Source organism: Rhodamnia argentea, chromosome 6 (genome assembly GCF_020921035.1).
Source record: "Rhodamnia argentea isolate NSW1041297 chromosome 6, ASM2092103v1, whole genome shotgun sequence".
Taxonomy (NCBI): domain Eukaryota; kingdom Viridiplantae; phylum Streptophyta; class Magnoliopsida; order Myrtales; family Myrtaceae; genus Rhodamnia; species Rhodamnia argentea.
In genome coordinates this window covers 20,861,949-20,931,555 of record NC_063155.1, presented here as the reverse complement: position 1 = coordinate 20,931,555, position 69,607 = coordinate 20,861,949, and the positions used below count along the sequence as shown (strand labels likewise).

At 39.1% G+C, this 69,607-nt stretch overlaps 7 protein-coding genes across 17 annotated transcripts; 2 read left to right on the top strand and 5 right to left on the bottom strand.

Moving 5' to 3' along the window:
* Positions 1-2,907: 2,907 nt before the first annotated feature.
* Positions 2,908-8,616, top strand: LOC115734201 (pentatricopeptide repeat-containing protein At3g48810). 6 transcript variants are annotated; one of them, XM_048281084.1, is made up of 4 exons: positions 2,908-5,152; positions 7,604-7,794; positions 8,039-8,166; positions 8,407-8,616. In XM_048281084.1, the coding sequence occupies exons 1-2, from the start codon at positions 3,160-3,162 to the stop codon at positions 7,675-7,677; spliced, it is 2,067 nt and encodes a 688-aa protein (XP_048137041.1). In that variant the 5' UTR covers positions 2,908-3,159; the 3' UTR covers positions 7,678-7,794; positions 8,039-8,166; positions 8,407-8,616. The 6 variants fall into 6 exon arrangements, with proteins under 6 accessions (XP_048137041.1, XP_048137039.1, XP_048137044.1 ...); XM_048281082.1 differs by having other exon boundaries at positions 7,604-8,166; XM_048281087.1 differs by having other exon boundaries at positions 2,908-5,401; positions 7,604-8,166.
* Positions 8,617-9,473: 857 nt separating this feature from the next.
* Positions 9,474-12,663, bottom strand: LOC115734202 (glutamic acid-rich protein). The gene is made up of 5 exons (XM_030664829.2): positions 12,297-12,663; positions 11,568-11,622; positions 11,420-11,476; positions 10,779-10,856; positions 9,474-10,231 (listed from the first exon to the last, which is right to left on the bottom strand). The coding sequence occupies exons 1-5, from the start codon at positions 12,603-12,605 to the stop codon at positions 9,744-9,746; spliced, it is 987 nt and encodes a 328-aa protein (XP_030520689.1). The 5' UTR covers positions 12,606-12,663; the 3' UTR covers positions 9,474-9,743.
* Positions 12,664-13,841: 1,178 nt separating this feature from the next.
* LOC115734200 lies at positions 13,842-21,999 on the bottom strand. 5 transcript variants are annotated; one of them, XM_048280521.1, is made up of 11 exons: positions 21,718-21,998; positions 21,424-21,551; positions 19,799-20,667; positions 19,228-19,357; positions 18,680-19,122; positions 16,969-17,049; positions 16,760-16,858; positions 16,070-16,228; positions 15,801-15,887; positions 15,525-15,596; positions 13,842-14,517 (listed from the first exon to the last, which is right to left on the bottom strand). In XM_048280521.1, the coding sequence occupies exons 3-11, from the start codon at positions 20,570-20,572 to the stop codon at positions 14,200-14,202; spliced, it is 2,163 nt and encodes a 720-aa protein (XP_048136478.1). In that variant the 5' UTR covers positions 20,573-20,667; positions 21,424-21,551; positions 21,718-21,998; the 3' UTR covers positions 13,842-14,199. The 5 variants fall into 5 exon arrangements, with proteins under 5 accessions (XP_048136478.1, XP_048136479.1, XP_030520686.1 ...); XM_048280522.1 differs by having other exon boundaries at positions 21,428-21,551; XM_030664826.2 differs by lacking the exon at positions 21,424-21,551 and having other exon boundaries at positions 19,799-20,672.
* A 4,703-nt stretch (positions 22,000-26,702) lies between these two features.
* LOC115734253 (F-box protein At5g49610) lies at positions 26,703-28,416 on the bottom strand. Its single transcript, XM_048281189.1, has 2 exons — positions 26,901-28,416; positions 26,703-26,846 (listed from the first exon to the last, which is right to left on the bottom strand). Exon 1 carries the CDS (start codon positions 28,077-28,079, stop codon positions 27,000-27,002), a length of 1,080 nt encoding a protein of 359 aa, XP_048137146.1. The 5' UTR covers positions 28,080-28,416; the 3' UTR covers positions 26,703-26,846; positions 26,901-26,999.
* A 7,588-nt stretch (positions 28,417-36,004) lies between these two features.
* On the top strand, positions 36,005-42,003 carry LOC115734254 (gibberellin 2-beta-dioxygenase 2-like). Its single transcript, XM_030664928.2, has 3 exons — positions 36,005-36,414; positions 38,764-39,124; positions 41,422-42,003. The coding sequence occupies exons 1-3, from the start codon at positions 36,032-36,034 to the stop codon at positions 41,680-41,682; spliced, it is 1,005 nt and encodes a 334-aa protein (XP_030520788.1). The 5' UTR covers positions 36,005-36,031; the 3' UTR covers positions 41,683-42,003.
* Positions 42,004-42,224: 221 nt separating this feature from the next.
* Positions 42,225-46,088, bottom strand: LOC115734252 (alkaline/neutral invertase C, mitochondrial). Of its 2 annotated transcripts, XR_007198700.1 has the most exons (7): positions 45,007-46,088; positions 44,356-44,521; positions 43,960-44,171; positions 43,159-43,652; positions 42,983-43,031; positions 42,460-42,854; positions 42,225-42,397 (listed from the first exon to the last, which is right to left on the bottom strand). XR_007198700.1 is itself a non-coding variant. In XM_048280411.1 (6 exons), the coding sequence occupies exons 1-6, from the start codon at positions 45,772-45,774 to the stop codon at positions 42,528-42,530; spliced, it is 2,016 nt and encodes a 671-aa protein (XP_048136368.1). In that variant the 5' UTR covers positions 45,775-46,088; the 3' UTR covers positions 42,225-42,527. The 2 variants fall into 2 exon arrangements, 1 of the variants encoding a protein (XP_048136368.1); XM_048280411.1 differs by having other exon boundaries at positions 42,225-42,854.
* An 11,716-nt stretch (positions 46,089-57,804) lies between these two features.
* LOC115734427 (transcription factor MYB108-like) lies at positions 57,805-60,311 on the bottom strand. Its single transcript, XM_030665206.2, has 3 exons — positions 60,010-60,311; positions 59,191-59,320; positions 57,805-58,788 (listed from the first exon to the last, which is right to left on the bottom strand). Exons 1-3 carry the CDS (start codon positions 60,170-60,172, stop codon positions 58,029-58,031), a joined length of 1,053 nt encoding a protein of 350 aa, XP_030521066.1. The 5' UTR covers positions 60,173-60,311; the 3' UTR covers positions 57,805-58,028.
* Positions 60,312-69,607: the final 9,296 nt, after the last annotated feature.

Here is a 69,607-nt window from a genome sequence, read left to right as displayed (position 1 = left end):
CCCGCCACTCGCCCACTGCGAAATTCCTAAAACATCTCTCCTACCTGTTCATTGACAGCTCCGAGGAAAATCTCACTCTTGAGAGGCATCATGTGGTAGCTCGCGAAGCAACAATCTTAGAGATGGTGCCACAGGACACAGGACAGAAATTGGCGAGCTTTATTTGATTCTTCTAGCTCCGGAATAAGAGAGATGATGATATTGTCGACCTCCTGAAGAAGTTTCCCTTGGGAGAAAAAAATCCGTAGCCTCCTCCGTAACCCGTCAGCCAGTCTGTCAACACATTTTGAAGAACTCCGCATTATCGCCATCGAGTCCCAGGAGCCTTATGTCGACCCACATCAAACACCGCCGACATCACCTCATCTGTATCCACCGAAGCGGAAAGAAAGTCGATCTGCTCCATAGACAGGGTACTATCGATGGAGTCCCCGATCGTCTACACATAAATCATTGAAGTATGTGGAATGGTGGAATACTGATCAGGATCAGTGATCGCTGTGCCATCCTCGCATGTTGGAGATCATTGATCCGCATGCTATCTATGCTTAACCATGTTGAAGCAAATAGCCGTGGTGCTCAAACTCCAGCTATTTAACCCTGAGCTTTCTGTCGTAATAGACTCTCCCTCCATCCCAGCAAGCATATGAAACTTCGAACGGGGCGGCCACTTCCTCCGAAGATATCATATCACCGCCACCTGTGGAGCTATCTCCTCCACCTTTGCCGGGGCCATACCCTACTAGACAAGTGACACTGGCCGAGGTTTTCGTGCCCCAACCAGTCGTGCAGATGGCCAAAAGATGCCTCAACACTTGCTCTGTCTTGGTCCCTTAGGTTTGTCTAGATTTTCTATCTTATTCTACTATTTTCTAGAATGTTACCAAGGGCAGGCGAGTCGGTAATTTGCCATAGGTTATGGAATATTTCTACTTAATATCGGTAGTTAGGAAAATAGGAGGTGAGATATAGGCCGTTAGATGAGAGTTAGATTTATGGTTATAATTCGAGACCCCATCCTATATAAAGGGGAGTCTTCATTTTCATTTGATCATCCACAAGAATATAAACACAGAGCTTTCTCCCAGTGCCTCTCCTCTCTCAACACTTATTGTGTCTTGATCCTAGGGTTTGAGAAAATGGGAGGTGAGATCTAGGTTGTTGGATGAGAATTAGATCTATGGTTGTAAGCCCCTTTACTGTGTCTTGATCCCTAGGGTTTGTCGCTAATTTGCATTGAGAAAATGGGAGGTGAGATCTAGGCTATTAGATGAGAATTAGATCTATGGTTGTAAGCTCCTTCCTATATAAAGGGGAGTCCTCTTTCTTATTTGATTATGCATAAGAATATAAACACAAAACTTCAGAGCCTCTCCCTCTCTATCACTAGTCAAGTCACTCAACTCCTCACGATTTAAGCTGCCTAAGTCGCTTCTTGAGGGTCTTGGGTTTTTTATGCATGCATCCAGAGTAGGGATGAGAGATGGACCGTTAATCTCGAGAATCAAAGTGAACCAACTTTACTCGAACGGGTATAAGCCGGCTCACACCTGGACCAGATAGGTTCCCGAATCGGCTTTGACCAGTTTCGATTTTTAACCTTTTTTCTATTATTTTGTATGACAAAAAAATAAATTTGTTGGAAATGAGTTTAAAACCTTGTAGGTTGTAAGCTTGGAAAATTCAAGGTTTTTTTCCAAATTAATTTTTTTAAAAAAATATTTACAAAAATATTTTAAAATATATATTTACAAATTTGGGCCTTGCTCGGCAGTTGGGCTACCAAGCAAGGCCACACCAACTCGGCAGCTAAGCCGCCGAGCGAGCCGGCTTTATATATATATTTTTTAAATTTCGTATTTTTTTAATTATTGATATTTATAATATTTAATGAGTTTGGCATGGAAAGATTGAAAGAGGAAAGAGGGAAATGAGGGTTCATTTGATATCGAGAAGTGGCATTGGAGGGAGAAAATGCAAAATTGACAAGGAAAACGGCGTTTTTGGGGAAAAAGCCGAGGCCAAACCGCCTATGGCTATTTGCCAATGGATTCGTCTCGAAAAATTACGTGAAATAAAAAAAAAATTTGTCCCAAACAGACGCCCGAGCGATGAGATATGCTCTTCCAAAGTTTTTCCTTTTCTTTACTCATTTCCATTCTTTTACTGCAGTTTTTAATTTTTTCATGAGGTTTTTAACTCTTTTGTTGCGCTTTCTCATCTATCTATTATCGTGATTTCCAACATATTCCTGCGGCTATATTACGTTATAGCATCACCCTTTGTTCCGTGATGTGATGGATGGGATGGACAGGAATGCTGACACGTGAAAACCATTTCTGCGGGTTCACCAAAATTCATTTCTTCTCATAGGGGAGAGAGTACGTACGTCCAAAAATGTTTGACTAAACCCGTACCTAGCGTGAATGATCTTAACAGTGCTCTTCAATCTAACGTTTCACTCTCTATTGCATTTCGATTGAGCAATGAAGGGTAAGACGATGTTCATTACGAAGTACATTGAATATTGGACGAATTAATCTGGATGTTGTCCAGTATTTTAGAAATGCCTATAGAACTTTTCCTTAATAAATTAAGTAAATATCTCAATAAATTTTTACATTAATTATTGCTAATTATGCTTCACAAGAAAAAAAATTATAAATAAATTAAATATTATAAGTATCAATAATTTAAAAAAAATACGAAATTATAAATAAATAACGGGCCTAGTCGGGCCTTGCTCGGCAGCTAGGTTGTAGAGCGAGGGGCAGGGCCCACCCCAGCTCCTCGCTCGGCACTTCCACCACCAAGCAAGGTCCAAATTTGTAAATATTTTAAATATATATATATTTTGTAAATATTAAAAAAATTATTTTGGAAAAAAAACCCGAAAATCCATCTCTTCCTCTCTCACTTCCGCTAAAGATTGCATTTTTGACATGGAAACTTTGTATGTTCGCCCGTCTCCTCTACCTTCTGGCTTCTGCTCTTGATGCAGACTCGTTTGAACTTCGAAGTAATGCGTCTACATTTCTAGCTTCCGATTCTCGCGATCCCTACGACGGGCTCGCACATCCCTACGAAGGGCTCGCGCAGTGATGCGCTTCCCGATTCCCAGCGGGTCGTCGACAGTACCATCTCTTTGGGACGACGATAATGTATCTGAAAGGAGGGCGTTCTTTACTCCTGCAAGCGCAGAAGAAACCCCGCATTCCGGTTTTCCTCAGCGACGACGCGAATTCGGTCCTGGGTCACTCGGGCAAACCCCGGGCCGACGAGACCCAGGTCATTCTCCACGAGTCCGACGTCGCGAGGAGGCTGAGCCGCGACCCCGACGTCTCGTCGGCCTTCCGGTTCTTCGAGTCAGTCGCGAATGGGGGTCTCTTCCGGCACACCCGCTTCACGTACGAGGTCATGGTGAAGAAGCTGGGCCGCGAAGGCGAGATCGACGCCGTGCAGTACCTGCTGCAGCAGATGAAGTTGGAAGGGATAGGCTGCGGGGAGGAGTTGTTCGTGGAAGTGATCGACTCGTATCGGCGAGTTGGGTTGGTGGAGCAGGCGCTCAAGATGTTTTATAGGATTAGAGAGTTCGGCTGCCAGCCGACGGTGAAGATATATAATCACCTGTTAGATGCTTTGCTTAGTGATGGTAGGTTTTCGATGATAAGTCCGGTGTATAGTAACATGAAGAAGGATGGCATGGAGCCAAATGTGTTTACTTATAATATCCTAATTAAGGCACTGTGCAAGAATGGTAGAGTGGATGGTGCGCTGAAGTTGCTCGAGGAAATGTCGAACAGGGAGTGTTTGCCGAATTCTGTAAGTTACACGACTATAGTTTCATCCTTGTGTAAAGTCGGTAAGGTAGAGAAAGGGAGAGAACTTGCTAGGAAGTTTGGACCGTATCTCTCCGTTTATAATGCTATGATTGACGGGTTTTGTAGGGAACACAGATTCGAGGAAGCTTTTCGGTTGTTTGCCGAGATGGTGGATGAGAACATTGACCCTAATGTCATCACTTATACATCAATAATCAGTTCTCTTTCGGACGCAGGGCATGTTGAGCTGGCTATGGCAATTTTTTCTCAGATGTCTGTAAGAGGATGTCACCCGAATATTTACAGCTTTACCTCGTTAATGAAGGGTCTTCTGTTGAGAAGGAAGATTCATGAAGCTCTTGATTGGTGGGACAAGATGATCAGGGAAGGGTTTCTGCCCAATATTGTTTCCTATAATACGTTGTTGCATGGTCTATCGTCTAACGGGAGTATGAAGGAGGCTGTACTTGTTGCTGATCAGATGGAGAAAAATGGGGTTCCTCCAAACAGTACTACTTATAGCATTCTTATTGATGGTTTTGCAAAATCTGGGAGTCTGGTAGGTGCATCAGAGATATGGAATAAGATGATGTTCAGTGGTTGCTGTCCCAATGTTGTCGTTTATACTTGTATGGTTGATGTCCTCTGCAAAAACAAATTGTTTGACCAAGCATATTCCTTGATATTGAAGATGGTTGAGGATAATTGCCCTCCAAACTTAGTAACATTCAATGTCTTCATCGGAGGTTTATGTGATGGTGGAAGAATTGATTGGGCCATAAAAGTGCTAGATTTAATGAGGAAATATGGGTTTTCCCCTGACATAATTACATATAATCAGTTGATAAATGGTTTTCTCAAAGTAGGGAGGCTCACGGCAGCATTTGAGATTGCCAAAGAGATGAAAGAAAGGGGTATTCGGATGACTATTATGACTTACAATATGCTTTTCTCTGGTTTCTGTCGCCAGGGTATGCTTCAGAGTGCTTTGCAGTTTCTCGGGGAAATGGTGGTCAGAGGGACAAACCCTGATGCTTATACATATAACATGTTGACTCATGCCTATTGTAAGCAGGGCAAGTTTAAGGAGGCCATTCGATTATGGGAAGCTAGCACCGAAGCTGGAGAGTGGCAACCTGACGTAACAGCATACACGCATCATATTTGGGGGATTTGCAATTGTTTTGGCATGGAAGATGCTGTCATTTGTCTCCACAATATGATAAACAAAGGGATATCTCCCAATATTGTCATGTGGAATCTCTTAGTTCGGAATTTTTTTAATGGCATGGGTAGTTTGGGGCCCATTCACATTCTAGATGATCTCATAGGTAATGGATGAGACATGACGATGACGAATGCTTTGAATTTCTCACAGAAGATGAGCAGCCAAATGAATTTCAGGTTCACTGGAGATGGAATTTGCATAGTGTGTCAAATGCAGATGTTAAGTGAGAACGTTCTGCTGCACTGAGTTGCAGATTCTTGCATGGCTATCTTATGTAACAATGATGTGCTGGGAGCATTTTCTCTTTGACATGTACAACGGCATTATAAATCCTCTGAGTCACAGATAGAAGGTAAAGGTCCTGTATCCCAACAATCAGTAACTGTCAGTATTAAGTTGCTTTCTTTTTACCTTTTGTTGAATAAATGATGAAGGATTAAAATAAGAATTCCAGTACATCAGAAATGTACTAGAGCAAAGAGTGGGGTAAGGAGAAATAAACAAAAGTGAAGCCCCAATGCTAATATGGAATACTGCTTGTTTAATATCACTCTTCAAGATTGATTAGTGTGTGTGCACCAGCTATACCTTCTCCTGCTTGAATATCTGCTTGGCCTTTATATTCTCTTGCATGGCCTTTTTTTACTAAGTTTCCTCCTCCCCTTTTAATTTATTTTATTATATGGGAGATTCTAGTTGTAGTTTTAATTTGTTGAAAGATGCTGAATGTAGTTATTAGCTTTTTTATCATTAGGAAGCCATCTCTGCCACAATGGGAGATTCTTGTTTGCAAACTGATTGTCATGATTAAAATGGGCTCCAATGATGAATTATGCTCCTCTTCTCATTTCTTTCTCAACAATTCTTTGTTTCTTGCATTAAGACGGACCTTGTACATGCTATCTATAATTTGCTTACCCTTAATATCTCTTGTATGTTTTTCTAAAATAGAAGGAGAACAAAATGGAGTTGGACCATAAGTGACTCTTATCTTGATGCATCAGTCTCAATGTCCTTCTCGTTGATCAGGGATTTTATCTTTTTTTTGTATCTGTGTTCATGCATGATTCTTTATTAGTTCTCTAAACGGAATTTGTGCATGCGCCATGTACTTGTTACATGTCTCTGGTTAAGCATTTTGGTTTTCTAGTCAACATTGAAAGCAACAAGGATATTGTTGTTATGAGCACAATGTGGTAGTTTGTTTCCTGCAACTACTGCTAACCCAGGGTGATTTTTGCCCCCTTAAGTGCCACCTGCCTGTGACAGAAGTATGCTTGTACCTAGTATGCCTGTACCTAGGCATACCAACTATGAAGCTTTAGATTTTAAATAAAGCTCTGTAGCAAAGAAAAACCCATTTAACATCTAATGAAGATAAAATATGTCATATAAATGCCTGGAAACGAACTCTAGCACCTATTTGGTCCCTTAATTACTCTGAGTAAATAATTTAGGGTTCTGACAGTCCTTGATTCGAAAGGTTTCTCATGTGATCAACTTATCAAGGGTGATGACTAGCATCTGCCCAGAGCTGGAAGTAATGCTGTGTTAGATATTCAGAGTCCCATAGTTGTGGCAATCCATTTGAATAACTTAGTTGCAGATCAGGTGATTTTTCTTGGGGCTTCTAACGGGTCTTTCCTGGTTAATAATGCATACTACCTGTCTATAGACAGTGCCATGGCACTAGCTTGTCTTATTTTGTTTTCAATATCCCCAATCATTCTTCCATATCATCGTCAGCTAGATTGGCTTGGCTTCGTAGATTGTCTTTCCATCGGCCAGAACGATTCCTACTTGTTAGTGGCTTCAGTGCTCATGAGACTAGATTGCATCTATCTTCTCATGTACCATATCATGGGTAACTTGGTGGAGGATCCTTGGTATACTATTTCCAGACAATTGTCAGTTGGGATTTCAAATATGATTGGAATGTATCCAGTTTCAAGGGGACATCTCTGCAGTGCCCTCTTAAGCTTTGAGTCCCGCAGTGCCCTCTTAAGCTTTGTTGGAATAACTTATTATATCATCTAATGTGTACTACGAAGCTAAACTACGTGATACTTTTGTTGTAGATGTAAATGGCGTAGTTCAAAGTATTAAAGCTGGTCTAAAATTTCGGATTAATGGTTAGGATGATCTTTCCTTATAGAAACTCTTGCCACTCTATCATATATATAGAAATTGGGGGGTTGATATATAATGTGAATTCCTCGGGCTTGAGCAGGATTAGTCCACCATTTTTTGTTGATAGAGCAGGATTAATCCATCTGCTTATTGTCTGAAATGTACTAGAAAATGAACGAATTGCTATGCTGATCAAGTAAATGTGCTGTAATCTAGTAGCTTCAGATGTAATTTCTCAAATGTTGTGTATATCTTGTCTCGTTGCTGCGGTGTCTTAGTCCTCTTTTCTATTTTGTTTTTGGTCTCTCATGTTTTGCTGTCTGAATACAATTTTACCTTCATTTCTGCTTAGTTTAGTATTCTGTGAGAGTATATGTTTAGGCAGACCAGGTGCCTGCTTAATCGTGCTATGGTCTTATTTCAGGGGTCTTCCATCAAGCTCAAGGAATAACGAAATCTGTGTTTTCTGGCAGCAGGCTTTCTCACCTGATGGTGTAGCAAAATTCCTCCTTCGTTCGGCAATATTGCCTCAGGCGTCTGATATTTCTATGCACGTATGCAAAGTCTGAAGTTTTTACATCTAATTGTTCAGAGATCTCTTTCTTATGTATCAATGTAACTGTAGATCTTGATAGGAATTTACATGAACAGTGATGATTCCTTTGCATGTTGTGCCGGTTTATGATTGACTGCATTTGAAGCAGCTGATGATGACGATAGTAGCTTGATAAAAAAGATATGATGGTTGTTTCCAGATAATGAAAGTTTTCTTGTCCTCGTTTGCATGTGCCTTGTCCTCTTTTCCATCCAATACTTTTGTCTTACATTTGTATACTTTACTGTCTTTGATGTGTTCTAGGTGATAATGTAGCTTGGGAATGAAACATTGGTTTTCCGTCCAATGTGCTCTTTTACGGTGTTCTAATGCCGAATGCTTCTATGCCTGATGGAATTGCCAGGTCTTCATCATCAGATGGAAATTTCTCTGTAGGATGAGCATGAAATGCATTTGGCGGAGATCACAGATGTTAAACCGCGTTCCAACAACATTTTTTTAATTATTTCTTAGTATTTTTTTTTTTTTTATAGATTAGCTACCACGGACTGATTTCTTTTAAAACGAAAAAGTGGAACTCTTGTATTCAAAGTCTGTATTCTTTGTGATTGCCACTGGAAGAAGGCCCGGTTTATCTTTCTGAATGTCCTGTTTCTTCCTGTGTGGGGCAGGAGACCGAGTAAGAAGATTGCGTAGTTCTTGAGATAGGGAATGTCCTCAGGCCACTGCAAATAATCAGGGGGAAATTTTTTCATCAGTTGTTGGAGCATTCTCGGACAGTCTGCATGTGATATTTGCAGACTGTTATATTGGAGACTTCATATACCTGGTTCTATTGTTGCTCGTGGTATCATTTTAATGCAAATTAGTAATAATCTTTCGATGTAGGCTTGTTTCTTTTAAAGAGACGAGAAAGGAAGTGATTACTGCTGCTCTTAGGTCTCTTCTAGAAATTGGGCGTTGGTTGAGGACAGAGTCGCATGTATTTTGAGCAATCCCAAGTTGTATTGTGCAAGAACTACGTCCGAGTTTGGTGGTCTTTGGAGGCCCCAACAATCTGGTGGGATTTCAGAGGCCCTTTCTATCGAAGGGGCATGGTGAGTAGTCAGCGTCCTCCCCTGTTGGATGGTTCTCCACTGAAAGATTTTTTTTTTTTTTCTCTTTTTGGGGGGTGGAAAGTTGTCCATTGAATGATACATGACAAAAAAGAAGCATCAAAGTGGTGCCGATGTTTTCATGCACTGAAAGCACATGTTGCAATAAAACGGCCACTGATTCCTAGTGAGATAACCAATCACGTAGTTCCCCAGACATGCCAAATGCTGTAGAAGACATAAAGTGTATCGTTTCGGGGGAGAAAGATACATATCTGGAACAGTTTTTGTGGCAAATCTCAGGATAAGAACGAGATATTGAAGGATAAATCCAAGGATCTGAGAGCAATTGTGCAGAGCAAGCTAAGATCATCTACAAGGCATATAAATAGCTATATTTCGGACAATCTCTTTCTTCTTCTTTTATGTTGCTGTTGATCTTCGTGTGCGTTAAATGATGAAACTATGAAGAAAGACGCAACGAATGTTCACATCCGGCATCATGGTCTGGTGATGCCATGTAAAAAGGCCTCAGTTGCCTTAAGATATTGCTGTCAATTCTCAGTGCCCAATTACAGGGATCCATCAAACTTACAAAACCAAGCACCCTTTACTGCTTCTACTCCCAGGACAGAGAGATCCCATTTTTGCCCGTACAAATAGAAGGATTGAAGCATATGCATATATCCCAAATTTCACCTCAGAATCTGTAACGTTGGACAACAAAAAGATATAAAAAGAAGCTGTGACAAGAACAGACCTACCATTTCTGTAAGGGTTGCATGGTTTTTTGCAGTCCAAATATTGTGCCTTGGTATATGATGGACCTCTGGGTTATGTATCCAGGAAACGGGAAAAAGAAGACCTAATTTTCTCCTTCAAGTCCAAAATGAGGCTGTAATGAGAACTTGAGACTACCTAAGAACTTTCTCTGCTCTTGATCTACTTTTTCCTTTTTTAACTGCAGAAGGTAATGTGCTGGTCTTAGTTTCTCCTTCATCTTCTTCACTCTTGACCATAATAATGCCGTCTTCTTCCTCATCTCCATTGTCATCCATCTCATCCTCTACATCCCAGCTCTCCTCCTCCTCATCATCTTCTTCATATTCAAAATCATCCATGTCATCTTCACCATCGTCATCAATGCCACCACGGAGTTTGTGGAATTCAGGTGGAGGAGGGAGAACTTCTGTAACAGCCTTGTCTCTCTTCATCACAAGATGTCGGATGACTCTCTCGTCCTTATCCAACATGGTCTTAAAATCATTGATCCATTTCCCTTCCAATTCGAAGTTCATCAGAATGTAGTGGGCATGTCTGGCTTTTTTAATCTTGTATGCAAGTCTACGAAGGCCCCAGTCCTCAAATCTCCATACTTTGCCCTTCTTCTCCTGTAGGAAATCTGCAACAAAGGTCTCACAGGTTCACAAACTTTTCGTGAGGCACTCATACAACTTTACATAGATCAGCATGCATCATGGCACTCAATTCTACACTATGTCCAGCACAAAGAAGGGCTAAGTTTCATTTCAGATTTAGTGATAAAGCAATTGCTGTTCTAGTACCAGAAGTAATAGCGCTGGAAATTTTCAAGATACCCTCAACTGAGGATTTTTCTCTGAAATAGAAAAATTCCAGGAAGTTCCCTACGCTGTTACCTCACAGGTACCTAAAGTAACAGAGCACAGATCTTTAACTTAATGAATGCGGAGACCAGGCCAATGTACTTGGCATAGATGAAACCTAAAGAAAACCAAAACAAGTTCATAAAGATTGATGATGCAACTGCCTGTAACACATCCAAGGATCAGAATCAGATTACCAGTCTTCAATGATCCAATTCTATCAATTAGGTGGCTGAGAGACATCCTGCCTAATTTGTGAAGAACATAAATGTAGGATTGGCACTAAGTTAAAAATGATAATAAAGATGGAGAGGCAGAAATAACCTTCAACTTTCTGATTCACGCTCCCAACCTCTTCCACATGCTTCTCATGGATTAGATAAACCACTTCATAGTGGCGCACTGTACCCAAAGTAAAAGATAGCAGTGAGAAAGATTTGATGACTGGAAAAAAAAGAAAAAAGAAGAAGAAGAAGAAGAAGAGCTCGGCAGACATGAGCCTTATATATTTTCCTTTGTTTGATGATGATCATCATCCATGCAATTCAAGTTTGTTAACAGCAGTTATTCAATCTTTGTTGTCTCTAGATTCTGTAAACCATACAGGAGGAGAAGCATCTCTCTATTTCAACAAGAGCAGCAGTTTCTCTATCTATATATATACTGCACACTTCGGGAATTGCATCTCAACAGATAAACCTCTGCAGGGGGAAAAATCCTCCTACAAGCTCTAAAGTGAAACGTTAACCATTGTGAATGTCCCAATAACTATAATGAGCTTCAGTTAACTAGTAATGAAAAAAAAAAAAAGGCACAAACACGAGACTTCAAATAGAGTAAAACAAACTGACAGAAGCTCTAGAAGTAACAGGGTTATGAACTACATGATTTACTCAACAAAAGCTGCAGAAGTATGAGTTTCTATATGTAGGTAGAAGTGGCCCTGATCAAAGTGAATTGCTTACTTTCTTTAACTTCGAGGTCGCTTTCCATCTGAAGGTTCAGATATTCAAAAAGCTCCCCTGCAAAACAACAAGAACTCTAGTCAAGTAACAAGTATGCAGAGTAGCTTCGTTATCCATAGCTAGGGGAAAAAACCTGAAAGTTACATACTCTCTTCTGCATCGGAAAACTCAGGTAGAAGTTTACCATCTTCCTGTACCTTCTTCTGAAATCCAAGAACAAAATTAACGTGAGAAGATCCTCAATCATATGCAACAACCACGCATTACGTAATTTTAGACATAAGACAGGTAATTTCAAAGCAGGGCCGCGTAAAATTAAAAAGACTTGTGACCAATTATTGTTGCACCAATATTGAAAACTGGAGAGACTGAAGACAAGTACCAAACCCTGTTTTTTCTTCACTTTTCCTACTCAAATCAATTAAGAATGTACAGATTTTGCTCCTAACGACCATCGAGAAGCTGGTAAAATCCAAATGATTTTTGGCTTCTCCTTGTCCTATAAGTTTATTCAAGTAGGGGGCAAAAAACTTACATTTTTTGCTAACAACATACGTTTTTTTCACCTATGAATCCAGTTGAATGAATATGCTTTCCAATTTAGAGTGAACAGACGTTGCAGTTTCTCACAGAAATGTGCTCGCAAACATTTCAAGAACACAGATAGTTACAGTGACAATAACATCCTACACAAAGACCACATACACCAAAAATTCTTCAGACCCGATGTGTTCTATACCATTCTCTCGCAACATAAATTCCCGGAAAATGGAGAGGATAGAGTTTCAAACAAGACGCGAAAGACCCAGATTCCAAAACATCAAAACCGGCTCGCACACCTCAAAACAAGAAAACGCAAAGAAATGGGAAAAGCGACCTGCTTGAGCAGCACTGCCTCAGGGAAGAGCCCAGTGGTCTCATCGGGTCCAAACAGATAGCCGTCCGAATCTTTCTTCCCATCCTTGCCGCTCTTCTTAGCACCGACAGTCACAGATTTTCGGGTGCCAACAGACAAAACATTTATATTACACAGAGACCATGAAGAAGAAGAAGAAGATGATGATGATATGTTGAGAAAATTTGGGCAGTGGCTTCTTTTCCTAGAGAAATGATCTGGGATTACAGGTCTAGGGACGGTTGAGCAAAGATGCGAAGAAGAGGAAGAAGACTGGAGAATGGACTCCATCGAGGTTTTAGCTTTGGAGAAGCGAAGCCAAGCCAGGCAAAGGGAAGAAAGGCTTATCAGAAAAGCGGGGACAAAGGAAGGACAATCCTTGCAAGTTTCGCGGGTGTCTTGCGGGCCGAGTTGGGCCAACTCGGTTCGAATAAAGTTGCATGGAGGCCCAATACTTTCATAACATTTAGATTTTGACCCCAAAATCGCATATAATTTACGGATTATTACTACGTGCGCTGCCAATGTAAAAAGCATTTTACGTATGAACCGCTGGACGAATGAAATGTGGATAGAGTTCTTTAAAAAAAAAAATCCATAAACTTTCCATATTGGAATATGGAAAAAAATTTCAACTTTTAAGTATGAAAGATTTGCTTTTGGCTTCCGCTGAAACATAAACAAAAAATGCGAGTTCAAACTCACGATTTTACCTCATATTTTCATAGAAGCTCATGCAAACCAATATCCTTATTCTCAAATAGAACACATTTCCGACCCCCCCAAAAAAAAAAAAAAAGCGTTACTTAGCCAATAATTCCTTAATAGTTTTTTTTTTTAATGATTCAAATAATTTCATACATCTCTTGCTTAAAAGGGTGAGGACATCAAAGGTTGTCTGATATTCAAATTTATTTTTCGGCAAAATCTATCCGATGTGACCCTTTAAACACGTCGCTTGTTTTTTTCACAATTGAGAGGTTTTTTTTTTTCTTTTATTTTTTTGTCAGAACAATTGGGAGGGTTAACCAATCCAACATATCAGCTATCGTTCTGTAGGCCACCCCATATCTTTCTCCCTAACTCGGGCAAACCTCTCTCTCTCTCTCTTAAACGTGAAGGTGCTGGTCGGGGTTGGGTATGGTGGTGGCAATATGTCCAGCGATGGTAATCCTCAGTCAGTTTCATGGTATTATTGCTCGAGACCTGGCAGCGCTCAATTCAAGGGCGGCGTTCCTGGTCAAATCCGGTGGTCATGGTGGTGTTGGTTGGGCCGAAATCGGTTGTGGTGGCTGAGCGGTGGTGTTGCCGGTGAAGATTGGTGTCGGTGGTGGCACTCCATCTGTGGTGTTGATCTCCGCGGGTGGCTAGAAGAGCGACTAACACCAAAATTCCTAAGCTATATGACCTTAATCCTTCCTTTCACTCAATCACGATAATCCTGCCTATGATTAGATATCCACTATTACCACAAAGACCACTAATTCCTCGTGGACTTAGGTTTTTCCCTTGATATTCTCCAGCAACTACTTCCATATTTCATAATTACTCGTTCAAGAAATAGCCATGCCCAGGCGAAAATCACAGCCAGACACCTTCACTGCCCAATGACACAATTATCACCGAACCTCCCCTCATCTAACTCACAGCTAATTTCACTGATGAAGCAAGAAAGGAAAAAGAACCATATTAAAAAGGAAAATGCTATACAACCTCTCTCCTGCTAAATGAAGGTTCCTGCTTAGTCTCACAGTTATGCCCCTGCTTCGGATACTGCTCAACTCAGATTAAACTCTCCTTAACCCTTGACCCTCCCCAAAAACAAGAAGCTTCGTCTCCAACTTTAGGCTAAAAGGTTGCTCCACAATCCACTTAATTCGTTTGCTTACCACTGTTTCTTGCCCTTTTTCTTCTTCTTACCGCCACTACCACTGCCACTGAAGCCACTCTTGGAGCTGCTTCCGCCCCCTGGAGATTGGTTCTCGGAATAGGCACTGCTGAAATTGTCAAAAATGCCGGCCTGCACTGCATTCTGCAACCATTCGACGAATTCTTCTTCTGTCATGGTCTCTTCAACATTAGATGCTGGAACTCGACCGCCCCTTTGGCCAGAAGCAGTTCCCTTCCCAGAATTATGCTTTGAAGTCATGCTCGTGTTCACGTGAAAGCTTGGCTTGTGCGTATTGGGTGGACACCTCATTCCCTGCAGCGACATTTTAGCATCATAACTGTCACTGTCACTATAGGCACTAATAGAGTCCCCTGCAGAAATAGCTTCTGAAAATAACAATAGTACTTTATAGGCACTGCCCAAGAAAAGTGAATAAGCTCGTGGTCTGCTGCACTAGGCAAATATTGTCCGTTTATGGTGGAATTAACGAGTACGTACCTCTGAATAGTCTAAAAACAACAGATAATTGACTAACTCCAACTTATGTATCAAATAAATGGATCTCGTAATAGGTTGAATGCATCACTTAGAGCGCCCTCACCCTCCTCCCAAACACGAAACCAACCCCCCCCCCCAAAAAAAGAACAAAAAAAAAATTAATTATAACAAATGAATAAATAAAAGAAAAAGGAATGAAGAATTCTTTTTCCTTCAAGTAAATGATCAAGCTCTTTTTATTCATCTTATTCTGTTGGATTTAGATTAAAAAGAAAAGAAATTAAGATTGACATTACATAAGTAAGATTTGCAGGGGTATATAATCGTAAACACTGTGCAGGTGAGACTTAAATGAAGTTTCTCCTGTGCTACAGAGTAATCCTTTCTACAGATACGTTCACAAGGCAGATTTGTTAAGATATTATGGCATTACACAATATTTATTTAATCCTAAGAAACATGAATAGTAAGGCAAGGAAAAGAAAGGGATATTCATCACCCACAAGAGCAAACTCATTTTATGCCCACCTTAGAAATAGGTGATTTCAAATCTTCACAAAGCATCCAAAGGGTCCCCATAACTTGCTCTAACTACATTATATTTATGGGTTGATTTCTTTCAGAGGTAACGCATGCCAACATGCTAACTTCAGTAGAAGGAGCACTATAATGTATTTTTACCCTGATGATCCACACAAATATATGTAGATACACCGAAAAGACTTCAAGTGAACATATGACTCACTGGCCATCTAGAGAAGATTTTGTGGTCGAAGCATAAAAAGAAGGTAAGAAAAGACCATAGGGGCACATTACGTTACCTGACAAATATACCATTCTGAGGCATCGTAAATTCTGCTATCAGCACAAACATACGCAACAGGAGCATTCATCTGCATGTACAATCATCACCATCAGTAGGATCAATCCACTTCATCAATGCAGACATTATGATCAGGCTTTCTAAGTTCTGAAGAATTTATGAGATAAGCCATTTTAACTGCATAATGAGAGGACAACGGGCAGAATATTGAATAAAACAAAACATGATCAGAGTAGAAAAACTCCATTTGTTCAATTTAAGAGTTGATAAGTACCTTCTGCAATAGCCCAAATAGTAAGGGTTGAGAAGATTGTTCCACCCACCCATCTCCATCTTTTGCCTGATGGAACTCTTTACAGTCCTTAGACAAGACAAAGGAAACGTAACCATCGAAGGATTCTTCACGCCAACAATACGACGCGGCACCGACTTTTATAGAGAGCTTAACAAAGTCTTGCTCTTGCGCAATGCCAATATGCTCAATGACATGAGAAACATATAATACATCAAAAGCATGACCAAATTCAGACGGCAAGGGAATACCTGGCACCATCTTGCTTGTGCTTTTAACTTTCTGGTTTGCAACCAGAGATGAAAGCTGTTGCACTTTTTGCAGGCTATTCGCCTTGAATCTCTCAAAGGATCCTCGCCATCGGTCTCTGAGTGAGCAAATCCAGAGGAGAATAGACCACGACCTCCATTCTGAGAATTAGTTGCATTTAGAATGATAACACAGCAGATAACGTTTACGGTCTCAAAACCCACAAACTAAACCCTATCCGCCTCAATCCTTCCCTCTCTCAACAGTTACATGCTCAAGGGCGCACGGTAACATTTATAACAAGACTTCGGTTGCAAATTAGTGGCTAAACAGACCTCATTCATTAAAAAAGAACGCAATCCCTCAATTACTCCAAATTGTCATTCTAAAGTGAAATCTAACCCCTGATCCAGAACTTCGAAAGAATGCAAGCCAGAACTGAAGGCAGAAACAAGGGAAAATGTAGTGTCTGGGGCTGTCCGAGACAGAAACTCTTACCGTTTTTGCATCTGTCACTAGTCTGTTTACCAAATTTCTTATTGCAGTCTAAATGCTAAAAAATCAATATGACTTTCAGATTACAACATGAGAGAGGCACATAAATGGGGGCAACCAAGAAAAGAGGAGTCAGGTCAACTTTCATATTTTCTTGAAATAAGATGCGTGAGAGATGCAAAAAAAAAAAAAAATACCTTTTGAGAAGAACTTTGAAACCTACGGAGGCAGTTCAGCAGCTCCTCCCTCCTTAGCTCATCATCATAAGCTTTTCGCTTTACAGAGTCAAGTAAAACCTTGAAGAAGGGATAAGAGGTATAGCTATATAAGTTAGTATAGACCACATACCTCAACCAATCTCTGTTATTCACATGATTTGGAGTTTCGGAAGAAAAACCAACTTTACCTCGTATGCATTTTGAAGATTTTTGAAAGCCTCTGCTGCCTTCTCATTTCCCTGATTTTTATCGGGATGGACCATCATTGCCTAAACCAATCAGAAGATACTTAATTTAGTCAAATATACCTGTCTATTCCTCTATCAAAAAGCTAGACATTTAGATATTCAAGAATCCTTTCACATGACAAGTAAAAATTTTACAAACTGACACAACTTTCAGCCTGAGATTTACTGAATTATGCCAGTAAACCTATCATAATTTACAAAGGAATAGGAATTGGCCTAGAACACAAAAAACTTGCTTTTCTGCGAGTAAAAATGGGTACCTAGATCATTTTAGTCCACAGCGCTCTCTTTAGTGGTTAATCCTCTATAATACTGATGTTGGACGATGAGTAACAAAGTAGTGAGAGCAATTGATTGAGAACATGAAGAGAACTCAGAGCAAAAGACAACTCAAACTGAGTAAATTCCTTTAGGCATACACCTAAACTTATTAGGCATCGCAATAAGGGTTCCTCAAATATCAAATTTACGATAATAATCGTATCACGCCATTCAAAGCAAAGACTTACCAAAGTTCAATATCCTTCACCGACCCTCGAATAGAAAAAAAAATACATGCATATATTACATAACTTATAAAATTCTTCTCCAAATTGAACTAGGACTCTTGAATAGAAAACATTCATACAAGAAATGTTATCTCCAAACAAAAAAGAGAACTTCCTGAATTCATAATAGAATTCAACTCAATCCCAATAAAAGGGACTGTATCCAATTAGGAGAAGAATCCTAATCCAATTAATCTCTTCTTCGAGTTGTGCAGTGACCCAACGATCCATCTCCACCAATAGTTGATAAAGACGTCAATATTAACGGGTATCAAATTGTTTGATCTTCTTGGCCACATCATGTTTCCAAGTACTCCAGATCTTCAGAACTAAATCCTCCATATTATTCAAGTACTCAAGATCCTCTTTGAGGTATCGGTCCACATCTTTTTATTATTAAGCGGATTCTTTGCTTATAATGTTAAGTGAAACCACGACCTCCTTCTCCGTGTCTTTTCTCCTGAGAAGGAGGTGTTGTAGCTCCAATCAAATTGATGGCATGTTTCTGGATACTTACTGTAATAATAAATTACTTTACCTTCACGTTATTTTGAATGTGCGCCCCTAACTCTACATTTTTTAAAAAAAAATTCAGTTTTCTCTGCCAGTTCTTATCAGATCCAGCATTTATTAGATTTCCTCTGATAGTGAACTTTGAGTCTCTTCTAAAGAATAAAAACCATAGGATATACTGATCGACAATTATGAAGCCTATACACAAGAGGGGCCAGCAGAAGGGAAAGTTTGAACCGTAGAACTCTCACATAACAAGTTGCGCAGGTATTTGCAAAAAGATACATGGTCGCAGGTGCAACATTTGTTTTATACGTCTTATATGTTAGTCATCTGACTTATGAGAAAGAGATCTTTCACTGAGTCAACTTTTACAGACCATTACACAATTATTAAAAGCAATTGAGAGGTAGTCCACTGCTTCAGGGGCAAGGAATGAGCGCAGTTTTCATGCTTCACAGTAGAGTTGCTTCTCATGCCGCAGAACATGCACTCATTCGTGTATGAGTCTGGGTGTGGGATGTGTCAGTGTAGTTATATGCGCAGGGATCACATACACACACACACACCCAGAGAGAGAGAGAGAGTACCTTTTTCCTATATTCCCTCTTGAGCAAAGAAACATCGACATTCTCGTAACGATTGAAACCCAGCGCTGCATAGTGATCAGAACAGCTCAACAACCGAATAACTTCATCTTCTGGAGTTACTTCAGAATTAGCCCCACTAGTTGAAGGTATTCCTGAATTACGATCAGCCGACGATCCAGAGGCAGCATCTGAGAATGACGGATGCAATGGCTCACTAAACGGTTCACCTTGCATTCCAGCTGCTTGTTTGGGTGGATCATTGGTTCGCTGAGGCTGATGTATACTATTCCTCAGGAAGTATATGAGAGCGTCGCTTGAGATGAAAGACAAATTCAAACTAAGAAGAAGACCCATCCATCCAACATATGCCCAAGCACTGTACACGGCATAGATCATTGATACAAAAAGTGCAAGGCGTTCATGGCTCAATGTGAATGATACACCTGCACATACACGAATATTGGATCTAAGAAGGCTTACAAACTCACAAGCACATAAATAGCCGGTATCAAGTTAAAGTCTTAAAGAGAAAGCCTCAAAGCCATTACCTGCAATGATGATTACAAGAGCGGTTGTCCAAAAACTTCCATAAAACCACAATAAGACAGTGCCACAAATTGCAAGCAGCAAAAGTGCGGCGGCAAACCCCACAAAAATACCCACAAGAACAGCTAGCACCTGAATGAACGCAAACTTTAGTCAGTAAAAAGGAATCCAGCAGAAGCAAAGTGTGCTTGATAGAGTTATTCTGAGCATTTAAAAAAGAGCAACCAAGGAATGAATAGTAGGAACATGGACGCAAGAGATCTGCATCTTACTAGACAAAATCAAGCAACGATCCTGTGCAGCTCCAAGGAGTTCGGAAGTGACAACAGGTAATACACTGCTTATTTTGATTTCTTCTACTTTGACAGGAAGAAGGAGTTGCACATATTTATAAGCTCAGTTCAGAATTAAAAATTGGCATACACACGAGAAGGGATCCAGGCAAACAGGTCATATCAAAATGGGAAAGGACAACTTGAACCGGGAATACCATAGGAAGTCTAAAATTAGCTTTTGAAGTGACGAGGGACTTTTTGACCATACACAAAAAATATAAAGTGATGAGTGACTTACCGAGACTACAAGAAACTTTGGCATGCCAATCATAGCGATAACTGAGAAAATTCCACACCATATGATAGAAAAGAAAGATGTTGTTCCCATACGTAGGAAAGAATCGATCCCCCTAAGAGTGCAATCCAACCAAATCATTGATAAGAGAAACAGTATGTTCCCAAAGTATACGAGCCATTTCAAAGCAACCGGGTAGGCCAGCTCAATCTTCACTCTGATATAGTCACGAGCCTTTAGTATGTCACCTTTTAACTTAATGACAAAAGGTCTTTGTGACTCTAGCCACTCTCCAGCTGCCTTTAGGACTCGCAAAGCTGATCTTCTCGCATTTCTAACAACTGAATTGTCAAATATGTGAGCATTTTCTATTAGTTTTGTTATATGCCCATTCAGCTCACCGCCCAGGCCACCTTTTTGGCTATTTTGACAATTATTATCACAATCTAGTCCACCTTGTCCTCTCTCGTGAGACATACCCATTGGAGATGCATTTTGAATATAATCCTCTGAAAATTCCCCAGACAGAACTGGGCGCTCTAATCCCTGGACTGCATCTGTCCCTTGTTTCTCCATATTCATTAATTTCCCAGCTCCTTGCCTCATGCTCTCGGCCGATGCATGGCTTGAGTGATGACCGTTCGCAGTTGTCTCTTCAGGAGGAATCTTCATGTCAGTAGCTTGTCTTTTTTCTTGATGTTTTTCTGAACCCTTCTTTTTGCCATTCTGCGAGGAACGTCCAACCCCATTCTTCGGCTGATTGCCCTTCTTAGCCATGAGTCAATATCCTAGGGGATTCTTCCTCCGACAGGGAACCAAGTTAATACAACCCCATCAATCAAAGTTCACTTGCCATGCTGATAAACGTTTTACTGCACTACCATTACCGGAATTAAAACAGGTGTCAGATTATCTATCACCATTTAGAAAGAATAAGATGTCAATCTCAACTGTAGAGCATTTAATATGTGTTTTACTGCACTACCACCAAAGATGTGCCAGCTTATCTATCATCATTTAGGAAAAATACGATGTAGATCTTGATGATAGAGCACACGCCAACACTAGAAGTTAAGCTTGGTCAAGAAGTTCATAAAACTAAATCCTAGTTTATACTTTCCAAAGAGATGAATTTTACAAACTATAAAGACCTGAAAACATAGTGACATTGCTTTTTAAACTTCAATGCAATAGCTTCTAGTTCAAAGGACAAAAAAAAGCAAGCTGCTAGAAATTTGGAAAAATCCATAGTCTAATCCCTCCAAAATCACTTGAAGCAGGCAGGAGCCTATTCCAAAATGAATTACAGGTCGGAATGACTTAACCAAGGAAGCACTATTACTTAAAGGCAACTCAACAGTAACTTAGCATAATAAAAGTTGCAAAGGAGGTAACAGTAAATGTTTCTGCTGTTTAACCAATTCTGCTTTGGGGAACCACAGACATAGGTAAGAACTACCAACGGGATCAAACTAAGCACATTCCTACCAAAGAAAGTGCAAATTCAAGACCCGACGACCAAAAGGTCACTCCCCGAGAGCATGACAAAGCTCCGATTTTTAATATTCAGCCCAGTAACTCAGCCAACAGAACACTGTTGGATATGAAAATTAAAAGCTAAGCAATACCCACTGTCGCACACAGAAACATTGTCCGGCATTCAGCATGCACCACTCGCACTAAATCTCGAACCTCAACAACCGAACCCCTCACCGGAAACTACACTCAGAACAGTCGAGAACGAGCAAGAACGCAGCTAGAATCAATCGATCAGGCACCCAAAAAGGGGAAGAAACGCATGAGACGAACGAGCAATCGGGCGCGAGAATCGTGGAGCACACGACCCATCGAGCGAACATCAACTGAAAACCAAACAAAAGGAAAAAGAAGAAAGAAGGCGAAATCAGCTCCAGAGGAAGTACCTCGAGCTAGCTCACGGGAGCCGTAGAGCCCGCCCAATCGAGGAAAACAAGGCAAGTCAAGCGGAGGATCGAAACCCTAGAACAAATGGCGGCACCGGAGAGGGGAACCCGAGAGGACACTCTGCCCAGCTTCTTCTCCGTCTCGTGTCCTTTCCATCATCGAAGATTGTGGACGATACAAAGTGCGAGGGAGGCGAGTTTCCACCTCTGTGTCGTCCCCTCGTTGTTTGTTAAGACCGGTCTTCGCTGTTGGTTTTGTCTGTGGTCTACTTCGATAGTGAGAGAGAGAGAGAGGGAAAAAACATTGTCTTTCCAGGACTGGCCGGTGACACTCGCCGGCAGGCGCGTGGGTTCAAAAGTAAACAGAAGGCATTATCACATTTAAAAAAAAAAAGTGAACAGCACGAAAAATCCCAAACTAGTACTTCTACGATAAATTTATCTCAAACTCTTTTTTACCACAAAAAATCCTAACCTAGTACACTTATGATAAATTTATCTCAAACTGATACATCCGTGACAAATTTACCCTCTATTAGTTTTCGTAAAATCTAATAATTAAATTCTTGAGTTGGATGACACGTAATAGTGAACGGGTGCATCAGTTTGGTTTTTTAACCTATGTTTATCATAGGTATATCAATTTAGAATTTTTCGTGGTATTAACTCAATTTAACGAATGGTAAATTTGTCGAGATTTTTCGTGGTCAAAATAATTAATTTATGGTAAATTTGTCACGGATGTACCAATTTGAAATTTTTTGTAGTAAAAAAAGTTTGGGCTAAATTTGTCATAGGTTTACCAATTTAAAATCTTTCGTGGTCAAAGAAATAGTTTGTTAGTTTTCGTAAAATCTAACGATTAAATTGCTGAGTTGGATGATACGTGACAGTGAACGGGTGCACCCGTTTGGTTTTTTAACCTATGTTTATCACAAGTGTATCAATTTAGAATTTTTCGTGGTATTAACCTAATTTAACGAATGGTAAATTTGTCAAGATTTTTCGTGGTCAAAATAATTAATTTATAGTAAATTTGTCATGGATGTACCAGTTTGAAATTTTTTGTAACCTAAAATGTTTAGGATAAATTTGTCACGTATATATCAATTTGAATTTTTTTGTGGTTAAAAACATAGTTTGTTAGTTTTCGTAAAATCTAACTGTTAAATTGCTGAATTGGATGACACATGACAATGAACGGATGCACCAGTTTGGATTTTTATCCTATATTTATCACAGGTATATCAATTTAGGATTTTTCGTAGTATTGACCCAATTTAACGAATGATAAATTTATCGAGATTTTTCGTGGTCAAAATAATTAATTTATGATAAATTTATCACGGATGTACTAGTTTGGGATTTTTTGTAGTAAAAAAGGTTTGGGGTAAATTTATCATATGTGTATCAATTTAAGATTTTTCGTGGTCAAAAAAATAATTTGTAATAAATTTATCATAGATGTACTAGTTTGAAGTTTTTGTGACATTAACCCAAAAAAAAATAACAGAAAAACATTTTCATCAAATATTAATAGTTTTTATTGGCTTGTTATAATTGCTAAAAAAATATATTTCTCAACTGACTGCTGCTGGAATGCTCACGGTAATTAGCAAAAGCACCAATTGCTCACTTGACAAGCCCGTCAGTGCAACTCCAGCGGGTGCAAGTGCAAAAGCCTAAGATCCACGATGCGCCTAAGATAGACATAGCATGAAAAAGAATAGGGTAAATTATGCACATTGCGACACATTTGCTTCAAACTTTTTTTTTGTGACACAAAAAATCCTAAACTTATACCCATGTGACACATTTATCCCAAACTTGTACCGGTATGACACATTTACCCTAATTTTTTTTGTGCAACCAAAAATCCTAAATTTTTATCCACGTGACATATTTACCTCGAAATTTAGGATAACTTTGTCACAAGACTAAAATTTTGGAATTTTTTGTGTCATCAAAAAATAATTTGGGGTAAATGTGTCATAGCGAACATAATTTGGATTTTTGGTGTCATAAAAAAAAAATTGGAGTAAATATATCACAGCGGACGTAGTTTGAACCTCTTGGTTTCACAAAAAAAGTTTGGGTTAAATGTATCACAATAAGCATAATTTAGGGTTTTTGGTGATTTTTCCCAAAAGAATAATATATTGAAGTCTTCAAAGTTCCCTTATTTAATATCAAGAAATTTCTCATAATAATATATCCAATATAGAATTAAAATAGAAAAGCGGTAGGCTTTTTTTTTTTTTCGGGTAACTGCATTTCCCCTTTTTTCCCCTTAAAAGATCATTCTTTAATATAGAGATAGGTACACTGAAAATCTCAAAATTCGTTACAAAAGTAATAGAGTCTTCAAACTTTCAAAGAGTGTAATCAAGCCATAAAATTTGTCAAATTGGTGCAATCATATCATTCCATTAACTCCATCTAACTTTTTTAACTAATGAAAAATATTAACGTGATTTTTTTTTATTTTCTCTCTCATACTTGATCAAACAAAAATGCAAAGGCTAAAACAACACTGTTTCTTGTCTAAATTTGATTCCTTAATCAATATTTTATTTAAAATTAGATTAAACAGTTGTCGCCCCGCAACAACCAAAAAGGGCCTGTGACTGGGGGGCAACGACGAGGGCCCTACAGGACCTCGAGTGGTTTTGCCTTTTTTTTTAAATGATTTATCTTTAATCTAATTTAAGTAATATTTTTTAAAAAAATAATAATATTTGGACTAAAATAACGTCGCTTTAGTCTTACCCTTCTTGTTTTAGCCACGTACGAGAGAGAAAATACAAAATAATAATCTCGTCAATATTTTTCATTAATCAAGTTGGACGGAGTTAACCGAATTAATACGATGAATTTTAAGAATTTCAGTGCACTTGTCTCTTTAATATAGTCAGACATGGCAAAACGCACAAAACATTCTTCTTCTTCTTCCTCTTCTTTTCGAAAATGCATCTATCGCCAAAATATAAAAATAAGAAGAGAAAAGAAATTCTCGAGCTTAGTGCATTCGACAACTATAAAAAAAAAATAATAATAACAAAAAAAGCAGTGGAAAGAGAATTCCAAGTCACTTTCCAGTTTCAACTTTCCATGGCAAAAGGATACTTTCGTTTGGTACCCGACCCGACGTCGCTTTTGACTTCCAAGAGATGCTCTAATTATTTTATTTATATATTCATTGATGAATAAAACTTGGACACGACGTAATTAACAAAATGGTGGGAGAAGAATATTTTGAAGAATGTACTCTCAACTTTCAACGGGGACGGTGAGCCCTTTCTAAGGTTGTTCTTCTCTTTCATACATGCTCGCATCTTTAGCTTTCTTCTTGATGCATATATATTATCTTTCAGTGATTAATCTCAAATTTGAAGAACAAATGGCAAAATACTTTGCAATTTTTCATCTTGCCCGATCCATAACCAGGCGACGGAGCGGTGTTTTTGTCGCACTTAGTTAATAAAAAGAGTGACGAAGTCATACTTACGCAGAGACCTAGACACTCCATCTCATCTTCGATTGATTCGATGGTGATGAATACGAACTTTGCCTGTTTAAATTTGACTTAAAAAAAGGGCACAACTATGGTCTTGCCTTCATAAAGGTCAACCTAAGGCGAGTAGACTGTGATTTTACTATGCTGTTGCTTAATTAGCGTTGGTATTTCCACTATCATAGTCTTCATAGGGAAAGCTAGTTACACATGCAAGCAAGTCACTAATATCGCGATAGTTTTACGTAAATTACTACAAATTCAGGAATTTCGCAGGTGAAAAAAGGGGGGCGAAAAACCAACCAAACCGAAACGAACCACCCAGTCGCCGGCTGAACCTTGGCGAGTTTCACTGTTTCAGTTTGGGGCGCATCTCATGCTAACCATGGCTTAGCCTCACATTCTTACCGACAAGGCGGAGCTAGCTTTGGGTCTAGCCTAGCCACTCCAACAAGAGTCGGATGTCACAAGCATTCTCTTCCCAAAGAAGAGAAGGAAACAAGAAAGGAAGACGAGGAGCATCAAACTTCTCTGTGCAAACTTCCTCCGTACAACCATCGTCTCGACTTCTAAGTACTCAGAAATCCTGATCCAAGCAGTGACAGCCTTTCCCCGAGGTAATGAACCACCACTCGAAGGACATAGCCGCAGGCGATTCCTTTCCGTTTCATTGGAACCCAACACCGAAATCTCGGGCTACTAGCTTACCAATCATAGTTCAAATGATGATGATGATGCATCTGTAAATGAGGGCTAAGCAAACTTAACAGATGACGATCAAACCAACATCAGAGCAGCAGACTCTGCCAAAACTATTCCCCTGCTCGCTGGGACGCCGAGTGATCTAGTGCATGGGGAAGGCGACATTGTCGATTGCAAGGACCCCCCATCTCCAAAACTATCATTCTTGTGTCTTTCACTTTCCCATGAACTAGTAGAGCAAACGTACTAATCTTATGCATGCTTGTTCAGATTAGCTAGTGAAACATGGATCTAGAATCCATTTCCAGGGAGAAACTCAAGGGCTAATCGATGTCTTCTGAAAGCAAAAGGGCATTCTTTAACTAGTAGAAAAACAAATGCCCATGTAAGAACTACGACCATATCATAAAGGAAAGAGAGCAAGCTTCCAAAATGAAATGATGGCAAGTAGAAACCATCTGAGTCGGAGGCCAGCGGCATACCATTATCATGCAGCTACATGAATTTTTTATACACAGATTAGCGAAATTACACATTGTTACATCACTCATTGAAATTCATGCAAAGAAGAAAAGAACGGACAGCAAGAAAAAGCTTGAACAGACAAGGAAGACAGACACAACCATCTTAACAACCACGAAGAAAGAACTGTAATTTGCAGTCAAAAGTTAAACACGTGACAAGATAATGCTTTCCAGCATTCACATGATACTGGATACATATGATAGCAGGGTTTCTGTTGCTTAGCATGGAAATTTGAGTTAACTAAACATTTGAATACCACGGAAAAATTGCTCTATCGCTCCAATAGTCCCAGGACACCACGTAAAAGCATAATGACAACAAGCTTACATCTTAAAAGGCAATCCACCCTCCTGAACTTTGATGTGAGAACATGATTTTCCTTCTCGAAATAGCATGTCAAAGACTATTTGATTTACAACGCACAACAGCCTAACCACATTTGAACCATCACTAAAAAGGTTTCCGCGTGCAATGAGCAGCCAATCCAATAGCAATACCTGCTACCAGTATGTACACACTTTCACGAGATGAACTAGTGAACTCATTTACAAGATAAGATCACGCTACGAAACGCATGGGCTGAAAACCACAAGGGGAGCGTCGACCCGTTCTTCACAGAGTACATCTCTTTCCACACTCTACTCTTTCGTTGATACACCAATACCTGCTTATGAGAGGCCAAAAATAAATATTCACTCGTCTGACTTATCGGGAAAATGCCCGGCACCAAACCTCTGATACATCTTAGACTAACCCTATCAACCATTTGCCAATTCTCCATCTCATAATCCTTCAACACCCAAATGTTCAACCAGCCCTCTGAGATCTGAATTATCGATAGGCACCCATCCAGCTCTAACAGATAAAGCCTATTCCCTGATCCACAACTTAGCTGCTCTGGCAAGGACATCTTCCTCCAGATGTCATAATGCAAATCAAGTACAAGAATACAGGAGAAGCTACCCGTCAACCAGTGAAGCGCCCCATTAACAAACACGACCTGGTTCTTGTTCATATGCGTGAAATGATCGTCTTGAAAAGAGACGATCCTCCTCCACTTGTTCGATTCCGAATCATACACAAAACAAATAAACGTCCCATCAGTCCGGTGGCCGAAAGTCCGGTGGTAACCCGCCAGCACGACGCTGAAGGTCTGCGCACACAAATCGCAAGCCAAACCGACCAGAGTAGCCTCGCCATCCGGATGAAACCTATTCATCGGCCTCTCCCTCCTCGGAAGCAACCTAAACTCCCTAGTCACGGGATTGCAGACATAGTGAACACCCTTATCAGGAATGCTCGAACAACAAAGCAAGCCATTGCACGAAGCCCTGACCTTAACTCTATCATTCAAGAAACCGAGGGAGAATTCAGAAACACCCCTCGAACTATCGACACAAATGAAGGTCGGCACCGATTCCAACGACTCGGAGACCTCCACCACCACCATGGAGTCCCTGACAGACGCTTCATTGTAGAGACGGACAAAGTAATCCTCCGACAACAGCTTACGCCAGACCTTGCAAACGGCCCTAGCCCTGAACAGACACTTAATGGGCAATCTGGAAAGAATCCGAGTGATTACCTCGTCCGGAAAGAATCCAGCCCCTTGGTAGTTCATCCCTCGAAAATCTTCAAATCACGACACAGACTTCCCGAGGAAAGAAAAATAGAGAGACACCCACGTCCGCTTACCTCGGGTAGGGTTCAGAAGGGACCCGGATTCGGCGATCGCGTCAGAGAACAGAGGCGTGCGCTCTCGGTGCTTGATCGAATGACGCGGGGAGGGGAAGAAATGGCAGCTCGTGGAGCCTTCGGGATGAAGACGAGAGTCGGAAGCGAATTCGAACCGGGCATTTCGATCGTCGGATTATGGAAGCGGAGCGAGGAGGAAGAAGAAGAAGAAGAAGAAGAAGAAGAGACCGGGGATGAATCGCCTCGTCGGATCCATCGGGATTTGTAACAGAATATGCCCGATGTATGGTTTTTGTTGAGGACTGATTTCATTTCTCAGCCTAAAATGTGGTAACTAATTTAATTTTCAGATCTGATCCCCAAAAAAAAAAAGAGAAAAATATTAATTTTCAGATAATTCCCCTCTATAAATGTCAATATTTTCCCTGCGGGATATCCATACCTAAATTTGTTTCTTCGACCCAAAAATATCTTACGATAAATTTTCGTTCATAATTACCGATAATAATTGGAAGTGACATCATTCATGGACAACTTCAAATTAGGTAGATCAGACGTGTCGATGAATCTGCACCGTCGTTTTGACTAAGAGCAAGCGGCCACATCGATTTTAATGATCACGCATGTTTCATGGTCAGTTTTTTAATAGTCATACGAGGGGAGGTACTTTCGAGCCATTGGTACGAGTTTCAACTGTAACGATGAGACGGGAAGAAAAAAAATTTGGGCATTGATGGCCCAATGAGAAGAAGTTTCGTATTATGAGGGAATTGCCCTTATTTTATCGTCATTGCAAATAAAAAATGAACTCAAATAACTTTTATCTTTGCGGAGCTTACTAATAGTTATTATAATAAACGTGGCTGCTTATGTTGTACTTTTATAGTGTCCAAAAGATTCTCAAAATTGTAAGATTCAGTTTATAATAGAGGCCAAGTTTATTTCCCTTTTATTTTTTCCTTTTTTGTTACTCAAAAATATTTCTTATCGAGATAATAAATTGTAAATAAGTTAATTGGAGACCTGTTAAGGCCCGTGTTTAGTTGGGCTTTGAAAAGTAAAAATCCATCGCTTGGCCCATCACACTTGTCAAAAAACGTTGTAGGCCCAATCCAACTCTGCCGAGCCAGGCCCACCCATCCTGTTACGGTAATTTAAATTTGCACTGCTGTAATATATTTCAGTAAATAAATATGCGAACTTGTATCGTGCCGAGGTGAATGACTTTCTCGAGGAAAGCGAGATAAAAAATGAAAAGTACTATCTTCAAATATTTCGTAAAGGTAAATGGAAACAAGAGAACTTCATTAAGCTTTATCATTCAACTTACTAGTATCGTCACGACACCGTTAGAGATATCGTATAAAACGTTGAATTATTGATTGGTGTAAATCTCAATTGAGTTAAATTATTTTGCACAGTATTAACTACTATGCATGTCAGTAGTTACCGCCGATTGCTAATTAAACGTACACTCCTTCAAATCGTATTGATTCGGAATCGCTGTTGTTGTGTGTACCGACTCGAGTTAACGGAGATCGACTGAATTAAGCAGAAAAATAGCGGATATTGGTCGGTTGTTTCTTCCTATGAGAAGAGGCCGGCAAATGACGAAAGAAATCGTGTTGACGGATGATTGACCCAATCGGTTCAGATTTTTTTATAAAATACTATATGAGATCGGGAACATCACTTCGAATTTGCCCGATTGAGATCCTAGGAACGCGAGACGGCGACTCGTGGTCATTTCAATCCCGATGGCATTATCAATTTCTCGTGCAACAACGTATGAGCAAATCCATTTTATGCTTTGATTTAACTCGTGTAATGGAAGTTAATTGTGAGACGTTTCCTAGTAAACTTGTTCGCATCCAAAGCTACAATTTTGGCACGACAACAACATCCAAAAGCATTCGAAGACACCCCCACGAGTTGCGTCCAATAAAGTAAACCTAATATAAGATTTTTAATCCGTCAATTCCTGTCCTAATCCAATGCGTCTCTCATGCTGACAAGACCTTGATAACTCGCTCTAGCTTACATCCATCGGGTCTTCCCTAAATCATGCACCTTTATACATGAGTTAAACCGGTATACTGTAAAAGAAAATCATTTTCATTGACTCATGACTTGAAATTTCTCGACTTAAAATAGATTTTAATAATGGCCTCGAGTCACCGTTACAGTATCACATTCTATGTGGGAAAATGACTTGGCCACAAAGATTACAAGTTGTTCTACGTGATTAAACCATCATTGACGTGAATAATTTTATAATTTTTGTTAAATTTTTACTATTTTTTTCCTTTTCCTTATCTATTACTTCTTTTCTTTCTTTCCTTTTTCTCCTCAACTGTGGACCGGCAAGGGAGTCAAGCCCTTGCCCACCCCTTGCATAGACCTAGATGAGGTCCCAACGTCGTCATATGGATCTTGGCAAGGGCTGCGACGTCCTCACCCAAATCAAGCCAAGGCTGCTAGCCCTTGCCGGCCAGAGTTGGGAAAAAAGACAAATAAAATTAAACAACATTATAATATTTAAAATTTCAGAAACTACGTAAAAAATTATAACATCCGTCAAACGTTTGCATCGGTTGTTTTGTGCGGGACTGCCCAACATCCATACAGAAATTGATCGGATGGACTGAATTGGCGTAAATGCAAAAGGTTCGGGACTAAATTGGTTCAATTAAAATATCTACAACTAAATTCATACAAATACAATATGTTTATGATTTTTCTTTTAACTTTCCCCCTTCTACAATCCTAAGTTTAAACGATCCTACGTTCCAATCGCTCCCCCAAATTTTGGTTTGTACCTTATTTTTTTCTTGGGAGATATCTAACGAATATTATTTTTTACCTTACTTTTTTTCCATGAGATCTCTGAGAAAATGACATTGCATATGGGCTTTCGTTCCCTTTTTGCGAAATACTTTATATTCAGCAAGCAAATCGATGCCTTCCTTTTTTCTTTTGAAATTGAGAAAATGATTTCTAACTGCCCGTCTGAAATTTAGGCAGATTGTTAGGCCTTTGCGTGAGTCCTAGAGTCAATCGGTGACCGGATTTTGGGCAAACATTATTTGGGTGTTCGCACATCCCGGCCAAATAATGCAACCCAAAATGATTGTGATGGATAGGCTCATGCTAAACCACAAAATGAATTGCCATGCTTCCTTCCATTTGAATGGCCATTACCATATCGATCGTTGTTAAATAAAACGGCGTGGTTTTGAGTATATTTATCTACGTCAAATTGTCGATGGCTAGCAATGATCGGGCCGCTGCGTTGGCAATTTAATGCGAATCTTGACCAGAAGGATGCGATCGAAATTTCACTTATAGGTTTAGGATTGTATTAGACTAGTTAAAAGGTTCATTTATCAGTGCAATAACTTTTGAACAGAAATAACAAATTTTCCATTAAAGGGTTGATGGAATAGCCAGGGAATCAATAGATTGGATACTATTATATTGCGGTTTAAATTGACTTGTATAGTCGATAGCCACTAAGGAAAATGTTCGTGGTGTGCTCCACTACCTCTTCGAGATTAGATCGCTCTCCTCCCGATTTAGATTTATGTTTAGGTTCCGGAATTTTACTCTCCCGAACTAGGTTTAGATATAGATCTAGGAATTCCCTATAGATAGTTGATCTGTGTTCTTTCAACGTATTAATATTGATATTAATGCTTGGCGATGGTGATGAGGATGTCAAACTTGGATGCGCATCGAAAACCATTGTAAATGGCATGAGAAATCTCGGTGTGTGCTTATCATTAAATCTAGTGATCGCACATCGATCATTTACGGTAACAGATCTATATCTAAGGGATGAGAGTATGTTCTTAGCTATAGAGCATGCTTTGTTATTTATTCTTTGGTATTTATTTTGTTCTGCAGTCGTTTGGGACTTACTAGACTTGAAAGCCTTATATATAACTCTCAATATTATTTCGCTTAATAAATGAAATCTTTTTCTCGCCAAAAAAAAAATTGGCTTGTATTAACAACTATATGTAGATTGCGGGTCAAGTTGAAATGTACTTATATATAAATGGTAGCGAGTATAGATTTAACTATGGGAAGCTGAGTTTTCCAAGATTCACAGGGTAACTCCATTTGAAAGGCCAATGTTTTCCTTTCATTTTTTTTATAGGAGGCTTCTTTTTACGGGTAACGTCCATATTTATGATGCACTGCTAAGAGAAACGAATGAAAGATTTGCTATATAATGAGCGCCTGCATGGTAATCATTCTCATTTTTTTATTCTAATTATGAGAACAAAAAAAAATGAGATTCGCGTTTGGTAACGCAAATAAATATAATTATGATTTTGTTTCAAGAATCGGTTTTAGAGCAAAATTCAATAAAAAAAAAGTTAATTCTGGAAAAAAGAATAACTTTCGAGAATCGCAAAACAAAATGAAGTCTCATATCTATCATTTTTTCCTTTTAATTCTCTCGTCACTTTTCCCACAACCTAATAAAAATAAAAAAAATTCGAAAAAATTTGAAATTTTTTTAAAAAATCACAAAAAATTAGAAAATTCCTAAAAATAGAATAAGCTTATATTAGGCTAGTTTGACCTCATTTTCATAAATTTGGGCCTAAATTTTATAGAATTCATAGATTTCACTCTTCTGCAAAAAATGCCATAAAAGATAATGGCATCTAACATGTGGATGATAACATATGTATTCGTAGTGGTAGCTGTGCGTCACAAAATGAAAATATCTGCACGTGGAGATGAAGCTAAACACCCACTTGGTTTAGGACAGAAGTTGCAAAATGATAGTGAAGGACTTGTACTTCGTATCAAGGAGGATAATTTTTTTTTAATCAGTGGATAATTTGATTATTCGGCTGTTATGTTTGAATGTTTTTTGGACAACACAATATTTAAAGAAAAAAATGAGTTCTTAATATGGGAACTATCCCATGCTTCAATCGAATTTCAAATGTAATGTATTAAAATTTGTATTTCATTTATGACATGCTAAAAAAAATATATTTTAAATTATTTTAGTGTGCATTGAAAATTAGTCTTCAATTTAGGATAAAAGTTTACAAAGTAACTACGTAGTTATTCGACTTAAATGAAAAAAAAAGGAAGAAAAACAGTTTTTTGAAACAAAAATTTTATGCAGTCATCAAACGCGTTCATATTTCAGAAACATAAATTTTGGATAATTATCAAAAAAAAATTATTCTCTAAAATTTATCCATGAAAAAAATTAAAAAAAGTCATTTTACTCAAAATCAATTTTTCGAAACAGAATAATTACCACCCGCAGCCTAAAAAAAACAATTTTAAAAAGTGCATTTGTTCAGGTTGGGGCGAAGGTACAAGAGCAGTTAGCAATACGATTGTGGATAAGGTAAAAGGGAGCACAAGGACAACGTTCAGCTCCAGCAAGTGCAGAGTAAACAGTGAATTGCATGGGGATGCAAGCCCTAGCTACTCCCCTTTCTAGGGTTCAACAGCCATTGCACTTTTATTATTATTAATTTTGTTATTATTGTGATTGTTGTTATTATTATTATCATTTCAAAATTTTATTTTTCTACCTTTGCAGTATTTTTTTATGCTCCAGAAGCAGTTTTAAAGCCAATTAAAGAAGTAGTAAAAGTTAATTTTCTTTTAGAAACAGAAAAATCAACTTATGCTCAGAAATAGAATTTCATTTATAAAACATAATTGTTGCTATGCACGTCCTAAATAATCCCACAGCCGCTAATGTGGACCATGTTCTTGATTTGGAAGAGGGGTTTCGCATTATAATTTACTTGATCAGCATACCATTCACTAATTGAAGAAGATTGACACCTTGCAATTTAATAATGCATTTTGAAAAACATCATTTGTAATCTTACAAAAATGCCAAGCGGTCCTCTTTAACGTTGTTTTACTAATTAAGATGGGAGTTCTAACAATTAATCTAATCCAAGTAGCTCAATTATCGATGCTTCTCTAAGACAAACCTAATTTTGCACCCAAATCATACTCTCTTCACGTTGATCACAGTAATGTACTCAAATATGACGGTGAATTTTGTGTTTTTTTCTTTTTCTTATGCATACAGGACCCATTGTGCGATCATGTTAGGTTTTTAGATCGCCAGAGGTGTAATATCCTATCAAAACTTCCATAAAGTAAATTCGTTTTCGTCTCGGTTGATTTTATGTGCATGATAACAATTCAAATTACTGCTAGTGCATTAGTAGATCTAAATGCATGCCTTGACCATCATCGCTCTTTTTTTCAAGAAACTATGCATTTGCTGCTTATCTTTCTGCAAGAATACTTTTTTTTCCCCGACACATGTACTTCATTCTAACAAACCCTAGTTTTCTCATTCATTGAATAACTAGATTTCACAAAACGAGAAATGCATTTATGTGTTTCTTACGGTGCCAATATTAGTTACATCTATCGCATCGTTAGTAAATATTGCGGCTCCATTGGTTTAAAGAAAAATAATTTTTTTTCATTGAACAATAGTTAATTGATGATAAATATTTTCATCATCGACAATAATTTTCGATTCATTAATTTTGTAAGCGATGTGAGTAATTTTTTTTACAAAAAAAAATATTTCTCAAATTATATTTTATGAAGCAAATTGAGCGGATATTTTATTAATTTGCCATTATTAACAAGTACATGTGTTTTTTTTTTTTCAACACAAGTACAATTATTTTTTTGGTCAGAACATAAGTACATGTTGGACAGCTCAGTATCTTGCAAGTACTTTGATGCCCTCCCCCAGCCTCCTGCTCTATTGACTTTCCATTAAGGACTAGTAAAATCTCACTGGTCGCTCAAAGCCCTAGATAAGGATTTGCATCCACGTGTAACTTGTATTTATATATTTATCTGCTAATTTACATAATATATATATTTGCTCAAATCTCAATGTGAAATTATTGGAGCCCAACTTTCACTTGGCCACTCATATTAAGGCACCGGTCGCCCGATAGCCTCTTTACATCTCGATTATTCAAAGGCCAAAAGATACAACCTACCTTCATAGACGTTCATGTTTTAACTTAAATCCATTCCTTATCCCTTTGGGAAATAAAGGTATAATAATTCAGAAATTAGGATTCTCCTATTCAAAAAGATGAACAAAGAAAACCCTGGATGCGTCGACAGACCACCGGAATCTACTAATGTCAAAAGGGCAAAATGCTAATAATGGCGAAATCTAAATTTAAGGAGTGAATCGTTAATTAAAGAGAGTCGCTAGCCCGATAAATCGATAGTACCGTTAATTATTTTCGATCACAAGACCTCTTAATCAATAAGTTTTTTATTCAAAACACATGGTGATGATGTGTGAACCTACGATTGAGATTGTACCGTTCTTGACAGTACTATCAAGAAAGCATTTAAATGAGGGTAGATGTCCTTGTTGGATTAGTAAATCAAGGTCAAGCCACACAGCACAGCATCTTCAAAGTCAATGTCCTTGTTGGATGAGACGGGTGACTTTCTTCTAATAATACTGTATTTTAGAAAAATCCCATCTCTCTTTCTCCATAAAGTCCTATTAATCGGAGAAATTATCGACGAACACACGTTGTACATGCGAATATTAATTCGATTCATCAGATTCGACGAGGTTCACGTGAATTTCTCGCGAGACTCATTATTTTTATTAGTGAAACTTTTATTAGTTTAGATTTAATATGATATACATGTTATACTTTTATAAAATTTCTCTTCTGTTAAACACTAAATTATTGACGTGCTCTCTCTGTGACGACTTCGCTACCACCTATATGTATCCATCTTCCCCTCTCTCTTTCATGTCCATATAAAGGAAGGAGAAAAAAAAAAGAGAGAGACAGAAAACGGAAAGCGGCGATGGTGGTGGCGAGTCCAAACCCAAGACGGGCCGAGAAGATTCAGGCCGTCGAGCTCCCGGTTATCGACCTCTCTCCGTCGGGGAGATCCGCGGCGCCGGCTCTCATCGTGGAGGCCTGCGAGAAGTACGGCTTCTTCAAGGTGATCAACCACGGCGTCCCCGGGGAGGTCGTGTCGAGGATGGACGAGGCGAGCGCTGGCTTCTTCGCGAGGCCCGACTCCGAGAAGCGGGGCGCCGGGCCGGCCGACCCATTCGGGTACGGGAGCAAGAGCATCGGGTTCAACGGCGACGTCGGTGAGGTGGAGTACCTCCTCCTCGAGACCGACCCCGTCCTCGTCTCGCGCAGGTCCGTGGGCATCTCCGACGACCCCAACCGATTCAGGTACGCTCTCCAGATAACTTTGTTGAGCAGAACGAAATGATTAACACCACCCGATGATTAGTTTTTCCTGTCGTCGCGTTCGTTGCATGCTTCCGCTGCTTTTCTTTCTTTCGACCCGCGCTGAGCTGTTGCGAAGATCATCTGGTTCATGGAATCAGATATCCGTAAAGTAAACGCGCGAGTAGCTATCGAAACGAGCGAAAACGGTTCGAACACTCAACGACAGTCGCAGTTAGCTCAGATCATTTGCTTCTTAGGTTAGGCTCGACGCTGTTGATGAACCCACCACAGCAAACAGAAGGGTTTTACGTGGGTGGGTCTGTGGTTTCTTCCATAACCAAGATTCCTGCACGAGAATGGTGCAATCTTCCATTCCCATGCATGCTCGGCGAGAGAGAGAGAGAGAGAGAGAGAGAGAGAGAGAGAGAGAGATTAGGGAAAGTGGTGATCTATCTGAAGTAGCCGCATGCAATCTCCTGATCAAATGGAGGGGCCTATGAACATCGACCTTGTACACACTAAAAATGGGTGGGAGACCTGGTTTTTTGCTGATGTGCTTGGTAGCTCTAGGGTTGGACTGACGGCTCAGCTTGGGGGAGAACAGTAGTAACACATGGATAGCCATTTTAGCCGGCTGGCCATCATGATCATCATCATCTCCAGAGCAGTCAAAAGTGACACAGTTTTTACCAGGAGTCTGTGGCTAGGGATGTCTTGAGATCTCGTGTTCTCCAACTTCAAAGTCAAAATCTATGCGGAAAGGATAAGTTACATATTCGTCTATGGTTTTTGTAGCAGTAAAAGGAAACAAAAAAATTAGCATTTAACCCGAAATTCTGTACGTTCGTTTTTCAGGAAGTCAACAATTTCAAAAATACTTGAGGAAAAAAGTGATTAAGGTGATCAAATTTTTTTTTTGAATCATCAAAGAAAATGTCTTTTCTCATAAATCGCTTTTGATAATATAGATAAACTTTCGCCTTACTGATTTGTTCAAACAATAAAAGTTATCATACATGTAATGGACCCCGTAATTTATTCTATGGCGGGAAAACTCACTTTGGGCGAGATAAATCTCGGGGGTCGATGAAATTATCTCCCACTTTTAATTTCGTAGCTTAAGTTTGTAAATACAAATTCCGTATATCTGTTGTCCCCAAAAAATTGACTCTTAAGATAACATAGATAAACCTGGGTGGGTAGGTTCAGTAGTTCCCCTAGAAAATGGGACAAGCTGCCAGGGTAAGTTCTCTAGGGAGGTTCCAATTTATTCTGAAGAATCTAATTCATCGTTGGAATTCTCGAAACACCCTTTGCTTGAAATTTACTTGTGAATTTTCGATTAAACATCTGAAATCGCCCTTAAGACAAGTTTCGAGAATGTAGAATTTCCAATTTGAGAAGGAAGAGAGAGGGCATTGGCCACACACTCTCCAGTGTGGATGCAGCAATTAGAAAGGTGCCCAAAAGGGAAATTTGAAAAGAGAGGGTCCAAAAAACATAGGGGGAAAAATTAGAAAAAAAATAATAAGAGGAAAAAAAGAAAAGAAGTAGTGGTTCAAAGGAATGGTGAGGTGGTGCAATGTACATGAACTGGCCCCTCCTCTCCCTGCTACAAGAAAAAGGGAATGGGAACGAATGACCTTTCGACCAAAGTCCAATCACATCACCACCCCTCCAAAGATGAAGTTTTAGAACCCAAAATTAAATGCAAAAGAAAAAAAAAATGAGATAAACATTAAAATAAAAAAAAATTTGGGGGGAAAAAAAGCGTAGAAGTGACATGAAACTGAAAACCTCCACTTTCTTCCCAAAAGTGGAGTAGTAAAGCATTGGTCACTTTTCTAGCCAAATGAAGCAAAACCCCAAGAAGGAGAATTTTTCTCAAAAGAAGGGAAAGAGTGAACAAAAAAAAAAAATCATTAGAATAATATTTACCTTATGTTATAAAAGTGACATGGTTGTATTCTAGAAGGTTTCGAATAAGAATCTCGAGCGAGTCTTGTTTTAAAGAAGAATCTGAAATTTTATCCTTATTTTAAGGAAAGGCCCCCGATCAAGATCAAGGGCTTTCTTTTTTCGATTGTTTTTCCTTTTTTTTTTACATTTGGATGGAACATGCATAATGCTCAAATTTCACTCTTTTAATTTTTGCTCTTTTTTGATTTTCCAAAAATAGCACAAAAGCTGACAATTTCTTCTTTTTTTAAAATTTGGGAAGAGCTGTGGTCAATGTCAGAGACCCAGTGAGAGTTCAACTTATCCAACTTTCTGATAAAATTGTTGTACTTTCCCCTTTCCTCTTTCCTTTTCTTTATTTTATCTTTTCACTCTCTCTTTTGGTGACAGCGCTGCTGTGAATAGTTACATAGAAGCAGTTAGGGAGCTGGCCTGTGACATCTTGGATCTGATGGCTCAGGGCCTGCGGGCCCCGGACGCGTCGGTCTTCAGCAGGCTCCTCAGGGCCGTCGACAGCGACTCGGTCTTCCGGATCAACCACTACCCTCGTCGCTCCGGCGCTGTCCTCCTCCGCGGCGGCGGTGGCGTGGGGGAGGAGGTCGGGTTCGGGGAGCACTCCGACCCTCAGATCCTGACCGTCCTCAGATCCAACGACGTGGGCGGCCTCCAGATCTCCCTCGAGGACGGCGTGTGGACCCCGGTGCCCCCCGACCCCGCCGCTTTCTGGGTCAACGTGGGCGATGTTTTGCAGGTCCCCATATCTCTCTCTCTCTCTCTCTATATCATCTCACAGAAGTCTAACTCAATAAATTAAGACCTTTTTTGACAAGCAACTCAAAATCACAAAAAAAAAAAAAAAAGACTCAAAAACACATGATGTGGTAAAAATAGTAAAAAAAAAAAAAAAAAAACCGATTTTCCACGCAATCTAAAGTAAATAAATTTCGTGCTTGATCCATACATTGGAATTTAGACTCGGGACTTGCTTGAAGAATGACGAAGAAGTCGGTTTTTCGTGTCATCGGCGTTTACCTGCTTAAAATGGGTCTTCTCATCGTACATTTAGGAGGAATCTAAATTAAATAGTTGTTAATTATATGAAGGGTTTGTTTGTTTAACTGAAAACTTGATGAAGAAGGAAAATGTTTTCCATAGAAATTACTCTCAAGAAAAATCGTCTTCATAATTTTCATTTGTTTAATGGTTAGAAGAAGGTGATTTTCTAGAAAGAGATGCAGTTTTTCCTTTTGTAGATCAATTAGCTTTCCTGTTATTCAAATATCGAGAAACCGAAAAATTGAGAATAATTATTCGAAAGCGGTGTTTTATTTTCAATGAGATCTTTAGGGCTTGTATGGTAACATTTTCTGGAAAATATTTTTGTTCCGAAAGTATTTTGGGAACACTTTCGGAACAGAAACGTGTATGGTTGCAAAATGTTGCAAAAGAAACACTTTTGAAGCCAAAATAAAAAATAAAAAAATTTGTTTCTGAATTTTGGAACACTTTTTAGAAACAACTCGAAGGCGAGCTCGTGCAAACCACCACCGTGCACCATCATCGGTGAGGAGCCGAAGCGGCCATCGTGGTAAAAAATGTTTCTGTTCATATATGTTCTCGGGAATAGAAATGTTACCATGTGTAATCTTAGTAGGCATTGCGCTATGATTTTTCAACAAAGTAAAGATAAAGGAAGGATAAAAGGTTTGGGGGGGATGGTTTGAACTCGATTTGACTGATTGATAGGGAGCTAGGGAAGGGGAATCAGAATCACTGCAAAATGAACATCAGTGCCATCCTATGTGGGGGACCATCCTGTGAAAAAAAAAAAAGTTATATGGGGGGTTATCTTTCTATTAATTTATGGGGACTTTTGTGGCAAATATTAGAAGTATGAGGGGGAGAAACAGAAGAAAAGTGTGTGGGAACTGGTGGGTATGGAAGAAGGTATTTGCCATTTATGGTTAGCATTGGTAAGGAGCAACTTCCTAGGAAGATGTTCTGTTTTTTCTTTTTCCTTTTTTTTTTTGAATCCTAATAAGCACTTTCCCAAGATGGGACCACCCCCTTTGGGTCTCTTTTGCTCATTGTGGAGTCATAGCATCTCTCTCTCTCTCTCACACACATCTTTGTACTTTACCCTTTTTGATAAAATTGTCAGGGAAAGCATCTCGTGACAATAATTCGACCAATCCCATCTTTGGAATTTTCAAAATTGGGCCCGCAGAATATTTTTCTTTTTAATTTTTCAATTTTTATCCACCTTAGATATGTTAATTTGGTAGATCGATGTGTGAATTGCAGTGCTGCGGATGGTCTGCCGGACTCGTGTCGTGGAATAATTTGTTTTGATTTATAGATATTTTATTCTAAACGACGTTAGTTACTAATTGAATTACGTCATCGGCGTATCACTTAATATCATAGTGTAATTTAGTAATCTACTTTCTCCTAGTATTACCCTTGGGATTTGGCATTGATTTTTCATCGAGAAGAGGGAATTACAAATCAAAGTCACTAGGCTTTTTATAATTAGGTAAAGTATAGCTTTAGCTTGTCTAGGAACATGGTGAAACCGACATTGGACTTGGTCATCTATAACTTCCAAGAAACGTTGCAGGAAAAAAAAAATTTATTTCACTAGGAGTTAATGTCCTTTGTGGATACCAATTTAGCATTCTTTGCATTCCTTAGGTTCCAGATGCGCATTATTATGATCGCTCATACCAAATCATAAGCACGTGCAACTGTCATGCTCGATGTGTCCGAGGCCGATACCTATAGCTTGATCGCTTGCTCACGTACCCCGACCCATAAGGAGAGGAAATGAGATTGAACTTTTGAAAGATTGGCTTTGTACTTTTGATTTGCAGTGCACCCATTTTTGACCCTGCAAAATTTTTTTCTTCTCAAAATTAAAGGGCTTGAACATTTGACTCATATTTTTTTCTGCATAATTTTTAAGAATTTGGTGAATTGTCTCTATTTCTGACCTGAGGCTTCTTTTTCCCCTCCTTTCGTGTTTACTTTTTCCCTTACATGATGCAGGCAATGACGAATGGGAGGTTCTTGAGCGTGAGGCACAGAGCGCTGACCAACCCGTTCAAGTCAAGAACGTCGATGGCGTTCTTCGGGGCGCCGCCGCTCGACGCGTGGATCGCTCCCCAGCGAGAGCTGCTCGATCCTCGAAGGCCCTGTATCTACAAGCCCTTCACCTGGGCCGAGTACAAGAAGGCCGTCTACTCTCTCAGGCTTGGGGACACGCGTCTCGACCTCTTCAGGGCCCGCAAAGAAGGCGGCATCGACTAGCGAGCAGGCGAAGAACAAGACAAAGAGGAAGAAGAAGGAGATGGCTATGTCTTTTTACCTTCTGTTCTTCTGTTGTTGGGGTCTGTCGTGAAGGGGAATTTTGGGTTTTGTGGTTCTTTGTCCCCCCTTCCTGTGTTGGCAGCAAGAGAAGAAGCCTCCGGTGTTATTGTCTAGATTAGTGTAACTAGGGCAAATGTACTGTTGCAATCAATGGAAAGGGTATCTTAGGCGATGATGTTCATGTTTGTAGCTTTCATCTTGTCTGCTGACCCATCAATTGATTTATCTATTGCATTAGACATATTGAGGAAGCTTATGTACACTAGAGTGCGCTTAGCCTCGGCCCGGTAGAGAACGATCTTTCGAAAGTCGATATGAAAAAGAGCTGTGGCTAACATTTACTTAGTATTGATCATGACCCGGATAGAGCGGACAGGATCAGGTGAGTTGGACTCTGCAACTGGAATAATACCCATTCGTTTTAAGCATTTGGATCGGACTTTCTAGAATTGGCATCGTGTTTCTAGACTTTCAAGAACTGGTTTAGAAATGTAGTGGCACTTGTGAAAATACAGCCACCTACGACTGATTACCTCCAACTGAACTTCGGAGACAATTGCTTCATGAACAATTCAATCAGTCATACAATCATGAATAAAATGCTCTCCACCAATGTTGGTTAGAACAATAAGAGGAAACCATGTCATCTTCATTCTGATACTTCCTTACTCATTTTGCGCGGAAGTATTAGAACATTGGGAAAATGCAGGTTGCTTCATTGTAATTAGGTTTATTGAGCCAGAGGCGCCTTCCATTGTCCTTATTCTCCGATGATGAACACCGTGTCAAGCTGAAGACTGCGATCTAGCGCTCTGCCGCGAACACTTCTTTCGCCCAGACTTACCGAGCGAACAAACGCAAATCTCCAGAAGCTCATAATCTTCTTCCCAAAACAAGAGGGACGCCAACTCTGGCTTCTCAATAAGCATCTTCGAGGTTAGGAAGCCGGCAATCGTCCAAGTTTGGAATAGCCTTGCTTGCTTGCCAATGAATCTCCCGCTCCTCGTGTCGTAATATTCAGGCCAATCATCGGCAGAAAGCCTTTTCTCAGCCAAGTCGACCGCCTTCTTTGCTAATTCCAGCTTTCCCATCTTGATGCAGGCCAATGTGAACTGAAATAACAAGTAGTAATGAGATATACACAGCCATCTTAATTCAATTACACAGTGATCTTAAGTTCTTCCCTAGGATTGAAAGAGATATGCTCTGTCTTCCCCTTGAACTGCAAAAGAAAATTTACCTGCCATAAAAGTGTTGGCCAAGATCCACCGTTGTGGTACGACCATGGCCTGCACGCGAAGCGGTGAGAATCAGCATCAGTTATATATATTGGAGACATACTGATTGGCGACAAAAGTCAAATAAAGCTATTGAAGAGAGCATTAGATGCAAAACGGAATATTTGAAGAGCCTTACGTGTTCTTGGGATCGCTTCCGGTAATTATACGCCACTCTTCAGACTCCAAGGCGGGGTAACAAATCTTCAGAGGCATATGAGCCACGAGATCGTCCCATTTGGCTTCAATTAAGTTCAAAATACCCTGGTTCTGCTTCTGGGTACCCAACGAGGAAATGATGGCCCACAGATTTCCGAGGGTGAAGAACCTAAAATCCATATGAGCAGGCTGTAAATTGCCAATGAGATAACCACCTGTCTCTGGAATCCAATCGACCAGCCAAGACGGGATCTGATCCGGGTAGATATTGAACTTATTTATGGCTTCTGTGGAATACTCCTCTGTATTATAACGGTATATCTCATTGATCCTCTTCATGTCCACCCAATAATACTCTCTTATGTGGAACGAAAGTGCGCTGAGTCGGTTGTTTATGGCCGCCACCAACTTCTTAGTTCCATCATTGACAATAAGCATTTCTCTGGAACAACGTAAAGCCGAGTAAAACAATCCCTGCATATCAGACTCAATCAGCTAATGTTGTATGGAGATGGGAAAGGCACGAGCAGAAGGTTAAGAAAATATATATCAAATGCTGGCCCTAAAACAGTTGTATGATCGTATCTACCTCGTGCTACAAACATGGGTACTGTGCGTTATATGCCAAAAAAATTGCGACACCAGACTTCAGAGAACTAGGTCATATTTGGTGATTACATATAAGGAGATATCTGATGCTTGTTAAACTGTCTGCTCTAAGGCAAGAAAATGAGCACATAATCACTTATGTAGTAAAAACACTAGGAACATTTCATCTTACTTGAATTTCAAGAGGGTGTCCGTGGATTCCCATCCTCCTATCGATCATGCAGGAACCATCGGTGACCAGCAATGTGGGAAACATGTCGAAACCATCAGTTAGACACAAGTTAAGGATCAGTCTTATGCCTGTCTGAACTTCTACTCTCTCTTGCAAAGCATAGTCACCAGTGATCTTTCCATAAGCTCTCAGCAGTATAATCCACCATAACCCTGCCAGCCGAATATAGTCACATATGGTTCAGATTAATCATGCCAACCACGTCAATACGGTGGAATTATCTTGTAATTCAACTCAGCGACCCTATAAACTCGTCTCCCAAAATTATTAGCAAAAAAACCTCTAAGCTTCCAATTGAATTTATCGATATAGATGGATAAACAGAATGTCTAATACCAGAATCAACTGGAGCAACACGGCCAATGGCTGATTCCCCAAAATCTGGATCCAGAACTTCCTCAAATGCTCCATCACTTCCTTCAAGAGGTACACTACGGACTTTGAAACTAGCTGGCATCAACCCTTGGCCAGGACTATAGCAGTCGACCGTCTTCTCCCAACTCTAACATCAGAGAGAGAGAGAGAGAGAGAGAGAGAATTAAATCTGAGAAGGAAAGAAGGGGGGACAAATACTCTGCAAGAGAGCACAAGTCCTCAATGGCAATCTAGGATTACAATTCACTTTCCTATCTAGACAGGGGTCAAATTATGCATAAATCAGAATTTGAGTTAATTAAGCAGCTCGGGTGGCTTTTTAACATGGATTAGACGTGATTTATGAAGTGTACTGTGTCGGTTTCTTTGCACTTATAATTTTGGTTTCTTGAACAGAGGAATGGGCATGCTATTCTAAGGGCAACCAAAACCAGCCTGCATATACTTTCATGCCTCATATGGACAACATGTAGGCTAGGTAGCGGTCCTGCATATCATAGATTCAGCGCGAGATAAAAAAGCTAAGTGGTTTTCCCACTTCTATAACGTGGAAACATTAAAATGCATTAAGAAATGCCAAAGATGTACAAACTAATACAGAGGAAATGGTACCTGCAATTGCAAGGTGTGAAGCAGAAAGTTCTTGACAATCTCTCCTTCTCCGTTAAGCAAAAATGCGAGTGCGGAGGGCACAAAATCACGGATGAAGACCTGATCATAGTTGAGAGCTTGCTTGTCCGTGAGATCATTAGCCGCGACCGTACCTACAGGGTTCCCACAATAGTTCACCACGGCACTCCGGAGCAACTTCCACGCCTCCTTTTCTATCTCAGACACTTCTCTCTCAACCGTCTTCTCTCGCAACCCTTTCAAACTATCTATATTTACAGTAGAACCATCAGCCTCTATCCTATCGCGTTCTTCTTCCTTTGCGACGCCATGATCCGTCTCAATTCTCTCAATCACGAGAGGCTTCACATTCAACCCCCCTTGGATGTATATGCTCTCGAAGCCCTTCTGATTTACATGAGCTTCAACTGATGTCGAATGGTTCCTAAAATCAGACGCTACGCGGGGAATTACTAAAAGACCCCTCCTACCATTTACCCGACAGCTACCTACCCTGGATTGACCCCAACTCGAATCGGAGATACAAAAGGCTCTCCGACTCGGATCCACCAGACACCGACGACCCGAAAACCCGGGCCTACTATAGCCACAGCGGAACGCGTGCTTGAAGTGTGATTTCGACAAATTGTTGAGAGACGGGTTGTTCGATTTCTGAGGCGAAACCCGGAAAATCGAGGAGGATCTGTACCTAATCAGGATTCTACAACAGGGCTTCATAGTAGAGATCCCAATGGAGCTGCTAGTGCTCATCTTTTCTATATCAGGGTATCGACTTAAAACTATAACCAGGGGTGATTATGAACACCCAATACACAGACAGCTCTGCTAAATCTCAGAGAAAGCTAGATGAACAGAGATATACAGCAGCTATAAAAATGGAGACTTTGAAGATTTACAGTGACGGGTATGGACCAATTGTGCACAAAAGAAAGACAGTATAACTTAGAATTACAGAAAAAAGAAAGAACTACTCTATGACTTACAGTTTCCAGGAAACGGAGGGTGCGAATGAAAGAGCAAATGAATGTGTCGGATTTGAAGATTGTTAGATTTTGAGGGAGAGCTTCGAGTCGGGCATTTATAGAAGAAGGGAAAGGGTAAAGGGAAAGTTCGTTGACGTTGAAGGTTTGGATTTTATTGGAATTTTCCATTCAGAAGCTGGAAATTACTTTTTTGGCCCCTTCTTTTCCCCGCACGTGTAAGGCATTTTTCAAAGCGGAGGGTGGTCATATTACTATTCTGGCCTTGCTTAATGAAGCCCTAGAGACGCGTTTGACGCAAGGGACATCGTGGGCAAATGCGTAAATGGATAATTTGATATTCTCTCCCACATATTTCTATTTTAAGATTTTGTACCATCCAAGAAAAGTTCAAATCCTAGAACGATATTCTCTTTTAATTTGTGCGCGTACAATTTTTACTTGGTCATCGTATATTTCAATAGGGAATGTTTTTTTTTTTCGCGCATTACGATAAAATTCGAACACAAAGGATCAAGTAAAATCGCATTGAAAATCTTGCTCGATAAAACCATAAGGATCCAAGCACCGACATCAAGAAAGACTTAATCAAGCGATTGAAATGAGAACGAAATGCTACTCGATAATTAATAGTTAAATTTGAATATTTAAGCGTTGTTAGAGCTCTGTTCGTTTTTTTATGAATAATGAACGATCTAAAAAAATATTTTTCATAAAATGGTCGTTCGCATTATTTGAAATAATCAGTTAAATTTTTTTTTTCTCATTATTGACAACAGATTACGTCTAAATATTTTTGTGGGTGGTAAAAATATTTTCCTTTTATTTGTTTTTGTAAGCAATACAAACGATCTTTTTTACAGAAATATTTTTATATTATTTATTTTCTGCAAAAAAAAAAAGTCCCGCAGCTACGATTATCGCCGACGGGTTCCGACGGTACATATTCGTTCTTCGCCGGATATTTTTGACCGTCGATTGAACCAGTACGTTCTGTTGTTGCTACGTGCAAATACCTCCCTTGTGTGGTCAGACTTTTTGGAGGACACGTCATCAATCTCATCGGGGTTGCAAGTGTCCCTGTTGGAGCAAAATGGGGGCAAAGCTGAGGGGAAATTTGGTCAGATAATTCTATATTCATGCCTTTCTGTGATCGGACGTCTTGAAGGACATGTAGGTCCTAAGCAAGACCTTAAAAGGCTTAAAGAGAGACAAGGGAAGGAACTCCCCTATATGGTGGAGGGTTGTTCCTGTAAGTTCTCTCTATAATTCCTCTCTTTAGAGAAGAAAAACATTCAAAAGGAGCTTAGGGCAATAATTGGGGAAGGTAGACCCCAAGTTGGCTTTGGTTGAACCGGTACGTTCTATTGTTCCTACACGCAAATATCTCATGTTCGTACCTTTCTGTGGTCCGACTTTTTGGAAGACACGTCACCAATCTCATCGGATCGCAATTGTCCGTGTTGGAGCAAAAGGGGGGCGAAGGTAAGGGGCAATTTGGTCATTTAATTCTATATTCATGCCTTCCTGTGATCGAACTTCTTGGAGGACATGTCACCAATCTCATCGGCGAAGCCGTGGGGCAATTTGGTCAGATAACTCGGAGGACGCGGTCGAATGGGGGGACCAGACGTGCGACGGACGAAGAGAGGAGGTCATAAGCGTCAATTCCGCTTTCTCGGCCTTTTTAGCGGATGATGGCGGTCGGTCTTCTCACGGTTCCTGTCCTAAACTAAGAAAAATGTGCGCAAATCGAAGAAAGCTCAGCTTTCTTTGTCTTTATGTTTTTTTTTTCTTCTTTTTTAAAATTCTTTGGAAAAAGCGAGCAAAATTCCTCCATCTCTCCTGGAAAATTGCCGTATAAGCTACGTATGAACCCCCGCGTACGCGACACGCGTCCATCTCCCGTTGGCCTATCCGCGAGGTGAAGAATAACTTGGACGAGGCGTAGCAATATCACTCTCTACCTCTTCGGGATATTCTTCCGCATGTGAAGTCGAGAAGATGTATTATTTTGTTTTTGTGTCGTATAATTTCCATACGTCGAATTTCGATTTAATGGGCGGAAGAAAGTATTTCAAGCAACCGTTGCACTGCAAGAGTGACGAGATTTACAATTCGTAGAATTCTAAGCGCAACATAAGATGACGAGCATATTGCATGATCCACGTGATTTTAATGACGATATTGACTTGGCTTTTTGTCCGATTATAAAACACTTTTATGTTAAACAAAGCGTTTTGTTTGTTTAGGAAGCTACATCACTTGGTAGATACACTCCTACGATATTTCCTAAGAGAGCATTTTGAACAAGGTTATTATTGTAAATGAACGCAACTTACACCTCGATCACTTTCCTACAAGGTAAAATGACACGAATAATTTTTGGCCTTTAACTCGATATGCAATATAATCTTTGAGTCTTTAATTTGTTCATAGTAATCTATGAACTTTAACTCAATTTGCAATGTCATCCCTAAATTTCAAATTTATAAAATATAATCTTTGAATTTTTTGTACGCGTTCAATTTAGTCCTTAGATTATATGAAGATGTTCAATGTTTCTCTTCCACTAATTCAAGTTCATAGACATCATTGAACATTTTCATGGGATCAAATTGAACAAATTAAAAGTCGAGGGACGACATTGCACATTTAAATAAATTTCGAGGGCCACATCGAACAAATTAAAAGTTAAAGAATTATACATTGCACATTGAGCCAAAATTTAGATACCATTTGTGTCATTATTACTTCCTACAATCTCCATGTTCTTTTTTTATTTTTGGGTTAATATCATGAAAAACCTCAAGATGATATACCCGTGACAAATTTACTAAAAACTAATTTTTGACCATAAAAAATTCAAAACCGGTATGCTTATGAAAAATTTACTCCAAGCTAACTTTTTGATCACAAAAAATGCTAAATTGGTATGCCCATGATAAATTTACCCACAATTATTTTTCATTAAATCGAGTTAATACCACGGAAAATCTCAAACAGGCACACCCGTGACAAACGGAAAGTAAAATCACAAACCGTAGCATCCGTCAACCTGTCTCGTGACTCTAATTCATCAATTTGACAATAATATACAACGAAAACTAATGGAGGGTAACCTGTCAAAGATGTGCCGGTTGCTATTTTTGGTGGTAAAAAAAATCGTTTGTGATAAATTTATCATAAACATGCTATTAATCCTGACTTTTCTCCGAGCATTGCAGGCACTTCTCTTCCCCAATCGCAATTCTGTGCCCTCTCCCCTCTTGCAAACACGCACGTGTAGCACGCGCGCTTCAAAACCAAGGAATACTCCTCTGTATTATAACGGTACCCCCCCGTCTTCAATATTGACCTTTGACCGGGTCTTGACGTAGTTACTATTCCAAGTATTATTGAGGAGACTGTTCCAATCAGGCCTTCTCACTTTACGAAGGCCCAGCCCAATAGATGAGTCGTACCCCAAGTCATAGAATTAAATGGGCCTAAAAGTAGTCAATAGGCCCAAGTTCCCAATTGTACTCGACATGGACATTGACAAAAGTTGTTATGCAGAAGGCCTAAAGATTAATCTCGGACCAGGAGAAGAGGCTAGCTCAAGCCTCTCAGACCATCCATGAACATCTTCGATGTAATTCAGTACATTGATTCTTTTCACCTTAGGTGTATCATCAGACATTGTAGATGCGTAACATAACCTTTTATGTGTGTGGAATATAAATAAATAAATGAGTAAAAAAAAAAAAACGTGTGAAAAACCCGAAACCCGAACCATCAAACTACCCGAATTCATTTACTTGTCACCCAAACCGAAAAGAACCGAAATTTCCGATTCGAATAGGATCGGATCTGAGACGAATATTTTTTTACGCCTGTCGGCTGACCACGGTTATTCTAGTAGCTGCCTTGCAACTATTCCTGTTATTGCTACCTCGCGAATTGCTCGCGTTGCTGCTTTACATCGTTGGTTGTGGGCCGATGCACTTGCACGTATGGTCTCTCAATGAACCCCGGGACATGATCCTTTTGCCAACACGGTGAGTACCTAATTGCCCAATTTTCTAGGGCCAATTGGATCCAGAAGAACAAGCGATGCAGTTGATGGTACATAGGGCTCACGGTGCACGAGATGCATGTTGAAATGCGGCACTCGGTTTGTATAGACGAGGGGAAAAAATTAGACCCGATCATGAGCTGGGTGCCTCGTTGGCCTGCTCGAGACAGCATGGCCCAGAGCACACGTCTGGTGGGCCTGGCAAGCGATTTCCATTTTGGATCGGGCTCCGTATGGACCCGCTCATGCGTAGTCTTATCTCATCAATAGAATTCTAGTTTTATTATATCATGGATAAACTTGGAGAAAAAGTTTTAAGGCATAGCAGAGAAGGAAGAGATCTTCGCAAAAGTGGGTTAATTTCAACAAAAGACCCATACTCAAGTTCCATAGCCTTTCGAATATAGTACTATCTTCCATATATTTCGTGATAACATTCATTATAAAAAAACGACATTATCGGACTAGAAATTGATCCCTATGATCGAAGCTATATAGTCTATGACCATACGAAGGATTAAAATTGTGGATTGCAGGTCTGATTAAGGGCCATACAGAGGCAAGTTTTTGCCTGTAGAAATGACTAAAGAACTCTAGGACTATGGCTTCGATGTCCAAATAAGAATTGTATTTAGGCATCTGTATCTAGGAGGGGACACATCTAACTCTTATTTAGGACCAGACGCTAGCCACAAAGGAAAGAAATGATTAGCACAAACGCGATGCGAGAATCCAACGTAGCCCTCAAGGTGTGTTCACGAGTGAAATTCTTGAACACCCGAAGAGAAATAACTCGCGAAAATTCGATCAATTTAGTCCATTCTCGGCGCGATTGAGTCATCGATTGAGATAGTTTTGCAATCGTTATCTCTTCCGTCCATGACGAAGGCACTACCCATGTTTTCCAATGTAAAGAGGATGGAGAAATTTTCTAATAACCAAAGCCAACGTTGGTAACATAACTAGAACTCCATCATGAGTACATACCGATGTTGCGGCTTGGGAATATCTTCTATGCCTTTGAGGAAAAAAAGATGACAATTGAAGATGATGGACATATGAATGACCATTACCTACTTTTGTTAGCCCCTCAAACATATGATCTACTTGTGGCTGTGGGGCGGGCTTTCAACCCAAAGCTTCACACAAGCGACCCATCTTGAACGAGAACCAAGAGAGATGAAAGTATACACGTATTGCGTATGATTACGAATTTTCTAATGTGAACCGGTGTTGGGACACGAGAGCCTGTTTCATAATGACTTGACTCGGTTCACATGAGTGAAACCTTCTCGAAAAAAGCGCCTCGATTCGAGGAGGATCTCGCATCATGTCCGCAACCAACCCTCCCTCCCCACTTGGACCACTGGCGTCTTTTGCCATCGCCGGGCTGCGGCGGAACCGCACTACGCAAGTACGATTCTAGGAAGTGCCCTAGGTTCTTAAGACAGTTTCCAAATCTGTAGCACTTTGTCTGCTGCTAGTAGTTCCGACACTTCTGATCGGTGCATTGCTCCAATTGATACCATCTTGAACACCTTCATTTGATCCACCCTTGAATGATCAATGTTTCAAAAGCTCTTTATAGTGGCTTCACTCTCATCAATCAAGTCGAGTTGTATTATACTGCTAGGATAAGAGAATTTCATCGAGTACGGACCGCACCCATAATCAACTGACCCTGAACTCACCCCATTAAACAGGCACCATGGAGGGGATGGGTGAACGTGCGCATGCGTTCAAGAGTTCTTCTCATGAAACAATCTCACCAGGGGTAGTTTTGGGAGGGAAAAAATTATTAAAACCTAATTTCAGCTTTTTCTTTTCAGTCGAAAACCTAGTTTCAGCTTCCTAAAGGTTAGTTTTTGACCTAAAGCCCCTCGAGAAAACTTGTCGAATATCTTAAATTTTGACCAAAGGACTTTAGACCTCTAAAGCCCTTTGGGAAAATTGAACCAAACGCAGCCTAGGTCCATACATTTGCATCCTCAATTATCTAAACTTCCCATTTGCATTTTTAGTTTTGTGCGTACACCTCAAATTGCATCTAACATCAATAGTTAAGCTTATCTTCATACTGCCATTTTTCCTCCAAGAATGCCCTTTATTTTACTAAGTCTTCATGGAAACCCTAATCTATAGGGGTGAGCATGGTTCCAGGGTACAACCGAGAATCCTGAACCGGAACCCGTAGGATCCGGTCCGGTTTCAAGTTCCAAGATATGTATGGTAGGTTCCGGGTTCCAAAAATTGAGGAACCTGTTTCAATCAATGGGTTCCGGGTTCCACTATCTAGAACCCGGAACCTGGAACTTGTACCATAAATTCTAAAATAAATTTTTACATTTTTCTTGATATATGTGTTTGCATGATCCTACAATGTTTTATGGCGTCCGATAATGAGTATATAATCGGAGCCCAACAAATTTTTAGGTTTTAGGTTCCAAAAAATGATAAATTTGTTCAAATGGATTGATTTCATGTTCTAAATGTAACCTGTATGGAACCTAAAACCACTCACCTCTACTTTCTCTTAGATGTTGTAGTGTTCACTCTCATTTCGCTTAACTAAAAAAAAAAAAAAAGAAATTGATAGATTCTCGGGTACCCTCGAATCGATCCTAGAACCTGTGATATGGTAAGTTACGGGTTCCGGGTTCCAAGTGGAACCCGTACGAAACCCGGAACTGCTCACCCTTATTAATCCGACCCATCGATACTCAACTACGACCCATCCTCAAGAATTCCCCTCACTTTTCTAAGCCTCTCCTCCTCGTCTTAAGCATCACCGTGATCACCCCGTCGTTGTCGCCCTTGGCCATGCCACCACCCCACTGTCTTGCCACTTCCGGACCCTCGCGACTCCATAGACAGGCTTCTCTCTCTCTCTCTCTCTCTCCTTGGGTACCTCTTTTGTCGCAATTGAATTTGGTGTTGAGGCTAACAATACAATTTAGAAAGAGGTGAGTAGGTTGATTTACAAAACTTAACAAATCTTCATGGAATATCTGGAGTTAAGTTTGATAAATGCATGAACAATTTGATAATATTAGATGCAAGATGCTTCTATAAGTTAAATATCGAAGCAAGTAAAGAGATGGAAAGTATTGCACACGGATCTGGTATTGATTCTACTTATATTAACCATATGTCTGCTCTCCCATAATGACAATTCGCTGGAATTCATGAGTAAATTTTTTTTTTTGGGTGCATATTTCACAGTTATTTTGTCAGAGTAGGTTTAAAGTAGTAAGTGCTCATTCTACCCAAAGTTGATAGATCCCACTATCAGTAGTCAAGTACCTTTATTACACTTGTACACTTCTCTCGAATCACAGATTACGATAAGTAACAACAACTCTGAATAGTATTGAACACGAGTAAAGAGAATCACGCTTGTAATAAATTGATAGAATGAGACAATATTAGTGTCTATAGTTTTTTCGATTTTCCGTATTTTCTTCACCTTGTATTGAATCTTTTATGTAATCTTCAATCTAAAAATTAGCTGTTGGAGAATCTTCAAAAGTATCAAAAAGCTGTTGGAAATGATAGACAAGACGACTAGTAATCTGGTGGCCCGTATACAGATTTTCCTTAGCAATAGCTAGGTTTCCCCAAATAGAGACAACTATTCTTGGCAATTGTCCATTCCTCTGATTTTTTTTTTGTCAAAGTGATATTTCATTCACTTTCTTGATCGAAATACAAGAGAGAAACATATCAATTCAAAGAGCACAACTTCAAACCCGGATAAATCCAAAACAACTTCAAAACAGAACAAGTTCAAGATAATAAGAGAAATCATCACAACAATGTTATAGGTCACACACTCAAAGAACACATCTAAAACTTCTTCACATTAAAATCAGCGGCCTATCACCGAATCTGTCTTCGATAATGAGCACACACCGATAACTCCATCTTATGTTACGGTTTTACCTTTTAGCAGTGTGTGCCTATGTTTGGTATCCCTAACACCATCATCGAGTATAGTAAAAAAGTTGAATGAGTATAGATCCGACACATGACATCCTCATTTTTCCGCCGGATAGATTTATGAGCAGAAAGGATCAATGACGGGTTGGAATTATTTGATGGTGACTATTTGGGGATAATTATGTCGCTATGGATTATTAGACTTTAGTTTGTCGACAGGCGCGACAAGATTTAAAGCGTTGGACCATTAATTTTTCGTATTTGTATTGGACGCCGAAAGTATGGTTCACGCCTAAAGTTTGGACTTAATTGAATCACGAAACCCCAATTAGCCGATCCACTCACTCCCAACCATACAAGACCCCCCACCGCTCTCTGTACTCTCATTCTTTGTCCCATTTCCCTCTCTATTTTCTCAGGGGACAACTCTCTCTCTCTCTCTCTCTTGCCCGACTCCCTCGACAGCTCTATCCTCTCTACCTCGAGCTCGGTCAAGCTCTAGCGACTCCACGCCTTGATGCCGGCAGTCCACGAAGATCCTCAGCTTCCTCTGCTACTAGTTTGTCATCACTCAGTGTGACGGCCTAAATTTTCACCAAAGTAATTTAACAAGCGGAGTAGTTAATGACGGGCATGGATTATTAGAAATGGTGACAATTTAGGGACTTAAAATATTTGGGTGCGGTGGATAATTAGGCTTAATGACATCTTTTGGATGAGATGATTTTGTGGGATCATTGGTAAAATTTATTTGAACGTCATAACACGAAATCAATCTCGAAGCAAGTTTGATTAAAATGACTTTTTCTGATTCTATTTCCTGAATTGATTCTGTTCCTTGGATGAATTTTAAAGAATTAGAATGCGTTTGGTAACTACATAAAATTTCCGTTCCCGAAACAGAAACGCGTTTGGTAACTATACATAATTTCTGTTTTCGAGAATAATTGCTCTTCCCGATTTTTATCATTTAAGTCAAATAATTATGTAGTTACTCTGTGAAATTTCATCCTACATTTCGAATTAATCGAAGATTAATTCATATTGATTCTCCTATATAACATATTGTATATTAAAATATAAAGATAAATATCAACAATCATCATGAGTCATTTTCGCCATTTATTGTGGGGTTTCATCCAACTTTTTTGAGCAGTAGATAACCCGATACTAGCTTGCTAAGTATTCACGTTAGTTATTTTTGTCTTTTTCCAAAATTTTCTAAAACTATACTACGTCTAAAGTACATAAACCTAGGCAAATCACAACCAATAAAATTAAGTGCACAATTATGGAATCATGGCATTGATAAATCACATCATAAAACCCTAACGATGCCCTAAGGGCTTAGAGAAATGTAGTTCGGATTTAATTTCAAATGTGTTTATGGTTTTCCTAAAAAAGAATAAAATCTATGAAATCTAGGAAATCTAGGCCCAAATTTATGAAAATGAGGTCAATCTAGCCTAATCTAAGCTTCTTCTATTTTTAGGGATTTTTTGAAAATTTTCTAATTTTTTTCAATTTTTTTATTTCTAATTTTTTATTTTTATTTTATTATCTTGTATTTTTTTTTTTTGAAAATGAAACCTCATTCTGTTTTACGTTTAGGGAAAAGTGACGAGAGAACTGAAATGGGAGAAATGTGAGACTTCATTCTATTTTGTGATTCTCAAAAGTGATTTTTTTTTCTAAAATCAACTTTTTTTTGTTCTTATTTTTGCTCCAAAACTGTTTCTGGAAACATAATCAGAATCAGAATCAATTACGTTACCAAATAGTATTCTCATCTTTTTTTGTTCCAAGGAACAAAATCAGAGAACCAGGATGATTACCATACAGGTCTTGAATCTCTAGGTTATTGGAGCGGAGTTAAATTAAGGGATAATTACCTAAAAAAACTCCTAATTGATGGGAGTGCAAGATACCTTTATCCGGGGAGATTGTCAAGAGGGAGTCTAAATCCGAGTCCGTCAATATATCCAGCTAAACTTATATTCACTCAAAAACATAAGTTAATGAGTTATGGGCCAACTAGAATATATTAACTGCTCTACACCACATCAATTCTTTAATGTACTATTTCTTTAACACAACCACACATACGTGCATCCTAACTATCTTTCCAATTGTCCAATGTGAGATTTCTTTAAAACAACCATACATATGTGCATCATAACAATCTTTTCAATTTCAATTATCCAATGTGTGATTTTTTTAACACAACCACACACATGTACATCCTAATTATCTTCCTCTCACGTGTGAATTCAGTGTTAGGTCCGTTTTTTCTTAATTCAAGGATCCTTTTGCATCAAGATATCTCAAGTTGAATCTCCATCAACGCCCAACTTCATAACCATAAAGTCTATCATTGGGTCTGCGTTGCTACACCACAATACCTACCGCCTAGAAATCACATTGGTCACCAACCATTAACTCTAATACCATTTAATAGGAGTGCGCAACAAAAGCCCTATAACTTCATTTGGGGAGATTGCTAACAGAGAGCCCAAGTTTAAGCCCTTATTAAGCCAATGAGTTATAGGTCAACTGTGATATATTAATTGCTCTATACCATATCGATTATCCGATGTGAGATATCTTTAGCACAACTCGTACATGAGTTCTTATAATTTTCCTCTCACTTGTGAGTTCAGTATTAAGTCTACTCCCTCTTAATTCGGGTATCATGGGAGTGTGCAACAGAAGTCCAATATCTTTACCTCGGGAGATTGCCAAGTAAGAATCCAAGTCTGAACCCGTCAACATATTCGGTTGGGTTCATCTTCACTCAAAAACTTAAGCTAATGAGTTATGGGCCAACTTAGATATGTTAACTGTTCTACATCACATCAATTCTTCAATGTGAGATTTTTTAATATAACTCACGTACACGTGCATCCTAACACTAATCATATTGCACATGCCAATACAAATCTAAACCTTTCAATAGCCAATTTAATTCTAAATCTTTTAAAAATTTGTCAATGTAACCATTTCATCCTTTTTGGTTGGCGAGTTACTAATGTGGACATCAGCGTCCTATGTAATACGGTCAACGATGGTCGGCGCTGACGTGAATAATTTTTTTGTATATATTTTTTAATATTTTGAATTTTCACTTTTATTATTATTATTTCTTTATTTATCCCTTCTTCTTCCGTCGGCTGCTATGGCCGGCGATCGGGCACATATGAGAGCCAGTGAGAGTCGACCACGCGGGCATGAATATGAGCAGCGAGCCGAGTTGTCCAAGTTTATTTCTTGTTGTTTTCTTCTTTTCTCTCTACGACAAAATTATCCTTCTCTTTCTCCGAAAAGTCTGAAAAAAGAGCCTGATCACTCACAGTGTTCCTTGTCCCCATTGATGGGATCCAGTTACTCGTTTCCGTACCGCAATCAGCAAGCGACAAACTAGGGTTTTGGTTGCCAAGTACATCCATTGTCTACAAGCGTGATCACCATTTCCACTTTTCAACCATAATTATTATTATTTAAAGGGAGTTCCTAATGGCTAGCTTACCACATAAGTCGATGAATAATGCAATGCCACGTCTGCAAAATCATTGCCCATTTTAGCTTTTTTGCAATCTAGAAGATGGGGACTTTAAGTCTTGTTCTGGCCCCATGGAAAAGTTTTGCATATGCTTCAATATGATATCAAGCATTAGCTACTAATGAAGTGCTTTGAGTGAAAGATGGTGGAACCAATTATTCACATCTTAAACATTATAGTAATCTTTGCCAAAACATGCTCCCAAAAATTGCAATTAGTGGAGCAACATAAAAGCATAAAGAGAATTGGATACGAATGATTCGGTTCATATACAGGAAACCCTAATCCGGACATGCTTCCCCACATAAACAAACAAGCAAACAAGATCCTCAATTAGGACCCTGTCATGTGGCAAATCCTAAAAAAGTCTAACATAGATTATTCTATCTGCCATCCTCCTCTCTATCTCTGCCTATGTAACTCTCGTTTTTACAACGGACATCACCGTTGATCAATCAACTTTCTCCATTTAAATGGAGTTAAGCTGTTGCTGCAAGTACAAAACATTCTCGGCGTTCCACAAGTTGTCGGAAAAGTCCCCGCCGTCCGACCAAAGCTGATTAGCCTGATCCATGGCTTGGGAGAATTCCGATCCATAATTGAAGCAGTTGCTCGAAGGACTAAAGAGTGAACACTCTTGGTAGGTAGCTTGGTTAGCTTGGACATAACCCGTATTAGGGATCTCATGAGCTGAGAAACTGTAGGGATTGGGCAAGTTGGAAAACGGCGAGACTTGGGTTCCAAGTGAATCAGATGATGCTGCCGTGCTAGAATTCTCCGGGGTGTAGTAACTTTGCATGAGTCGCGCACTCATGAATTCGTTATTCATGGTTGAAATGTCTGGTAAGACTAGATGTTCAAGGTTACCATTGATCGGTCTATAGTTGGTGCCATTGTCATTGTAGTTGTTGCAGCTACTACTAGTGGTCTTGTTGCTGCTGCTAGTGTTGTTCATTTTGTAAGGGGCAGCGGTAGCGGCGGCAGTAGTAACAGTGGAGCCACCGGGGGAAGTTGCGGTCATGGAAGCTGAGGCAGATGTGGAGGCAGCCGCGGCGGCTTGTATTCTTTCCACCAATCTAGGCATCCACAAATATCGCATGGTGTCCTTGAATTGCTTGCTATTAACGTCACATTTAAGCTGCTTTGCGTGCTTTTGGACCCGGGTCCTCCAATAATTCTTGATCTCATTGTCGGTTCGACCCGGCAAGTATTGTGCGATTTTCGACCATCTGTAATAATCCAATATTAAAATTTGATTAAATGGAACTCATCGGAAAAACCAAAGTATTATCAGATTATGCAGTAACAAAACCAATTTACTAAGGATAATCCCTAACCATGAAAAACTTTTTTTTTTTTGGTCGAAACCATGAACAACTTAAACAGCTACAGTTTGACGCGATACGTAAGTCATCTTCATTTTGGGTAAATCATAATTTCCATGCTCAACACAATCTTACAGTGAAGTTTATGAGACCTAGTGGAAGCAATATAATCTCTTGCTCGAATGATTTCGAAGAAGTTTTAGATCACAGAAGAAACAGCCAAGCATGCTTTTCACAGAGAAACGCATGTCATGGAAGTATCCACAAACCCTGGGATCTCGAGAGAAACGGAAAAGAAAAACATACCGATTTCCCCAGCGGGAATGGAGATCCAGAATCAACAATTGTTCTTCCAGGGTTATGTTCCCGCGTCGAACGTCCGGCCGGAGATAGTTCAGCCACCTTAATCTGCAGCTCTTTCCCGTCCGTCTCAGACCTGTTTCGATTCAAAACAAGGTTCTGCATCAGCAACTACGGAGCTCAAATCGTTTTTGGTAAAGTTGCTGGCGACGAAAATAGGCATAATGAGAAGGGAGAGAGAAAGAGATCATTTTCTCAAGCAACTTTCTGGGTTAGTGAGTATTGCTATCACAATGAAACTTTAAAGGATTAGTTCTCGAGTGGATACGTCCTTTTCTATAAATGGGAAGAGATAAAATATCATCAAGTTGATGTATATCAAAATCATATAACTTTCCAGGAAAAATATGTAACTCAACAGGGTCTCTCTCCCTCTCTGTCTCCCTCTCTCTCTCTCATGCACATGAACATCAAAGTCTCTTTGTTGAACTTTCCTTTCATTTCCAGACGAAACGTGTAGCTTTTTCTCTTTCATTTGCTTCACGTTCTATTATTCTAAGCTTCCCAGGTGCAACTGATGATAAATCACGATGCTATACAAAAATGGCTAGACAGAAAGAAGAAGGGAAAACTAATTAATGGGTGAAAGTCATCCAGCTAAAGAATTTTATCAAACATCATAAGAATAAATTCAACTTAAGAATTTGCACTTTCGCCTTCGAGTTTCGTGTTTTTTGGACATCTAGGGATGGCGTGAATCTTGCGAAATCAGGAGAGTTCTATGTTAGATGGTCGAGAGAAAGGAGGAAAGAATATGCAACCGACCTGCAGAGTGAGCGAGGGAGTTCCAGCGGCCTTCGCCGTGGTTGGCGACGTAATTCATGAGCGCGAGGTCTTCTTCAACGGTCCACGGACCTCTCTTCAGACACATCGCATCTTCTTCGCTTTGAACGCCAGAGCTGCAACGCGATCTCCCTCGAACATCCATCCTTCTCTTCTGTTCCTTCAATGGAGGGACAAGTTGATTTCAGAGAGAGAGAGAGGGGGGGGGGAGGGAGAGAGAGAGGCTGTAGCTTTGGTAATTCCTCAGAAAGGACCAGAGAGAATTTAGTAGAGGAAGGATGGAGGAGGAGGGTTTTTATAGAAGCGTAGGTAGGTTTGAAACTGAAGAAAAAAAGGGGAGAGAGAGAGAGAGAGAGAGAGAGAGAGGAAAACAAGCCGCAATGAGGAGCTTGGGTTGAAGTCATTTGATTAAAAGAGCACTTAGGCTTGTGAGTAATTATGTTATGGGGCTACGAACTTTGACATTTTGACTCTTTTTTTTTTTATACTTCTCTCTTTATTTAGTAATTTGTTTTAGTTTGTGTGCGCACGAGTGAGTTTTTTTATCTGATTCCTTGGGACTTGTTTCTTGTTTCCCAAACAAGCTGCCCAATGGGCACCCCATCCACATTCCCACCGGGCCTTCAAATGAGTGGAGGGCATCTTGGAAATCGAAATACATTTACGTAGTTTTTGTTGGATAAAGTAGATCATATGTATACTCGTCTAGGGATAGAGGGATAATTATAAAAAAAAATCCTAAATCTATTGTAATTATGTCAATTAAATATTACTTTTTTTGCTAATTTAGTCCTAAACTTTTTACAATTATGCCAAGTTATGCCATTTAATCGATCGGCGTTGGCGTAAATAATTTTAGTAATACCTCAATATTTTGAATTTTTGATTATGTTATCTTTTTTCTTTTATTAGTGTCAACAAGAGGCCGCCGATAATTGAGGGAGAGCTCGAGCCTAGTTGCGAGCCCTTACCTAGTGGCTGGTGAGGACTCGTGGCGTCGTGGCCCTCGCTGGCCACCGGGTGAGGTTCACAAACCCTTGCTTGCAATTAGTCGAGGGCCGAGACCCTCGCAGAGGCCGGCGAGGGTGCGTAAGCTCTCACCTAGTGGCGGGTGGCTTGTGGCCTCCCGTCGACCCTACCAAAAGAAAAGAAAAGAAAAAGACAGAACAATGATTAAAAAATTATTAAAAATTATTCACGTCGGTGCCGACAACGCCACGTCATTGTTGACTGAAAAATCACAATTACAAAAGGTTTACGAATCAATTGCCCAAAAAAGAAATTAGTACTGAATTAGCTCAATTGCAATAGGATTATGACTTTTTTGGTAATTTTTCCAAGGATCGACGTTATCTTGGTTTAGGGTTTCAAATTACATGCTTTACTTAATCGTATTTTGTGTGACGTATTGGGGTGTGATTCATACTTCCCATAGACAGGAAAGCTTAGACCCATGAATAACTACTGCTGTATAATATTTCTTGTAATTGAGAGATATAACAAGAGGTGCAAAGTGCTAATTAGAATGGAATTGTCTACTGGACGTAGCTTTAGATTAATGGTGAACCGGGATAAAACCTAGTGTCTCGATTTTTTTTTCTTGTTTTTACGCTTTACTTCGTTGTGATGGTGCGCCAAATCTTAACATGGTGTGTCACGTCTTTCATGAATCGATAATGATCACAACTAAGCTGAACAATCATGTTGTCTCGATTGTGAGTCTCATTGCTATGTCTGCCTGATAAGAATCTGATTTAAGATGTGCATGGTATCCGTGGATAACATGTCCAACCATGACCATTCAACTCACTCTATTACAGGCTTAATACACTAAAAAACGTCAAACTTTAGCTCTTGTCTCAATTCTATCTTTTGTCTTATAAAAAACCCCAAACTTTAGGTATAGTCTCAATTCCATCAAAAACTTTTTTTTGTCTCATAAAAAACACTCAACTTTAGGTCATGTTCAAATTCTACGCTAAATTTTTTTTGTCCTATGAAAAACCCCCAACTTTAGGTCTTATCATAATCTTATCCTAAAATTTTTACAGTCTTATAAAAAAATAAACTTTTACTTGAGTCATAAATCAACCCCCAATAACCTTCTGTCCAAAATTTATTGTTGACAACGGAGAAATAGAAAACCCCCAAGCACGAGCTATTCGAGTGTCTCGAGCGACAGAAGGAGCATTCTCAAGCATGAGAAATCAAAGACCGAGCGCAAAATCACTAAGGACAATTTTGACGAAGGGGTTAATGGAGACAAATTTAAGACTCAAGTAAAAGTTGATGATCTTTTATGAAACAAAAAAAAATTAGAGTAAAATTGAAACTGAACCTAAAACTGGGATTTCTTTATAAGACAAAAAAAAAAATTTAGGGTGTAATTGCTAATGGACGTAAAATTAAGGGATTTTTATGAGCCAAAAAAAGTTTAAGGTAGAATTAGGACAAGAGCTAAAGTTGGGAGTTGTTTATGGAACAAAAAAAGTTTAGGGCAGTTTTGGGATTGCGCCTAAAGTTAGAGGTGTTTTATAAGTCAAAGATAGAATTGGGATAAAAGCTAAAGTTAGATTTTTTTTTAAGGTATTAGGCTGTTTATGGGAGCCTTCGGTCAATAATTATTAAGAATTTCTAGGGTTTGGGTGGACTTGAAATTATTTGAGGATGTGTCTAAATCTGGACCAATTTTAAGCTGCCTAACATTTGTAATGCTGGTAATGCTGCCCTTCAATGCAGAATTCTATCGTTCACTGTCGTTTTTTTTTTTTCCGTCTTGGTGAATGCCAATAAGTGTTGGTAAATGTAAAAAAAAAATAAAACATTTTTTTTCCTAACTTGTCAGTAACTTACCAAATGATCAATTTCTTCTGGTAGTTTGAAAATTACCCCCGTTAAAAGAAAAGACTAACTCTTTTATGAGATCGCCAAAAATCTAAATATAATTGAGTTACTTACCAGCATTTAACCAATTTTTTTTAATTTATCAACTTTTCTATCAACTTATTAGTTTTTATTTTATTTTTTCGCAACCCCTTACTTTAACTAACTCTCTCTATAAATTACCAAACCTACATTACTGCTACTCACAACTTTTTTCCTAATTACTTAGTGGGTTACCAAGTCTCATTTGAGTTACTTACCGACATTTAGTTAGTATTTTTTTTATTAATTTCCTATTGTTCTTAGTGTTTACTGTTTTCTATTTGCACTTCTTTGCACCGCTTTGAATTTGTCAATTTTTTTATAAATTTTTTTAACCTTAATTAGAATTATTCACCAACTTTTCTCTTATTAAATTACCCATTAGCTTTGGGTCACCAACTCTCATTTTGAGTCACTTGTCAAGTTTACTATTCCTTTAATTACCAGCTTTTCTTACAGTTTAACAACTTTTATTTACTTTTCTTAGTTACACCTTTAATTCCCCAATTCTTATATAAATTTCTGACTCAAATTTAACCAATTTATCAAAGTTTCCCGGTTAAGTTGCAATTATGGATTACCAACTCATCATTTGAGTTAGTTAACTACGGTTATTTTCCTATAATTTAGGAGCTTTTTTTAAATGGTGATTGACTAAAGCGAAGGATAGTTCATCTGCTCAACTTAAGGACCAATCTTTCTAGACATCTGAATAGGGCCGGTAATTTGTGTTCACATGTGCACTTGTGGTAATGAATTCATTGCAAACTATAGAGCTAAAACCACAATGGGGCTTAGGAAAAATTGAAAAAGAGTTTTGCTAGCACAACAGTCTTTTTGGTGGTTGTGAGAATAACAATATATTGCGAGTAGTAAATTTTTAAAAGAATGGACCTCGCAATAATTTTTATTAATTATTATTTATTTTCATGGCTCAAAATAGACTGTTAATCTAACAGTTACTCAAAAACTATTATATAGCCAATTTACAGTTGGAGATCTCATCTCTAATGGAATGAAGAAGCAGTGTCTAGCCATTAGAGGCGACCCTTTTTTCCCATCAATGCTTTAGGGCTAGCAAGATCCCCATAATTCATCCGTAGAACGGCTGTATAGTACTTCCCTCTCTTCGCAGCTTTCCTGTTTCCTCTAAGATTTTCACTTGGAAAATACAAAAATGTCACTTTCGTTTTTTTTTTTTTTGGGTTAACTATCAACAATGCACACATTGCACAGATGCAGTCTAAGGAATCCTCTATATTTATGAATTATCCGATTTTCGGGTCGGGATGGGTCAAATTTTCGTAGCCTGCATACAGGGCTTTTTAGGGCAGGGATGATATGGCGAACTTCGGCCCCATGAATGAGTCCCGTTCTTACTAGCGATTCCTCGTTTGAATTTTGCAGATTTTCTTCTTAATATGATTTGTGCAACTTTTGCTAATATATAGTCACCTTATTTTCTTCATCTCCCCAACTAATAAATGAAAATTTTATTTCGGGTGCGAGTGTTGATGCTTATAGATCTGCGAACTCCAAATTTACGTATTCCTTTGACCCATGAACGAATTGTGCAACTAGTGTGTTTGTGTTTAAAAAATTGCTACTTAAAGTTAAATTATGTTTGTTGAGTATTCTATGTGTACACTTTAAGATTGATAACGTGGCGACGAAATTAGGTTATTGATTAACGTTGGGGATGCGACACGAAAATATGAGGCATCTTTAGGGGACGGGAGTGGGACATCAAGGTTCGACGAATCTAGTGAGGACAATCCTCGCTTAGGTGAGGCCAGCCTTTGCTAGCCCTTGGCCATGAAAAAAGAAAGAAAGAAAAAAACAGAAAAAATATTTAAGAAAATTATAAAATATGTATCCATTAGTTCCGACCGTGCCACATGGAACGGCAGTATCCACGACAATAATTTTCGACTTAAATTAGCTTGATTGATTTATTTGGTACTGATGTGAAAATATTTAGGGCTAAATTAGTTACTTGAAAAGTTTAGGACTGAATTGATACCGATGCAATAGATTTAGGATTTTTGTATACTTTTTTCTCTTCTTTTTATTTCTAATTAATTGTGATGACATCGCCTTCCTAATCATGTGTAAAGGCAAACACTAGACAATATCTAGTTGGTTCGTGGAGCACATATTTGAAGATTGATTCTCGAATAGAGGAACACCCATGCCGGGCCGGAAAAATACTTCTTGAATTAAATTTATCCTACCAAAAAAAAAAAAAAACAGAATTTAGACAATTTTACATGCTTGCTGGCTTTTAGGGCGCGCGTGGCAACACTTCTTCTCTAAAAATCAACTTTTGTTTCTGAACAAAAGTTGATTTTTCTCTTTTTGGAGAGAAGTAAACTTTTTTTTACTTGTTCAAGTGATTTCAAAACAATTTTTTGAGTATTTGCTTCGAAAATAGAAAAATGAAATTGCGTAACTAAACGGATTTCTGCTTCCGAAGTTGCATTATTTAACGCAACTTCTGAAGCAGAAATTCTACTCCATGAGTGTTGTCATGTGCACCCTTATACGCGCGCGAGTGGAGGCGGAACACGCATGGTGTTAGAGGTTCATAAGATTTCTTAATGCAAATAAAATCGAGATAATTCTCCAAAAAGCCCAAAATCTTTTGACAACTTGTCAATTCGGTCTTAAAATTTTCAAGTGTGCCAATTTAGTCTAAACCTTTCAATTATGTCAATTCAGTCCTAAACCTTTTGATGACTTGGCAATTTAGTCCTTTCGATCAATTTTGGCTAAAAATCGCTGATGTGAATGTCGCCCGATCGCTAATCATCCCGCCTGGCATGGCCGCCGTTGACGTGGATAATTTGTGCAGTTTTTACAATTTTTTCCTTTTCTTTTTCTTTGGCCTATAGCCGGCAACCGCACACATGCAAGGGTCAGCAAGGGCGTCACAACCTTGATCAACCATGGGTGAGGGCTCAACCTTCGCAGCCGTGACGAGGGTCGCCCTCGACGACCCTGGCATGGGCCGCGACGTTCTCGGCGGTGGTCAATCACAATCCATGGCCGAGTACCAGCAACATATCAAAGGGAAAGAAAAGACAAAAAATTTGAAAATTTTCCATGTTAGTACTGGTCACGTTGCTTAGGACGACCGGCATTTACGCTAGCGTTTTTCATCCAAAATTGATCGGAAGACAAAATTTTTTTTGTAATTTTTTTGGATAATCTTTTCAAACAAAATGCCCATTCATAATGAAAACCGGTATCGTACACCTGCGGAAAGCGTGCCTCTATCACCTTTTTGTTGATAAAAGACAAAAATACCTTAGTGCGTCCGACGTGTCTCAACATACAATTTCCCATTAGATATCGAATGTCGTGTACACGTGGCCACCATCTGGCGTCGCATTCCATCTCTTTCGAGGTCGCTAAGATTTGCTTCATCTCCTTTTTTCTCTTAATGCTTGTTCTAATCCTTCACGGGACTGCCTGAGAAGCATTGCCAGGGGGACACGTGTCGCTGGCCCCCCACCCTCATTTCTTGGTTTTCAAGATTCCAACCAATGAAGATGCGTAACTTGTGTTAGGGCTCGTGATATTTTAGTCAAGGGATTACATAGCTGTATTCATATTCGAAGTTCATCAATCGATGTCGAAAGATGAACTTATGTCGGTAATTTAATTAGACATGGAGGATACCTTCGGAAAACCTAAATCATGACCTAATTATCACTATTTGAATTTTCAGAATTTAGATCTATAATCCTTGTTTATACTTTAGTCTTAACCAAACTTTCATCCTACATCTAAGGAGCTTTCGTTCAATTTTATCTATTCTATCTTTAACTATTATTTTTCTGATTTTTACTCAATCTCTTTGCAGAGCGCGAGAGTCGAATCTCGCGCCTATGATACAAGCGTTCCCATCCTTTAATCTTTTTTATTAGTAGTGCCACATGTCTATTGATGCAAAAATCGAATTTCAAACATGATAGAATATACTATTTGCTATGTCAAAAAGTTATGCACCTGCAAAGCACAAATATAAATTGAAATTGATCAAAAAGTGTAATAATTCACATTTTACACGTTCTACGAGAAAACCAAGCGTGCAAAGAGTCACCTTTCTACATTTCCAAAGCCCTTTTTTTTTTTTTTATGTTAGAGTTGGTGTCCTAATTAAAGTACTTGTTGAAAATACTAATTATTTTATTGATGGTTTCTCCAGGATACCTCCCCCCCTCTATAATTGCATGAAGCTTTTGCAGCAGCTTGGGATCTAGGGGAACATCGTCTCATAGCAGATGTAGAATAAAGTCAAAATTTATCCACTATGCTTTATTGTCGAATACTAAAATATACCTTCCGGATTAAGTTGAAGGAATCCACTATTCGGTCCACCCATATGGGTTTCTTGCAATTAGGGAAGAGAATGGTCGGAATCAATTAAATTCCCTCATTTGTTTATGCAAAGAATAAAAACCAATAAAGGGAAAGAAAAAGGAAAGCATAAAGAGAGTCCCTTTTGGACTTTCTGTGCCTATACAAGTTTTTTTTACTACTTCCCACAACGGCAAAAAAAAAAAAAAAACATTCTTAGGTTATTTTACAACTTTGAAAGTTAACCTTTGCGGTACATATGAGGCGGAAATCATTCTTTCAACCTTTTCGGGGGACAAGTAAGGGGTAATTATCCAAAAAGTCCTAAACCCGTTGTACCATTATTAATTCAGTCCTAAAATTTTTAATTGTGCCGATTTAGTCCTAATCATTTTGACGACCTTTCAAATGCATCAATTTAGTCTTAAACTTTTTGGAATTTTGTCAATTTTAATTGGCCGAAAGGACATTGATAAATCATCAAAAGGTTGAGGACTAAATTAACGGATCGTCGAAAAGTTTAGGACTAAAACTGGCATAGTTGAAATGTTTAAGACTAAGTTGGCAAATCATCAAAATATTTAGAACTAAATCGACACAATTAAAATGTTTATGACCAAATTGGCCGCTGTACAATAAGTTTAGAACTTTTTTGGATAATTTTTAGATAATCAAAATGTAACCAGTTTTAGTTACCTTAATTAGCTTTAGGGTTTTTGAGAGAGAGAGAGAGAGACTGTAGATGGGAACACCAAAGAAATTAAAAAAACAAAACAAATTGTTCTCTGTTCCTGGGACATGCGAATGAATATATGCAAATTCGTCGTCATTCACTATATACATATGTTTAGTAAACAGAAAGTTCAATGAGAACCCTGAACATGTTATAATGTATGGCATGAATCACGTGTCTTGAGTTCCTTAATAAATAGGAATTGCCTTTCCCTCGCCTGTCCTTGTACTTCCTAGGGCTTCTCAGACGTGCATAGAATCCAATACCATGTTTGTCTTTTGAGTGTAGGACACCACTTTTATGCGCCACAGCATTGCTTATCATTCCAGTTTTCTCATGTCATGCATAGGAAACAAAGGTTTTTCTTGTTCATTATCGAGGATGCTGAGTATAGAGATCCGATTATTTGGACATCCATTGAACACCCCACAGGCCCCACGAATCGGTTAAGTATAGGCTTTTAACCTGTTTAGGTGACCATGGTCCAGAACAATTTGTATACAAGTGGTGAGATTTGAACGAGTAATTTTCAATTCCTTAATTAGAAATCCCTTACTAGCCTTATCAGCTGTGCCCACATCGATTTAGAAGAATTATGCTTATATAACAATCTCGTTTGTTGGAGAAAAACTTCTCACAAGCGCCTGCAATATCCTTGTGAGACTTTTTTTATTAATTTAGGTAACCGATTACATGAAATACAGAATTTGAGGTCTCTTACAATATTTCCTTTTTATTGTCATCAATGGAGTATCAAATCCCTCATAAACGAATGCATCTACAAAAAGAAAAAGCAGAAAAAAAATGGGGGCCACATCTCCCCCCCAGATGCATTGTCCCTAATCCAAGTATGAGCTTTTTTGCTTCGTAGGTCCAATTTTTTGCTTTTTAGTGTCTGATTTGATGGGGTTTATTAACAGAAGAGGCCAATTGGGGAGTCCAATGCCACCCCAGTTCCCATAAAAATGCTTTTGTCGGCACATCATTTGGAAATTCTCTAAGAGAATTAAGAGGGAATTCGTGGGCAACAGGAGAATAAAGACTTGCTTTCCATTTCTCTATGTGGTTTCACTTGCAAGGTGATCAGCTTACCACGTCTGTTTTAGACACTACTTAATCATATCTTCGGCTAAGCATCGTTCTAGAGCTGCACAATAGAGAGTGAGAGTGAGAGTGAGAGTGATACTCATTGCAAGGCAAAATTAGAAAAGCAAAAAGAGATCGATAATCTTTTGATACAGTTGGATTTATAATTTTTTTTTCTCTTTAAGGGAGAATCTGATGTCACAGACCATCGCTATTCAATTTGTTCATTTACATTTGCTAAAATGTTTCACATCGCTTCGAGTACATGGTTTTAATGGATTTTGCATGCGTGTTAATAACATGTGCCTTTCAGCTAATCTTATTTATGAAAATAAGATAGATGAATCATGAAGTATCTCGGCCTCCTCCATATTTTAACTTCACTTTCCAAGAAATAATAATCACATATCACTCAAATGAGGCCTCATATCCTTAAAAAAAAAACCTCCAACTTTAGCTCTTGTTCCAATT

Coding starts and splice junctions, on each gene's coding strand:
- LOC115734202 (XM_030664829.2), bottom strand. CDS start 12,605: ATGGAGTCCATTCTCCAGTCTTCTTCCTCTTCTTCGCATCTTTGCTCA. Junction 11,623..12,296: donor AGGCAGTGCTGCTCAAGCAG/GTCGCTTTTCCC, acceptor CTTGGATTTCAG/AAGAAGGTACAGGAAGATGG. Junction 11,477..11,567: donor GTTTTCCGATGCAGAAGAGA/GTATGTAACTTT, acceptor GTTGTTTTGCAG/GGGAGCTTTTTGAATATCTG.
- LOC115734253 (XM_048281189.1), bottom strand. CDS start 28,079: ATGAACTACCAAGGGGCTGGATTCTTTCCGGACGAGGTAATCACTCGG.
- LOC115734201 (XM_048281084.1), top strand. CDS start 3,160: ATGTATCTGAAAGGAGGGCGTTCTTTACTCCTGCAAGCGCAGAAGAAA. Junction 5,153..7,603: donor CATTCTAGATGATCTCATAG/GTAATGGATGAG, acceptor GTCTTATTTCAG/GGGTCTTCCATCAAGCTCAA.
- LOC115734252 (XM_048280411.1), bottom strand. CDS start 45,774: ATGAGCACTAGCAGCTCCATTGGGATCTCTACTATGAAGCCCTGTTGT. Junction 44,522..45,006: donor TTCACACCTTGCAATTGCAG/GTACCATTTCCT, acceptor CTCTGATGTTAG/AGTTGGGAGAAGACGGTCGA. Junction 43,653..43,959: donor GACACCCTCTTGAAATTCAA/GTAAGATGAAAT, acceptor TCTGATATGCAG/GGATTGTTTTACTCGGCTTT.
- LOC115734200 (XM_048280521.1), bottom strand. CDS start 20,572: ATGGCTAAGAAGGGCAATCAGCCGAAGAATGGGGTTGGACGTTCCTCG. Junction 19,123..19,227: donor TCTTGTAATCATCATTGCAG/GTAATGGCTTTG, acceptor GTGTATGTGCAG/GTGTATCATTCACATTGAGC. Junction 17,050..18,679: donor AGAGGGAATATAGGAAAAAG/GTACTCTCTCTC, acceptor TGATTGGTTTAG/GCAATGATGGTCCATCCCGA.
- LOC115734427 (XM_030665206.2), bottom strand. CDS start 60,172: ATGGATGTTCGAGGGAGATCGCGTTGCAGCTCTGGCGTTCAAAGCGAA. Junction 59,321..60,009: donor CTCCCTCGCTCACTCTGCAG/GTCGGTTGCATA, acceptor GAATCGAAACAG/GTCTGAGACGGACGGGAAAG. Junction 58,789..59,190: donor CATTCCCGCTGGGGAAATCG/GTATGTTTTTCT, acceptor GGATTATTACAG/ATGGTCGAAAATCGCACAAT.
- LOC115734254 (XM_030664928.2), top strand. CDS start 36,032: ATGGTGGTGGCGAGTCCAAACCCAAGACGGGCCGAGAAGATTCAGGCC. Junction 36,415..38,763: donor GACGACCCCAACCGATTCAG/GTACGCTCTCCA, acceptor TTTTGGTGACAG/CGCTGCTGTGAATAGTTACA. Junction 39,125..41,421: donor ACGTGGGCGATGTTTTGCAG/GTCCCCATATCT, acceptor TACATGATGCAG/GCAATGACGAATGGGAGGTT.